General features: G+C 44.4%; 2 protein-coding genes across 2 annotated transcripts; both read left to right on the forward strand.

Moving 5' to 3' along the window:
- Positions 1 to 2,850: 2,850 nt before the first annotated feature.
- On the forward strand, positions 2,851 to 45,320 carry LOC112104201 (lanC-like protein 3). Its single transcript, XM_024196378.2, has 5 exons — positions 2,851 to 3,402; positions 39,447 to 39,570; positions 40,224 to 40,421; positions 43,225 to 43,432; positions 45,161 to 45,320. The coding sequence occupies exons 1-5, from the start codon at positions 2,851 to 2,853 to the stop codon at positions 45,318 to 45,320; spliced, it is 1,242 nt and encodes a 413-aa protein (XP_024052146.2).
- A 13,186-nt stretch (positions 45,321 to 58,506) lies between these two features.
- LOC115271168 (membrane transport protein XK-like) lies at positions 58,507 to 59,573 on the forward strand. Its single transcript, XM_029910744.1, has 2 exons — positions 58,507 to 58,751; positions 59,543 to 59,573. The coding sequence occupies exons 1-2, from the start codon at positions 58,507 to 58,509 to the stop codon at positions 59,571 to 59,573; spliced, it is 276 nt and encodes a 91-aa protein (XP_029766604.1).
- Positions 59,574 to 62,262: the final 2,689 nt, after the last annotated feature.

Raw genomic sequence — 62,262 nt, forward strand, 5'->3', positions numbered from 1 at the left:
CAGCATCTGAGACAGCCTTGCTACCAGTGCCAGGAATGAAACCCTTAGAGCAGTGGTGCCAATTCACTTAATCAACCACTTAATCTTAACCAACCCCGCTTTCTTGGCAGGGGGAGGAAATTCCCTCCCCAGCCAGCCCTTCACCCTAACTGGCACCACTGCAACAATGTGATGGCAGTAAACAACATGTTAATTCCGCGATTTGGGGTGGTGGTGGTTGGTTTGGCTAGTGGGGGATCAGCTAAATGGAAATAAAAGGGAAGGAAAAGGGGGCATGTAAGAGGAGAAGGGTGAGAGGGACAGGGCAGGTGAGAAGAGGGGCAGATGTGGAGTGAAACTGAGATGAGGAGACTGTGAGGGAGGAGTATGGGGAGGGTTGTAGGAAATGGCCAATCCGCACAGGGTAGAGAAATTCCCATAAAAACGGTAGGAAGTTCTTTGAATGTGTGAAAGTCCCTGCTTTGGCTGCTTCTGCAGGCCCCATGGCAGGAGGGAAGGGAGATACCATCCAGGCTGTAGCTTCCCCAGCGCATGTGTGTGTGGGGGTAGGGGGGTCTCCCCTGCACAGTTCTGGGTCCAAGAGTGGTGAGGGCTGGGGTGGCCCCAGCGGGGCTCCATTTTACACTGTCTTCCTAATGCAACAGTCTTTCCTTTGGCTGCTTCTGCAGCTGCTCTTATCTCAGGCCTGGTCTACACATAAAACTTCAGTTAATATAGCTACAGCACTCAGGGGTGTGAAAAATCCATGCCCCTGAGTGCCACAGCTATGTCTGGCTACCATTGCTTGGGTAGGTGGAGTTCCTACAGCAATGGAAAAACCCCTGTCACTGTAGTCCGTGTCTATGCTACGGGGTTATAGCAACATTGGTATGCTGCTGTAGTAGTGCCCATACTGAAGTAGACATAGGCTCGGCTTTCCGTGTGGAACAGAGACCACAGACTACGATCATTCCATGCCATCACTAGCCCCACCTTCTGCATGGGAGATCAATAGGAGGACAGAAGTCACATATCATTGAAGGTAAGTGCATTCATGTTGTGCAACTTTACATAGGAAAGGAAAGATATGGCCCTGACCATATATAGTATTTGGTACTACAGCTGTTGAGAGCTATATTTTTAAAACTTGGAATCTCTACAGTATTGGTGTAAATCAGGATGAGTTACTCCATTGAAAATAGGTCAACATCTCTGTTCCTCCCAAACTCTGCATGGCGCAGGAATGAGGAAATGAGGGTCAATGGGGGCTTTTGCCACATTTGCATCTCCTCTCTACCTTCTGTTCTGCTGGATGCCTGCTTGGCTTCCAATATGCTCTAATTTATGTTTGGCTGCAATGGCCCCTTAAGGGCTGTTCCATAGCCAAGAACAGCTGCAGCCAGGGGTGAAAGTAACTTACAGAATTTACGGGTACTGTAGACTCCTGAGGGGGGCGTGGTCTCATCCGGAAAAGGCGGGGCCTCAACTGGAAGAGGTGGGGCCTCTCAAGATTTAAAGGCCTTGGGGCTGTGGCTGGGAACCTCAGGGCCTTTAAATCAACTCGGGGCTCCCAGCTGCAGAGGTGGCTGGGAGCCCCCGGGGCTCATGGGCAAATTAAAGGGCCCAGGGCTCCGGCTGCCGCAGAGCTCTGGGCCCTTTAAATCCCCACTGCAGCTCCAGCTGGGATTTAAAGGGCTCGGGGCTCCCGCAGCTGCGGGGAGCCCCGAGCCTTGCCAGGCTGGGGCCGGGATTTAAAGGGCTCTTGGCTCTCCGCAGCGGCGGGGAGCGCAGAGCCCTTTTAATCCCGGCCATGGAAGCCGGTGCAGTCCGGCACGGCGTACTGGCTCTTGCTGGTACACCGTACCGGACCGTACTGGCTTACTTTCACCTCTGGCTGCAGCTCAGTTGCACTCTGACCACTCACCCCTTCCTTGGCACACACCCCAAGGCTAGAGGTTATAAGGAGGGGTAATGGAGACTGCAGGGAACCCCCTTAGGGGAATTCCCTGGGAGCTGTTTCTGCTGGCTTACAGTCCCTTTAGACAGCTGCAGTGGGCAAAGAACAGAGCCCAGCCCAGAACCTTCTTGCCCCTGCAGTACCACCATGAGGGAGATCCACCGTGCCTCTGCTAGGATTGCCAACCCTCCAGGATTGTCCTATGGTCTCCAGGAATTAAAGATTAACCTTTAATTAAAGATTATGTCATTTGATGAAACCTCCAGGAATAGGTCCAAACCCGAGTTGGCAACCATTGTCTCTGCGGGCGGAGACACAAGGGAAAACACCAGGATTATCCACAGGCCTGTTGGGAGCAGGAAAGAAGAAAAGAATGGCCATCCTCCTGCATTTGCGTTAGCCAAGCTGTAGGGCTGGATCAATCCAAGACACCCTCGCGCTCCCCTTTCTTTGCCGGTCGTGGGGAAGCGCTGAGCGGGACCAGCTAGGGGCTGCAGCCTTCCACTGGCCTCCCTCCTCTCTCCTCGCCCGCCCTCCGCTAGGGGTGCGGAGCGAGGCTCCGGCAAGTGATGCGCCCTCCCGCTTGACAGCCGCATCTGCAGCCAAGGACGACAGCAGGTTGGCGGGGCCGGGGCGAGGCGGCCTCCTGCTAGCGCAGATTCTCTCTCTGGGCGAGCAGCAGCAGTAGGCAGCGGCGGGGTTTCTCTGAGCCATTTAAACCAAGGCTGGAGCCAGCCCCGGCAATCGGCTCGCGAAGGGAGCAACGCTACGCTGCGGGGACGGGCTTTTACTCTTAATCAAACCCCCGCTCCGATTTCGGTGCAGCCGCCGCGGGCTGCTCGCCCAGCTCCTCCAAGGCACTGAAGCGGAAGCCGCGTCCCTGCGCCCCCTTTGCAGCCCGGCCCGGCGGGGGCATGGAGAGCAAGCGCTGCTTCGCCAACCGCTTCGATGACTACGCGGGCAGCCTGCCGGCCGGGCAGCGCCACGAGGCGGTGGTGCCCTGGGTCGCCTCCACCATCGAGCGCATCCTGCAGCAGGTGCCCCCGCTGGAGGGCGGCGCGGCGGCGGCGGCGGGGGGCGGCCTGTACGGCGGGCTGGCCGGGGTGGCCTACATGCTGTACCACGCCGCGCGCTGCCCGCTCCTGGCCCCGGCCCGGGACACCTACCTGCTGGCGGCCCGGCGCCTCGTCGACGCCTGCGTGCGCTACGAGGAGGAGTGGGGCGAGCCGGACGTTGACACGCGGGCCGCCTTCCTGCTCGGCGGGGCCGGGGTCTACGCGGTGGCCGCGCTGGTCTACCAAGCCCTGGGGCTGCCCGACTTCGGCCGGCTGCTGGGCCGGTTCCGGGAGCTGAGCCAGATCTGCGCCCCCGTCACCTTCCTGGAGTGCGGCTCCGACGAGCTCTTCGTGGGCCGGGCCGGCTACCTGTGCGCCGCCCTGGTGCTCAAGCAGAAGCTGGGCATGGAGGTAAAGGCAGCCGGGTCGCTGGCTCCCGCGCGTCGCTGTCCCCTTCCCCGGCGGGTCCCTGGGCTTAGCCCGGGCAGGGGCTGGCGGGGGAAGCGGGGGGCTCGCACTAGCGCTGGGCTCTGGCTGTTGTTGGGCCGGGTCCTCCTAGCCAGGGAACCCCCCGATGTCAGGCTTGGTCCCTCCCCGAGTGAAGGTGCCTGTCTGTCAGCCTGCTCCACGGTCACTTCAGTCAGCGTCCCTTGCAGGCAGGGTCTGGAGCTACCAACAGGACCCTCTCCCACCAGGCCTTGGGCTGTAGATGGGAGTCCCTAGTTTCCTGTCCAGGATGCCAAAGTCAATTGGTTTTTACTGAATGGCTGTTGGACTGTCACCCAAGACTCCGAATCTTTTCTAAAGTGAGGGCATGGGCTATATCTCAGGAGCCTTTGCCCTTTGTGTCCCTGGTTTAAAGGCAGCCTAGAATAAGGATGCAGCGTTCTGGAAAACTAACTGGAAAGAGAGACCGCTGAGGACCAAAGCAGGTAGAATATGGTCTTTCTCCTTATAAGGCAAATAAAGCTCACTGCCTTCACAGTGCAGGTCCTGATCATTTGGGGGGAGGGGAATTCCTGGGTGTTGAATGAACTGCAGGAATTACTTTGGGCTTCTCAGGGAAGGTATTCATAATATGAAGCAGATATTAAAACAGTATGTTGATTGATATGGAATAATAATAGTTATGATAATTAGCAATGATATACTTTGGATTGGCTGGGCCAGATTTTCAAAAACACTCAGAATTGAAAAGGCTTAGTCGCTCCAATTGTGAGACTTTTCCAAAGAGCTCAGAATCCAATTTGCAAATGCTGGCAATTTATTTTGGTGCCAAAATGGGAGATGAGTTTTTGAAAAGCTAGGGTGTAATTGTGATTGTCTTTGCCATTGACTTGAATAGAAATAGCATTTTACCTCCGGGCAGATCCTCTACTGGTGTAAAAGGTCATGACAATTTGGTGGGCCTTGGACCTTATCCTGACCACTGCTGAGCACTCACAGCTGCCACTGAATAAATAATAATAATTCCCATTTGCAATAAAGCTTGTCAGAGAGTAGTCAGTATTGTATCTAAACAGATATTCCTTAAATTCTTTTTCCAGTCCTCTTGTGAGGTCCGATTTTTGTTTTTGTTTTTTTCTATGCTCTGGCTTTTTTTCTCCTGGGAGAGGAAACAACTACTGCGAAATAGAATGTAAACATGAGCAATCCTGCCTTATCCTATACCAGTCACTGCAGTGGCAATTCAAGGAAATTCACACAATGGAGGATTCAAGGGACATCAGCATAATTAAGCAGCCATTAAAGGCAACAAGAATGTTAAACCAATTGAATTTTTTGGTTGAAAATTCTTGCAATAAGAGACACGTACTGTAGTATACTGTACATGTTTAAATGTTTTTTGTTCTTGTACAGCTTATTAACCAGAGATATTTAACAACAATAATACTGTGCACTTCTATAGCACCTTCCATCTGAGGATGCCATATACAGGGCCAAAGGGTGGTTTGTAGGCACAGCACAATACTGGGTGCAGCACAGGGCAGTACCACGCTGGGGGAACCCAGGAGGGATCATGCCTCAGAAAGGTACAAGCCATTCTGGAGCTTCAGGGTGCACAATGGGAGTGTGCACGCTGCTCATACCTGTGCTTATGATGGTATAGGGCAGGGGTCGGCAACGTTCGGCACGCGGCTCACCATGGTAAGCACCCTGGCGGGCCGAGCCAGTTTTATTTACATGCTGACGCGGCAGGTTCGGCCGAAAGCAGCCCCCACTGGCCGCGGTTCACCGTCCCGGGCCAATGGGGGTGGTAGGAAGCGGCGCGGGCGAGCGATGTGCTTCTCGGTATGGGAACTAGCAGTCCCCTCCTTGCAGCTAGAGTATAGACTGCAGTTGCTCCTGCCATTCACCGTGTTTAGTTCGGCACTCGCTGTCCTGTTCTTTCCCAGGGGCTACACCAGGGTTAACCAACCAGCCTTCATAAAGCAAAGTATTTTATTTAGAACAAAAGCACTCCAAAGAAAACATATCTTGAAAACAATAAACAGCTTATATGCAAGTGCCTTTCCAGGTGTCATTTTCCACATGAAAACCCTGGTAGGTTTCAAAGTCCTTCAAACCCCTTTTGTAAGGTCGGTCCTACTTGGTCCCAGAGTCAAATCAGTACTTGTATAGAGTGAGAGTGACCCCATCTCTGTAGCAGGCTGCCCATTTTATACAAGTCTTAGTTCTGTGTTTGTTGGGCCTTTTGAACCTGGTGAAAACCAGGATATGCAATTTCCCCCTTGGGGCAGTACTTTTATTTGCCTGTCTAGTGATTTACATTAATTGCCTACTAGTGATGTTAGTTCTCGATAGTTTATCCTTAGTGACTTCCCCTCAGTCATTGCATTGCTTGTCTTGTTTCAAGAAAAAAAATAATTCCTTCCCACCTGGCAGGTAACATACCAGGTGAGAAGACATACTGAGTCTCATGTTTTTTTCATAAAAATAAATCAGTTTTTCCAATTCTGCACACTTTTTATGCTTCTTCAGTAGTTAGATATCCCACAGAATGCATGTGTCCCCACAGATGCCCATGGAAACAGTGGTAAAAGTCCATTAAACTGTTAAAAGAACAGGAGTACTTGTGGCACCTTAGAGACTAACAAATTTATTAGAGCATAAGCTTTCGTGGGCTACAGCCCACTTCTTTGGATGCATTAAACTGTTGTTTGTATTCCTTCTATTAATGATATAACATTTCCCCCTCCTTTCCTTTTATTGTGGTGATGTTTCTGTCCATTTCCCTATTTAGGAGGCATGCCACTAGCTGATCTGGCTTATTCCCCTATACCTTCTTTTAGTGGTGTTATTGTCACTATCAGAAGATAGAGGAAAGGACAAAGAAATACAGATTGTTGTGTTACCAACCCCTTGAGATTTTTACAGCCTTTTAAAATAGGTTGAGGTTTTCTCTCAATAATCTGTACACTTGTAACATCTACTGACTTGATTAACCTACACTGGCAGTGGGGGGTACCGGAAGTGACAGTAGCGACCTATAGCAGTATGTTATGGGAGAAAACAAGCAGGGTTTGTGCTTTTGCCCTCTCCCGAGGTTTCCACAATGGGGTGGTGGCTTTAAACTGCTTTTGAGGCACCATAGGAATCCCATGGGAAGAGGCTTAATCAGCATTTTCTCTGAGCAACATAGCCACATCACTTCCCTGGTCTGAACCATCCATTTCTGGGGCTGGTTTGGCTGGCCAAAGGTCCCCAAGTGGTGCAGAGGTTGCAGAAGTCTCTTGCTTCCTCAAACCCATATCTGGGTGAACTTTCTGCTGCTGAGGCAGAGTCCAGTGTACTCCATGAATGAATCAAACTGCATGTTATATGATCTGAAATAATACCTCACTCTTATATAGTGCTTTTCATGAGTAGACCTCAAAGTGGTTTACAAAGGAGTCAGTGTAGTGAAAAAGCTGTTTCTGCTGCTCTTCTCCAATTCCCCAGGCATCTCTTGCTGGTCTACCTCCTTCCACGGACTCTTTGTGTACCCAGAATTTAAAAGAGCTTCTGTTTGCACCCTTCTGTTCACATCTTTCATTCTCTCCCCCCCCATCCCCCACTCCTTTTTGCTCTGTTCTTAAACATTCCTGGGATCCACAGGTCTATGACAGTTAAAAATTAAATACAAATGTGTTTATAGTGAATGTAAGGATTTTGAAAGATCTTGGATGGATCACTCTGGAGTCTGTCATCATCCATTTGTCTTCATAAGAGATACAGAATGGGCCCCTGTTGTGCAGACCTTCCCCACACTGCTCTTCTAATGTAACTCAATTCTGATCTAACTAATTTTGAGGTCAGGGGTTGATTCAGTTTCCATGCTCATTCAATATTTACTCTGTGCTTAGACTGCTAAGTACTGTAAAGTATTGTGGTGGTTTTCTGGACACCTGTTGTAACAATACTTCAATCATCGCTCATTTCATACAGGCTACTACACACCTTTGATGTCGCTTTTTGGTCACATGGACTAGGATTGGTTTTAAAGCAGGTACCTACAGAGGTGAAGGGCTTTCCCTCCCACACTAGTCCCCTGAAACGTATGTTCTCCCCTCTCCCTGATTTTCCAGTGCACCTATTTAGACTAGATTTTAAATTTAAATGTTTTTTAATAGTGAAGTTAAACTGAGAGTTTAAAGTGGGAGGTCTAACATACAAATAGGCCTAAACAAATCCCCTGGATCTGAAGGGTGGGTGTTCAGATCAGAATGCAGTTAAGATCTGAGTTCAGACCTGATCCTTATCTCTATAATGGACCAAAACAAAGCCACACTTCTTCAAAATCAGGATGCAAATTCTGAGATTGGGATACATGTCTAATGTTAGATAAACTTCAAAAATCTCAGTGGTATCACAGGTGCAACTCAGCATGTGTGAAAACTTCATTATCTGCTTTAAATATAAAAGGCAGAATTTTGTTTTGATAATGTTGATCTTCAAATCTATTCCTACCAGTGAAATGCTTTTGTCATACACGGATCTCACAGCACAGTCATTCAGGATTGGATATTTGATTGACACACAAGGTTGTAAGGCACACAGACAATCTCACATCCAGTAGTAATAAGGATTTTGATAGCTGATATCTTGAATAATGATAGTAATCTGACATTTGTTTATTACAGAAACAGGGTCAGTGAGGTAGTATCTTTCATTGGACAGACTTCTGTTGGTCCAATATTACCTCATCCACCTTGTCTGTCTGATATCCTGGGGCATACATTCTTGTATTATAAAAGGAGAATCTCACACAAAAGTGATGTCAGGTGTCTATATATTTCTTTATGCTGTTGAAAAAAATGTCTGTACTCCACTGTCTTTTAGCTGAAGAAGCAACTGAGTTTATGAATAATCCAAATTACAAAGTCATATTTAACAGATAGTTACTGTTTTTCCCCCAAAAGAAGTCTCCTGTATCCAGAGTGGAGCCCTACATTTCCATCCCTCTTCTTTTAACTCCACATCTTGGAGAGCCTATGCTATGGATACTGTTCCTCTGAGTCTAGCACACTGTCACTCAACAAATACATCATCATGGAGAACTGTTCTGTCTCTCTTTAAAATCAGCCAGTGTCACTCCTTAAACTGCTAGAGGGGCAGCTGTTGCATGCAAAGTATTCCTCTCCTCTGCATAGCTGAGTGTTATGTTCCCAGCCTAGGGGATGGAGCGGAACAACAATGGCTGTGAGCTTGCCTGCCTTCTCCCCCCCCCCTCCATGGGAAACAGTGCAGAGGGAGCAGAGATCCATCTGACAGAATGCATCAGAAAGGGTTGGAGGAAGATGTGCTGTATTGTTACATGTAATACAAAGGCAAACCTTAGTCCTGGAATAATCAGTGGGCAAGGCTAAAAAGTCCTTTTAAAATGAGCATTACCTGTAACATGTCATCTTTAATGGCAAGCCACTGTGCAAACACTTAGAGACATTGCAGGCATGTGGGGTCAGGGCATGGGTCTGAACCCGTCTCTGGAGACTGTTACATGTATGCCTGAGTGGTAAGCAGTCCCTGTATGCATCCAGAGCCAGCAAAACATTTGAATCCAAGGAACTTTGACTCAAGGTAGTCTGAGGTGCGCATACTACTGTTGTTCAGATTATCAGAAACTTATGATCACTTTGATGCAGTAATTTAAGCAGTTTCTTAGGGAGCAACATGCAAAGTAATTGTCTCCAATTTCCCAAATTCTTATGACAATTTTTTGTAAGAAAGTCCTTTGCCATTATAATACTTCTTTATATACCTATATTTGTTACCCCTATGTACCGCTCCTTGTTAAACACTAATGTGAATGCAGTGTTTTGGCCTGATTTTCCTCACTACATGAAGTTTCATCCTGTCTTACAGGGGACAGAATGGGTCCAAGGTTAGGAAATTAAACAGTGCAAATGAGTATGGGAGTGTGTGTGTGTGTGTGTGTGTGTGTGTGTGTGAGAGAGAGAGAGAGAGCGAGAATGTAGCAGAGAGTGTGAAAGAGAGATGGGAGGGAGAACTGGGAGGTGAGAAGAAGGGCGGGGGTTGATGGAATGATAGAGTGGGGAGAAGAAAAGAGCAGAGAAAAAGTGAGAAAGAAAGACAGAGAGCAAAACAGGATAAATATATAAGAACCAATATCCCACACGGAGTAGAATTTAGAGAGAAAGAGAATAAGAGCAAGAAATAAAATAGAACTTGGAGCAGGGTACAGTTTAAATAAATGAAAGCAGGTCCTCTTGCAAGCTTCTTAGCTGGTGTGAGTTGGCATAAGTCCACTGGTGGCAGTGGGGGCTATGCTAATTCACATCAGTTAAGAATCTAGCCCAGAGGCTAGAAAATACAGTATAAGGGCTGGGACTGTGAGAACCCCTCCCCCCCCAGAGGTACAGTTAGAGAGGTAAATCCTAGAGCTGCTTGAAAAATATTTTTTGACAAAAACAGGGTCAAATTTTAAATGAAAATGTTAATGAAAAATGTCTCATTTTTCAGTCAGCTCTAGCAAACATTGTTTTCTCCAACTCTACCCTTTGTTTTAACTTTATCTGTCCAGGATTTTATTGAGAAAGAGGCGATGGTTGGGTAGGAAGGAGAGTTGCTTGTTTGAAGAAGAGGAGAAGGAGTAGACCTCTTTCTCTCCCACCCCCCCAAGCTCCAAAACCCTTCTATCCCCCCACTGAACCCACCTCCACTAAAGCTCTCATTCTTTTTCTCCCCCCACAAGGAAAGGTGTCCTGTTTTCTCACTTTGCAAATCTGATCACCCTAGGCCATTGTTGCTGAACTTCATCCTTTGGTCTAATTACTAGCTCACAGGTCCAAAACCTCAATAGTTTCCTTACACACAATGTTCGTGTGGATCCCCAGGGCAATTTACAGTCTGTGTTTTACTGCCTCTTCAATTGTCTCCATTGGTTCTTTTTTCTCTTTGCTTGTTTGTCCTCCTGTCACCATTTTCTCTTCACACAAATACACAGATACACATGGAGAAGTCACTATTATTGTCAGCATTTACACACACTGATATCTGAGCAGCCACAGATTCTGCTTACAGGAGATAACTATGATAACTCTGGTGTCAGTTGGCAAATATTGACTTTTTAATGGTGATCACTACACTCCTTCTAACATTGACATTTTTCATGTTACGTACCTGCTACATTATATATAATGTACTAACCCCTCTCGAGGCACTCAAGGTGTTGCTTGAATAATTTAAAGTACAATGCAGTTAAAAACCATCACAAACCAAGCCATACAAATGAGGATTAAAAAGCCAAAGGATGTGCTGCCAGTAAAAAAGGGAGCAGGAAGGGACTGGTGTCTGCCATAGGGGCCAACAGTGAATACAAACGAAAACATTTTCTGAAAAAGTAACATGTTCAGATGTTTTAAAAGTGAGAAGAGATGAATTGAGCCAGGTATTCCAGGGGACTGAGTGCTGTACATGAAGAGTTGTTATAGGAATCTAAGATTCAACATTAGAACCCTTGAACTATGGGTGGATCTGAGCACAGATATGTACCATGACTAGGGTTCCGTATCTGTCATGGAGGTCACGGAAGTCACTTCCATGACTTCTGCAGGGGCCAGGGTGGCTGACTCCACAGATGCCCAAGCAGCTGGATCCGGGGCCAGCTGCTCACGTGGCTCCCAGGACAGCCATACCAGCCACTGCTGGAGCGGCCCTGGGGACAGCCACACCAGCCGCTGCTCCGGCAGCGGTCACAGTGTGGCTGGAGCAGCTGCAGTCCGTGGCCCTGGGCAGCGGTCCCTGGCCATCCAGCCCCATACAGCCCCGCCAGCAGTGCCCCCCCAGATTTCCCCTCTCAGCAGCATCCCCCCCATGGCCCTCCAGTGCAACCCCCCCCCTAAGATTTAATCACAGGTATTTTTAGTATAAGTCATGGACAGGACACAGGCCATGAATTTTTGTTTATTGCCCGTGACCTGTCCATGACTTGTACTAAAAATACCCATGACTAAATCATAGCCTTAACCATGACTAGGAGGTCTCAGATATAGAGATTCCTCTCTATTAAACCAACAGGGCCAGCTTCCTCTCTGTTAATTCAACAGGGCTGGCCTAAAATCAGTCCCACTGTATAGGCAGCTAGTATAAAGAATGCAGATTTACTTCTGGGGGAATTCTGTGCCATTGCGCACATGCAGAATTCATGTTCCCCCACAGATTTTTTTTCTCCGTAGAAAATACATTCTGCCAGAGAGACACTGCAGTTATGCCTTTTGTCCACCAGGGGCTGCTGTGGCACCTGAACAGATGGCAGCCATCTCACAGCCTGGAGCAGCCAGCTGCTGATAGGGAGAAGGAGAGGCTGTGTTCCTCACAACACCCTGCCCGCAGGGCGAGGTGAGGAGGCACAGGATATGGGGGAGACAGAGCGGGGCATACGGGGCTGCTGGAGGGTCACATAGACTGGGGGTCAGAAGGGCTAGTGGGAGGATAGACTGGTGCAGGGCCATGTGTGGGTAGGGAGGGGCAAGGCCACATGGGGACGGGGGATGTGGCTGAGTGGGGGTACAGGGACACATGGGGATGAGGAGAGGGGGTGAAGGTACATATGGGGACAGGGTCTGAATGTGGGAGGCTCCCCAACGCCCTAACAATCATTTTCCCCCCCTTCTCTCCCCCAAAAAACCCTGTTCCATACTTCTCCCACCCACAACCAACAACCCTCCAGGTTCATTCCCAGGCTCCTTCTCAGCAATTACTTCCCTGTCCCTCAGCTCCTCCATTAAACCTGATTCCCCCAAGCCTTTGTCAGAAATACGGTTCTGTATTGTAGTTTAAATAAATTATTACTCAAAGTTCTGTATTAATATGCCTAGTAAGGAACCTATTTGTCAAAAAACATTTCCCAAATCTTTTTTGTTGTCTACATTGGTACAGACATACTTGCTGACAGGTATTTTGAAATAAATTACCAAAATAATTGAAACTGATGTGATTATATTGTATTATTCTGACAAATGAAAAATGCAGAATTTTAAAATATTGTACACAGAATTTTTAATTTGTTGGCAGAGAATTTTTATTTTTTTGGCCAGAATTCCCCCAGGAGTAAGAGCAGGTGCAATGTGCTCACGGCTCCTCACTTCAGCGAACAGGGATGCTGCTGAATTCAGCACTATCTGCAAGTGGTGGAAGTGGTGTGCTGGAAGCAACTGGGAGGGATTTCAAATAGTTAAGTCTCCTGATTCCATGGGCCTACATTGCTGTTGTGAGGTTATTGCAACAGATGAGGTATGTAGTCACATTGTTTAAGGCATCCACCATAAATTGGGAGCTTGTTTTCCAGCTGATTTGAATATAACTTTTTGTATCAGAATAACGGTGTATTCAATCAGGTGACAATTTCTGATGCAGCTGTACGTCAAATTGCCTTTTCATCTGCATCTGTCACGAGATACTTTGAATGTTGATGGGAATGGGACGTAACATTGTGTGGTGAGTCATAACTTCAAGTCCAGTCCAGCAAGATGGAATACAATTAAAATATTCCCCCAAAGGCAGTTATTTCATATCTGTAGTGTAAGATTATTTTCAGTTAGTAATTACTGAACTGATTATTTTTCGTCTGAGTAGCAGTGGCAAAAGAATTGGAATAGCTGTTTCAGTGTAGACAAATATATCATAAAGTATCTTAATAGCAATCCAAGCTGTTGCTGAGTCATTTGCTGTTTCTCAGGTCAGAATACTCTGATGTATGAGAGAAGACGTATAAATTAATTCTTCTTGCAGTTGCTCAGCATCCCTAATATTAATGGTTTAGTATCTCTTGCTGAGGAGCAATGCATTGTGAACAAGATTAACTGACTGTCAGATAGCATTTCTGACCAACAAAAATAAAAAGTTTGAATCATGACAGTGAATTTTAAATACACCCTCTAGCTGTTCAAGGCATTTAGCCATCTGGTATGGCTGATTTATCTCTTCATGTCTTCCCTCGCTAACTCAGTGGCTTTCCATGTCAGGGGTTTAATTGTAACTAGTACACTTGAGGGTAGTGATTCAGTCCCTAGTGCACTGCAGTCAGGAAATGTAAGCATGGTCATGCTTAGATTTTGATGCACAGGAAGTAGAAGCCATTCTTAAGAATATTTGGGCCTGGGGATAAAAAAAGCATAAAGAGATTATTTAGTCAGTGCATCATTTAGTGGCAAATGGTGGGTGTTCAGTGTTCTGCACTGGTGGTATTCTGCAGTTTACTTCCCTAATACTAGTAGTTAAAATTGTGCCATCTAAGTACCCCACTTACAAGTAAGTGATGCTGGGCAAATATATGAAGTATAACAAGGGAATCATAACCATAAGAGCTGTGGACTGGTATGCAAAATTATAATTTACCAACTTCTACAACTCAAGAAGCTTCTTTTCAAATAGGCCAAATAATCAATCTCCTTACTTTTGTTTCCTGAATGCTCATGTAAGCTTCTTTATTTCTTGACTTGGCAAAGCTGATTGATTAAGAGCCTGTTTACCGTACAGTGCTAATTGAGCCAATCCAGGTTTGTCCAGCGCAATTCAGGGCATCTGTGTTGTAACACTTTACTTTCTTTGTAGTTAGATGGGACAACATATTTTATAGAACTTCATTGTATACTGTATCACGACAGTTTGTCATGATATGTCATCCTAGCCCCACTATAAACTAAAACAGGAGGTAAACAAGTGGAGTTCCTCCCAGGCCTCAGTGTAAGCACTCCCCAGACCCATTGTTTATATGGTTTGTTCTGGAGGACCCTTCTGTTCCTGCCTCTAGGTCCTTCTCCCTCAAAGAGGGATGCCCTGTATATCCTGGATAAACTAGTAGGACCCACCTGCCAGCATGAGTCAGCAGAAATAATTCTATCTTTTTGAAAGTGTCTAGCAGCATAGTCCAGCATAATCAGAGGTAATATTAGGGTCATTAGAATTGTGTTCTCATAGAAGCAAGGATGATCTTGTAGTAAAGGCACTGGACTGAGACTCAGGAGATGTGGGTTTAATTATTGACTTTGCTACAGACGCATGTGACCTTGAACAAGTCATCTATGCTCCAGTTTTAATTAATGGGAGCATCAGTGCCCAGCACCTTTGAAAGGCTAGTCCTTAATCTTTGTATGCTTAGGCTTCCCATCTATAAAATGGGAATTATACTGCTTTCTTGTCTCAGGAGCTAATCACTTGTAGTTGCATTTGTAGTGTTGATGGGGGCCTAATATGCATATGGCAAATTCAATATTTTAAATTCAAATCAGATGCAAGATCTTCAAGTACAAAAGCATCTGAAAAATTCTTAACTGACAAAACAGCAAAAAAGACTTTCCTCTGCGTCTTGAACTAAGTATTGATTTTGTTTTTTCCTGTTCTTAGAGAGCTGAATCAATATTAATTTTGATCTAGAGCTTTCTCATACTGGCCCATCACTGTTTGGACAGTGGTGATGATGTCATCAAAGATCTCTGTGAATAATATTTGTTTAACTGCTACAGAACCAGAAGACAAAACCTAAATGGATGACTTTGTAGTATTTTTGATCTATAAGTATTACAAAAGTGGTCATTTATTTTTTAAAATTTACTATTTAGTGGTAGAGTTAAAAAAATAAAAACACATAGCAAATAGTTAGGGTCAAATTCAGAGTTAAGTCTAAGGGAATCTAAAATACTGAAACTTGCACCTTTTGGCTGATCAATTTAGACTCTTGACATACACCCATTACATGGGACCTCTGAATTTCTTCCCCAGAGTCTAAGGGATTCTAAGTTAGTGTGACTTGAACTCCAAGGAGGGCCAAAAGAAGGGGTAGATTATAGTAAATTAAACTCTCTAAGCCCCACTCACATCCTTCCCCATGTCTACGAACCCTTTCTCCAAACTCATCTCACTCTCTCCTTCTCACCTCCAAGCTCTTCATTCTCTCCTCACTTTCCCTGGTGCCCCTTCCCAAATTCCTCCAATCTCTTCTCCTTTTTCAAATGTACTCTACTTTTTTCTTTTCTCCCTCTTTTCAAACCCTGTCTCTCATATCTCCTTCCAGAATCCTTCCCTGCCAATAGTGTTCGTTCTCTCTCGCCTCAAAATTCCCCTCCTCCAGCTTCCCAAACACAACTTATTCTCTTAGGCCTGGTCTACACTAGGAACTTACAGCTGTATAGCTACATCTCTTAGGGGTGTGAAAAGTCCACTCCCCTGAAAGATGTAGCTATACTGACCTAACCCCCAGCGTAGACAGTGCTAGGTCAATGGAAGAATTCTTGCGTCGATCTAGCTACCGCCTCTCGAGGCGGTGGATTACCTGCGCCAATGGGAGAACCCCTCTCGCTGACATAGGTACTGTCTGCGCTGAAGCGCTACAGTGGCGCAGCTACTGTAGCATTTTAAGTGTAGACATAGCCTTATCTTCCTTTCTCCAAATCTCCCAGTCTATTCCCTCCCTCCCTCAAATCTTCTCCTCTATGTTTATTAGTTGTAGTACACAAGAAATCAGCACATGAATTATTTGCAATAAAAGGGGCATTGTCACAGGGTGAGATGGGCCTTTAAGAGGAGTGAAGGTGCAGGGTCCCACCTGCGATGAGTTTTGTCCCTTGGGATTTGACTGGGAAGGACCATGTGACTGACCATGTGAACCGCATTCAAGCCTGCGGGGGAGGGTGTATTGAAGAGACAGGCTGTTGCTCACTTTGGGAGAGATGAGACCTGCGTGGTAGCTTGCCTCAGAAGCTTAGGTAGCAGCCTGGTCGGAATGGAGTCTGTGAAGGACTTTACCTGAGAAACTAAGAAGAGAAAACTACAAGGACAACAGACCCAGGCCCTGCTTCAAGGCTGTAGCCTCTGATACAAGAGGAGAGGAAAATCCCAGGGTTTTCCCCTCAGTGCACTTGGAAGGGCCAAAGGGCCTAGAACTATGGAGTCTTGGGGAGGGCTGCAAGACTTTTGTTTGGGTTGGACTGTAAGTTGTATGATAATAAACAAGGTGAGGAGACTTTTTCTTTTCTTTTCTTTCTGAGCACTAAGCATGTGACTGATAGAAAGGGACAACTAGGGTTATGGAGACTGCACAGCTATCTAACATTCTAACTGCATAGGGCAAATGCAGGGAAGGGGGAAACAATGACATTAACTGGAGACTAGGTGCTGCCAAGACACACTAATGTATATTTACACACACATACTCTTCTTTCTATTTTATTCATAAATTGTTCTTCCTCTTCTTTGTGGTCCTGGAAAAAAAAGAACAAATTTTGCTTTGTCTCTGTGTGATTTGTGAATCTGTCTGTCTTGTCTGGCTGGAGCAGCATTTCCCTCCTGGTTCTGATTGATCCATTTTCCTCTTGTTTGCACTTCCACACCATGCCTTGCCTGGTGCCTCATGCATTTTTCATTTGTTTTTTTCTGTACCTCTCTTTTTCTCCTTTATCAATCTCTAGCCTCTGCTTCCTTCCCATTTGTGATAATCTTTCTCATTCCCTGGTCAAGGTTTTCCTTTGCATAGCTCCAGTCCACTGTGGTGACTGTGCAGCAGACCTGCAAATTGAAATTGACCAGACTTTTTGGTAAGTTTCACTTGGCAACGGGCAGTGTGCAAAAAACGATGATGCTGAGCAGCCATGCTAGTGCTTGCTGTGGTTTGCTTCTTTCCCTTTGTGCGCACCATGTGCTGCAAAGTGAAAACCTAAGAGCTTAATACATTTCACATGACAGGCAAGGGGTACAGAAAATGGGACTGCTCACAAGTTCAACTGTGCTCAAGTGCTTTCCTGGACTGGGGCCACTTTGCTGAGCATCACAACTGATCAGAAAATGGTAAATATTCTCTCTGAGAAACTCTGAAAGAAATAATTTCATGTGGTTTGCAACTTTGTGGAAAATATTCAGGTATGTGTGTGGGATTTTTTTTTATTTTTTTACCAAAATTTTTCAAGTAACAGTTTTTGTTTTGTCAACAAGAGAAGAATTTTACCAAAAACAGATAATTTAGAATTAAATAGCAATTTTCCTTGTGGAAAAAGGGCCATTTTTTGTGGCGACGACACAGGAAAGGAAATAGAACACCAGGTTTCTGGTAGCTAGAGAGCTTTAAAAGCCTGAAGCAAAAAGCCTCCCAGGAAAACTTTTCCTGGGGTTTTTATTCTTCTCCTTACTTTGTTTACAACTCTTCTTAGTGGTTACATTTCTGCGCATAGAGAAGCCAGGCAATATACATGCACACAAGATAACGGACCCATCTCTTGAGCGCGTGAACACCAGCTGCGAGGGTGATGTCAGGTTGCCAATAAGTTTCCCAAATACAGACACTGGGACAAGGTCACTCCTGCCTCGTTGCCAAGGGAACAGTTTGCCGTTCTCGTGGGCATACGATTCGGGAACAACACATTCCTACAATTTTTAATAAAAAAGAAATGTTGATGGAAAACTTTTAAACAGATCTACTTGGCACGCTTTAGGACTGAGCCAATAGAGCAGATATTCAGGCCTGCATGTCATGTGGTGCTGTCTGAAACTGTGATTTTTTTTCCCCCCCTGTAGAGCACAGGCTTCAGAGGGCATCAAAACATTAATATGTAGGCATTGGAATGTTTAGAAGAGTCATAATGGAAATGTCTTAAATGAACAGTTGTAGTGTGGCTCACCTGAAGTGACTCAGAAAACACAAATGTCATCATCATGTCCATAAGTGGCTGGAAAAGCCTTCTTCCTCCCAACTACAAACCCACTGGAGGTGGAGCAGAGAATTTAGTGCTACCGGGACAATTAGTACCATGCAATCAGTAGGCAGAGATGATGGTAGCACTTCTAGATTCTGAGATGACAGGTCATCTATAAATGCCGTGGGTTATTATGTATTAGTGCTGGTGGTGCTGTGACTTGTTCTGGGGCTGGTACTTTCCCCCCCTTCTTTCCTTGTAAAATATGAGAGGTTTGTTTATGGAAACCTGACACAGCGGTCTCATTTTCCCAAGGTGTACTTAGCTTCTGTGCCCTAACAACTGAGAGTGAGTTGCAAAAAGCAAAGAATTACAAGGCTTTCACCTTGTCTGTATGCAAGGTTCAAACATTTCACAAGGAGAAACCACCCTTCCAGTTTGTTTTACTACTCCATATTAACTAATTTATGTTTAAAAAGGTGTCACCCACTCTTCTTCCTCAATTGAATCCCTGATCCTAATCTTGTCCTTGAAGCATGGTAGCATCAAACATAAATGATGTCTGAATTGTCTTTATTTGAGACTGACTTGAATTATATTTATATTAATGAACACAGTTGTAGTCTTCTTGCCACAGAAGACTCTCTCTTGTTGCTCTGTTATGTTTCAGAATTGTCTTTGTGTCAGTATCACTTATGCATAGGAAAAGCTTAGCTCTAGCATCCGGTCAAAATTTCTACCATGGTTTAGAGCAGGGATTGGCAATTTTGGCACGTGGCCTGCCAGGGTAAGCCCCCTGGTGGGCCAGGCCGGTTTGTTTACCTGCCCCGTCTGCAGGTTCGGCCGATCGCGGCTCCCACTGGCAGCTGTTGGCCGCTTCACGCCAATGGGGGCGGCGGGAAGCAGCGCGGGCCGAGGGATGTGGGAGCCGCGGTCGGCCGGACCTGTGGACGCGGCAGGTAAACAAACCGGCCCGGCCCGCTAGGGGGCTTATCCTGGCGGGCCGCGTGCCAAAGGTTGCCAATCCCTGGTTTAGAGTGAAATAGTAGCCTAAAATTCACATGATTTAGAGGACTGTATAACCTTCATCTAATCTTTCCCCCTTACCCTATCAGCATTCTTTCCCTAGCTTCTGATGGTATTTCTACTCAATTGCTTATATGCATGGCACAAATTGCAAATCAGTAAGCAAAGTAAAAATGGCATAGTGCCAATGTGGAGTTATCTTCTATTGTTTTTGCTTCGTATTGCTGACACCACCTGAAAATGATTCACTTAAGATTTTATTACTTTTGAATGAGTTTATTTTGTGGCTTACCTCATTTAACCAGACCTTTTTGGGGGGTATCCTCTTCCTCATCAGTGACTACTTAGATATACTGCTAGATGTCATTCTTTCCATAAATATCAAAAGAATAATAGAACTGTGAATATAAAGCAGCATGACTTACATAGATACATAAATATTGCAAGACAAACTTTAACTTTTTGTTAACAGAATTAGTAACGGATGGAAAAGCAGTAGATGTTCCCTGTTTAGATTTTAATAAAGCTTTTGATGCCATGTCAAATGTAATCTTCCTTGAAAACTGAATCCAAGCTGATTTGGACATGAGCATTGTCATGTGGATTGGAAATTGGCTGAAAGACCATATTCAAAAGTAATGATAAATGTAATATGTAAAGTTGAGGGATGATCTCTAATGGGCTCCTGTAGATTGATGTTGGGTCTGGTCTAATTTGTCGTCATATTAGTGATCCAGAAGAGGCAGTAAGCAGGATGAGACTTGCATTGGCGTCTAAGCTGAGACAAGCAACAAATACCCATAAGGACAGAGGGAAAAGTACAACGAGATCAGAAGAGATTAAAAATAGAGATAAAATAAGATTCAATTTTGAAAAGTGCTGATTATATCTGGGGAAAATACACACTATCTGTGTTGCAGATTAAGGGCAAAACCTATGTCCAAGTAATGCTGGAAAAGCCCTTCTGAATACATACTGGAACCTCATTTGCCGGTGCCTTATACCTTGTGTAGTCACTTGCACCTGTGCCAGGTAGGTATAAAAATGTGTCTATGAAATCTACGCTCTCTTATACCAGTGCTGATGTTTCACAGGTGCTTTGCACTCAGTCTGGGTAGGAGTGAATAATTATAGTAGATGCAAGATTGTGGAGAATCAGGCCAATAGGCATGAGTTTGCAGTGCAGTATGGCATCAAGAAGGCCAATGCTACCTTGGGCTACATATACAGATATGTCATGCAGTACAGAGATCATGATCACACTGTATATGACTCATAGAAACACTGACATTGCCCCTACAGAAATGCCATAATAGATTAGACCATTGGTTCATCTAGTCCAGTATCCTGTCTCTGACAGTGTGGCCAGATGCTTCAGAGGAAGGTGCAAGAAACTCTGCAGAAGGTTGTCATGGAATGCATTGTCCATAAGGAAAGCTTCTTCCTAAACCCCGTTACTTAGGGCATGTCTACACTACGAAATTCAGTCAATTTTATAGAAGTCGATCTTTAGCATCCGATTTTATACAGTCGATCGTGCGTGTCCCCACTAAGCGCATTAGGTCGGTGGAGTGTGTCGTCAATACCGTGGCTAGCATCGACTCACGGAGTGGTGCACTGTGGGTAGCTATCCCACAGTCCCCGCTGCCCATTGGAATTCTGGGTTAAGCTCCCAATGCCTGATGGGTCAAAAACATTGTCGCGGGGGTTTTGGGTACATGTCGTCAGTCTCCCCTCCCTCCTTGAAAACCACGGCAAACAATCATTTCTCACCTTTTTTCCTGGGTTATCCATGCAGACGCCATAGCATGGAGCCCACTCAGCTGCACACTGCTTTTGTGAGCATTGTAAACACCTCGTGCATTATCCTGCAGTATGTGCAGAGCCTAGCTAGGAGCCGCCAGCACGAGGAAGATAGGAGGACATAGACACAGATGTTCCTGAAAGCATGGGATGTGGCAATTGGGATATCATGGCGGCATTGGGCATGTTGATACAGTGGAATGCCGATTCTGGGCCCAGCAAACAAGCACAGACTGGTGGGACCGCATAGTGTTGCAGGTATGGGATGATTCCTTGTGGCTGCAAAACTTTCGCATGCATAAGGCCACTTTCCCCACCCTGAAGCGCAGGAATACCAAGATGAGACCTGCCCTGACACTTGAGAAGCGAGTGGTGATAGCCCTTTGGAAGCTTGCAACGCCTGACTGTTACTGGTCAATCAGGAATCAATTTGGAGTGGGCAACTCTACCGAGGGGGCTGCTGTGATCCAAGTAGCCAAGGCAATCAATAACCTTCTGCTAAGAAGGGAAGTGACTCTGGGAAATGTGCAGGCCATAGTGGATGGCTTTGCTGCAATAGGGTTCCCTAACTGTGGTGTGGCGATAGACGGAACCCATATCTCTATCTTGGCACCGGAGTACCTTGCCAAACAGTACATAAACCGCAAGGGGTACTTCTCAATGGAGTTGCAAGCACTGGTGGATCACAAGGGCCATTTCACCGACATCAACGTGGGATGGCCGGGAAAGGTGCATGACGCTCACATCTTTCGGAACTCCGGGCTGTTCAAAAAGCTGCAAGGAGGGACTTTCTTCCCAGACCAGTTCAACTATAGGCTGAGCAAGTGCAGAATGGTGGTAGAATGTGCCTTTGGACATTTAAAGGGGCACTGGCGCTGTTTGCTGAGTAGGTTAGACCTCAGCAAAAACAATATTCCCATTGATATTGCTGCTTGCTGTGTGCTCCACAATATCTGTGAGAGTAAGGGTGAGACACGTATGGTGGGGCGGGAGTTTGAGGCAGATCGCCTGTTGGCCAATTTTGAACAGCCAGACACCAGGGCAATTAGAAGAGCACGCATCAGAGAGGCTTTGAAAAACAGTTTCATGACTGACCAGGTTATGGTGTGACAGTCGTGTGTTTATCCTTGATGCAAAGCCCAGCCCCTTTGGTGAATGTACTTCCCTGTAAGCCAATCCCCATACCCCCCTTTGACCACAGCTGGCACAGGAAATAAAGTCACTATTGTTCTGAATCGATTCATCCTTTATTTATTAAAAAAACCTTGAGATCACTGACAACGCTGACTAGTAAAAGGTAGCCCGGGTGGGGTGGGGGAGGAGGGAAGGACAAGGCCACATTGCTTATTGTAGCAACACTACAAATCAAAGCTGTTTGAATGACAGCCTGCTGTTGCTTGGACCATCCCCTGGAGTTTAGTGGCTGGGTGCCCGGAGGCTGCCCCCCACGTTCTTGGGCGTCTGGGTGAGAAGGGCAGGTAGTTATACAATGGCTGCAGCGGCGGTCTGTGCTCTTGTTGCCTTCCCTGCAGCTCCACCAGACACCTGATCATGTCCATTTGCTCCCCCATTAGCTTCAGCATCTCCTCCTACGTGTTCCGATCACACTCACTGAATGCTTTCCTGGCCTCTGCCACCGAATGCCTCCAAGCATTCAGCTGTGCCCTATCAGTGCAGGAGGACTGCATGAGCTCTGAAAACATGTCATCACGAGTGCGGTTTTTTTCACCACCTAATCTGCGATAACCTCATGGACAGAGTTTGATACGGGGAGCATAGAAACATTTGCAGCTGCAGGGGGGGAAAAGGGAGAGTAGAATTTAAGAAGATACATTTCTGAGAACAAAAGGGAGACTCTTTCACAGTGAATCAAGCAATTCACAGCAGACCGCACATGTGTTATAGGTACAAGGTCGCATTTTGCCTTTTATATTGAGCGCCTGCCAGTATGGTGACACATCACACATGGCTGGACAACAGAATTCGGTTTCCAGGCAGCCATGGTAAGCCAAAGGGTACGTGGGGTCAGGGCCGGCTCCAGGGTTTTGGCTGCCCCAAGCAGCCAAACAAAAAACAAAAACAAAACAAACAAAAAAATCTGCGATCGCGATCTGCGGCGGCAATTCGGCGGGAGGTCCTTCGCTCCGAGCAAGAGTGAGGGACCGTCCGCCGAATTGCCACCGAACAGCTGGACGTGCCGCCCCTCTCCAAAGTGGCCGCCCCAAGCACCTGCTTGGTAAGCTGGTGCCTGGAGCCGGCCCTGCGTGGGGTTGGCTTCTTCCGCGTTCATAACATGTGGGAATGGTTTCAAACTGCAGCGTCCTCCATTCCCATAGCAACCAATGCCGGTTGGGTTTGCTGTTTAAAAGGAGGGGCTGTGGTTTTGGGGTGGATGTGCAGCGCGCACACACACACCCCTCCAGGATGATCCCTTTTAGCCAAGCGCAAACAGCCCAGCATGACCGGGGTCTAATGTGCCAGGAATCACCAAACGGAGCGGATTACTGTTCCCTTACAAAAATTTCCCTATTTCAACCAGGTGACCATGAATGATATCACTCTCCTGAGGCTGACACAGAAAGATAAAGACCGAATGTTGCATGAATGCGACCAAAACCCAGGACCAATTGCTACCATGCTTTGTGCTGCAATGATTCCAGACTACTTGCTACTGGCTTGGCGTGGTAATGTTTCCTAACGTGGAGGACGAAATAAGGCAGCCCTCCCCAGAAACCTTCTGCAAAGGCTTTCAGAGTGCCTCCAGGAGAGCTTCATGGAGATGTCCCTGGAGGATTCCCACTCCATCCCCAGACACGTTAACAGACTTTTCCAGTAGCTGTACTGGCCGTGAATGCATCCCAATTGTTTAGGGTAAATCAAACATTAAACACAATTGCTTTTAACCCCTGTAGTGTAGTTACAAATGTGCACTCACCAGAAGTGCCTTCTCCACCTTCAGGGTCCGGGAACAATTCGCCCTGGGAGGGTATTGGCTCCAGGGTGAGGAAAAGGTCCTGGCTGCCGGGGAGAATGGATTCTATGCTTGCCTGCTGCGCATTCTCCTCCTCCTTCCTCATTCACAAAATCCTCCTCCGTGTTGCGTGAGGCTGCCACCTTGCAGGTGTCCACGGACAGTGGTGGGGAGTGGTAGGGTCCCACCCTACCACTGGCATGCAGCTGATCATAGAAGCGGCATGTCTGGGGCTCTGACCCTGAGTGACTGTTTGCCTCCTTTGTCTTTTGGTAGGCTTGCCTGAGCTCCTTAATTTTCACGCGGCACTGCTGTGTGTCCCTGGTATAGCCTCTGTCCACCATGCTCTGTGCGATTTTGGCATATATATCAGCATTTCTTCTACTGGTTCGGAGTTCTGCCTGCACAGATTCTTCTCCCCATACAGAAATCAGATCCAGTGTCTCCTGTTCACTCTGTACGGGGAGACTTTGGCAAACCAGTAAAGTGCCTGAAACCACTATGGCTTATTGTTAAAGACAGCCTAGTCAGCAAGATGTTAAAAGCAAGTCTTAACCAAGGCAGGAGGGGGTTGTGGCGTGCCACAGAAAGGGCAGCTTGGCCCCGCGTCCTTCCTGATAAGAATTGTGTTGAAGTTGCTGATACATGCGTTTTAAAAGAGTAGGATATGCCCCAGGAATGTCTATTGAGGTCTCAAGGATGCAGGCTCTGGAAAAACCCACACCTGGTTAATCAATAATCAGAAGGAACCTCTTGCTCGATCATTAAAACTGCTTACTTAACAAGGTTTCTGTAAGGGACGTGTCATTGTATTACTAATGTATAAATAAGGGGAAAAAGCTTGAGATAGGGGGACTCCTTTGTGGGGGGGACTCTTCGGGACTGGTCTCTCCCTCTGGATGCATCTTGTGTTCCCCACCGGCAGATGGGCTGCCACTGTGCCACTCGAGAGCCACACTCAGCTTTGGTAATTATCAAGGGTTGGGGTGTTTTACTAATGCTGTTGCGGACGTGTGTAAGTGCTTGATACTAGTAAAGTTTCGCTTTAAGTGAAAGCACTCTTGTGTTGTCCTGTTTGTGCCAGCCATCTATCAGTCAGATGGCCGTGTCTCCCCTGATTTATTTCCTGACACCTCCTCACACAGAGTAAAGTTACCAAGAGTTTTGGGTTGAAAGAACCCCAGGTAACAGCTCCATGCTGGAGCTCGTTTGCGATTCTGGGACTGCATGGTCACCTGTTCTGCTGAGCTCGCCATGCTGACCAAACAAGAAATGAAATTCAAAAGTTCCCGGTGCTTTTCCTGTGTACCTGGCTAGTGCATCGGCGTTGAAAGTGCTGTCCAGAGCGGTCACATTGGAGCACTCTGAGATAGCTCTTGGAGGTCAATGCCATCAAATTGCACAGTGCTGCGACCAGGAAGGTCGATTTTAGCACTACTCCCCTCATCGAGGAGGAGTACAGCAGTCGATTTTAAGAGCCCTTTAGGTCAGCGGAACGGGATTGGTTGCGTAGACGCATTCCTTATAAAATCGACCTAATGCAGCTAAATTCAACCTAACCTCATAATGTAAACCAGGCCTTAGAGAGACTGTCTTATGCCCTGAGGCACAAGGGTTTACATTCATTCCAAAACCTTGGGTTGAGATCTTTCAGAGCTGATTGGGAGATTTAACTCCACAACTTCCATTGAGATTAAGGAGAGTTTGGCTAAATTCCCAATGGCAAGACATAGAACTGCAGAAATTTAGAAGGATCAAATGATTGAATTGAATAGTAACTCTATTTTGTTAATTTGGTTAAAGAAGTTTCACTTTGGAGATTACCAAGCAAATTATTTGTCAACTCATAGGAGCCAGTGGAGTTACTCCAGATTTACATCAGCGTTTGTGAGGTCAGAATCTGGCCTGTGGAGTTGAAATATTTTTGCAGCAGGTGTATATGTTCCTCTGAAGAGTTGCAGTGTGAATGTTTTAACATAAATGCTGAAGTAGGTTACATAATGTTTGCCAGCACTAAGGGACCAAATCCTGATCCAGTTAAAGTCACTGAGAGTTTTGACATTGACTCTAATGAAACCAGGTGTTGGCTCCAAATCCCTAATTTTGGTCAGTATTATCAGTCTAAATTGACCTATGAATAGAGATTGTATGGGGTGCAATATCTTCCCCAAATAATGCTATTAGTTGAGCCATGAGTGTATTAAGCAGATATTCCTAAAGAAGTATCAACAAAACCTTAGCACTCCTCACCTATCGTATTCATTATGTCACTTTATTTTCTTCCAACTTAATCCTTTCTAAAATAGTCCCTCTGTTTGTCCCCTTTTGAACTATCATAGTTGTTATGAGGAAAAATGATGGGCAAAGCTTAATGACATACACAATTGCTGTGTAAAGTTGATGTATACAATAAGCTGGAACTATGTTCAGTAAACTGGATTATTGTATAATTTTTATAGAGTATTTCAGCAGGCACTTAGATACCATAGTGATTGGTGCAGTACTGTACAAAAACACATTCACATATACCTATGTGCTCTGAGAAATATAGATGTTTGAATTATTATTGTCCATGTATCTGGTATAAATTAAACTTTTTGTTGGGTAAATAGTGAAACTCCTAGGACTTTAATAGCTCTTCCCTGTATTTCTCTGCAGAAATGGAGTAAATCAGATTCCATCAATTACATTTGAAAAAGCAAGTATGTAATCTGCTAACAAGTCATCCTAAAAGCTACCTTGATTTAAAAATTATCTCTAGTGGGGATTTTATCTTTAGAGTGTGTTATTACTGCTCTTTATCTTGGAGCTTTATCTTCAGAAATTATCTTTTCATTTGGTTTTGTTTAGTAGTTATAACACAACACTACTGTTGTCTGTATAAAGCGTTCTCTTTAGTTCACAAGCTGACAAATGCTGAAGGTGAAGTCCTGTCAATTATGTGGCTATTTTTTTTAAAATCCTGCTTAAGTGTAACTCTTTAGAGCACAAAAGACTACCACATTATATAACATCATAAAACAACCCCGCCATCCTCCCCTGTTCGGTGTTAAGTTGGCAATTCACAATACCATGGTAATTTACCATCTGCTAGCATATGGTCTGTTGCTGTTTTCTTTACATTTGCAGTTAACAATAGCATCCTGTTTGTTGTTGGAAAATGTAGGTGTACTTGAGCAGAGGTGCTGGAACAATTTGTATAGTGGGGATGCTGAGAGCCATTGAACCACACTGTAAACCCTGTATATAATGGAAACCACTTCAAGCCAGGGGGTGGAGCAGCACCCACAGTACCCCTAGTTCAAGCACTTATGTACTTGAGTATGACAAAAAATTAAAGAGCTGCTTATCTCCTAGGTTTAATATGTTCACTTGTTTTCTGGACTCTGTCTTATTTCCCTGGAGAGATGAGAAGAAGAAAAGATGAAAAGTATGCTACAAATCAGGCATATGAAAAGAGTACACAATATTTTGTCCCATTGCTTTTCCCAACCAAATGTCATCTTGGAAGAATGTTCAGAGCATTATCATTTGTCTAATAGATGGCTAGAATTCCATGTTAAATCCCTTAGAGATCAAATGCATGTACACATGATAAAATATATTATACTTCCTCTTTTGTTCCTGTTCCTTGACGACAATTTTCCAATGCCTAATTTTACTCTTATACTTTATTTAGTGGTACCTTTGAATTTAAGTGTGTATTTGTGAAATAGTCAGTAGTCTAGGGCAGTTCCTTTACAGAAGCGTACATTCTTCTTTGTATGAAAATTTCTCTGAAAACATTTATACTCTACATAACCAAACAGCATATATTTATATCTCATTGGACCTGGTCCTGTGAGATGCTGAGCAGGGGTGAAAATAAAATTGAACTCTTACAGGTATGGGTGCCTGCTCTGCCTCTCCCCCGACCCATCCCCCGGAAGGGGCGGGGCCTCAGGTGGAAGGGGCGGGGATGGGAGGGGTCAGCATCCCCCTGCCATCCCATCAGCGCTGCCCAGGGCTCCAGCGACGATTTAAAGGGCCCAGGGTTCTGGCCCCAACCCCCCTATATCCACCTTCCCTCAGTGGCTACTCCCAGTCTTCATCTAGCCTCTTTAATCAGAAGCAAACTGGCCACTCATCATTGGCTAGGGGGTTGGACCTGCTGCCTTTTCCTGTAGCTGCAGAACCTCCTTAGGCCTTCCTGCCAGGCCTCAGCCTGGGAGGTAGCCAGGGCTGAGCTCCCCAGCTCAGCCTGCCCCTTCCCCAGCACTGCTCTGTCGAAGGTACCTTTTTCTCCTTCAGGCAGCCAGGTCCATCTCTCTCCAAAGCTGGAGAGAGACTGACTGCCATCTGGCCCTGCAGCCCTTTTATAGGGCCCAGCCTGGCCCTGATTGGCTGCCTCCCAGCCTTCTCTGATTGGATGTCAGCCCCAGCCCTCTCCAAGGGCTAACTTTTAACTCTTTCAGGGCCGGAGTGGGGCTGACTGCCCCGCTACACAAGGCTATAGCTGTGTCTCTGTTAATTTGCAAATCTTCCATGCTTGCTATTTTTAGACATGCTCTTTCATCCATCCCAGAATATTTTAATTTGGGAGCATTCTCAACCATATGTAGTTAAAATTGAGCTCTGGATTATATTGCTGATCAGTGCTCTGTGGTAGCATTTTCTGCAGGAAAAACACTGGGTAGGTATGGTATTTGGAGATGGTTAGTCTGAGACTACACGGCTCCATTAATTAAAGCCTATAGCATCGGGGTGTGACAGAGGGATAGAAGCCAACTCCAGAGGCACCTCACACCTCCGGGCTGCTCCATTTGCAGCATCATTTCCCAGCCCCAGTGGAAGAACTGGGAGCTATGCTTTGCCACTTCCCTTGGTTAGGAAGGGAAGCTGGAGCTGCTGGGACCTTCTGTTCCCTTCTTTAGGCCTAGGGAGAGCATTGTTAGAGCTGGGTGGCTACAGGCAGCCATAGGAGGAAGTTGCGGGGCAGTAGAACGAGAGTATTCTGGGTCTGGCCTTCGTCTAAGGGTATGTCTACACTACGAGAGTAGTTCGATTTTAGTTAAATCGAATATTTGCAATCGATATTAGAAAGTCGAACGTGTGTGTCCACACCAAGGACAGTAATTCGACTTTGTCAGTCCACACTACCAGGGAAAGCGTCGACATTGGAAGCAGTGCACTGTGGGCAGCTATCCCACAGTTCCCGCAGTCCCCGCTGCCCATTGGAATTCTGGGTCGAGCCCCCAATGCCTTCTGGGGGAAAAAAATGTCTCGAGGGTGCTTTTGGGTAACTGTCGTCATCCAATCGTCACTCCCGCCCTCCCTCCCTCCTTGAAAGCGCCGGCGGGAAATCAGTTTGCGCACTTTTCTGGTCAGTGACAGCGCGGACGCCACAGCACTGCGAGCATGGAGCCCGCTGCGACCATCGCTGCAGTTGTGGCCCTTGTCAACGCCTCGCAGCTCATCATCCACCTTTCACAGAGGCAGATAGAGAGAAATCAGGCGAGGAGGCTACGGCAGCGGGGTGAGGACCTGAACTCCGAGAGTAGCACACGCCTGTCAGAAACCACGACACCCAGCGCCGAGGACATCGCGTTTGCAATGGGGCATGTGGATTTTGTTGAACGGCGATTCTGGGCCCGGGAAACAAGCACGGACTGGTGGGACCGCATAGTGCTTCTGGTCTGGGATGAATCCCAGTGGCTGCGAAACTTTCGCATGCGGAAGGGGACTTTCCTGGAACTTTGTGACTTGCTGTCCCCTGCCCTGAAGCGCAAGGACACCCGCATGCGAGCAGCCCTGACTGGTATTTACTTGGAGAAGCTTACTGACTCGCTGTGATCTCAGCGAAACCAATATCCCCATCGTTATAGCAGCTTGCTGCGTGCTCCACAATCTCTGTGAGAGCAAGGGGGAGACCTTTATGGCGGGGTGGGAGGTTGAGGCAAATAGCCTGGCTGCTGATTACGCCCAGCCAGACAGCCGGGCAATTAGAAGATCCCAGCGGGACACGCTGTGCATCCAGGAGGCTTTGAAAGCCAGTTCCAGGACTGAGCAGGGTACCCAGTGACTTTTAAGTTTGTGGACACAGAAGCTGAACTTGCCCCCGTTTCTTTACCCAGTTACCCCCTTCACCCCCTTCCCAAAAAATAAAATCTGTTCTGTTTTGCTAATGAACACCGTTGTCTTCATTACTCTTTTCGCGGGAATGTTTTAAACCTGGGTTTAGTGTTGTGATGCTAATGATGCTTCTAAACTGCCCTCCCCCGCCACAAAGTCACAGAGCAACCCCCCCCCCCCACAGAACATGAAAGCCACCTCCCAGACTGACCAGGGTAACTAGTCACTGCACTGTGTATGTGCCCTGCTGCTGGGCCTGCCCCCTGCTAAAGGTGACTGTCCTGTCTAATTACCAAGCCCCTTCCCCCCCCTTCAGACAGACTCTCCTCCAAAAGAAGAGGATGGAAACAATAATGAACAGAAACGTATTTTTTATTAACAACCGCACATGGAACGGGGGGGTGAAACTTGGACGGGGTCTTGTGTGAGGCGGGTAGGAAAGGACTTTTCAGATTTTGGGGAATGAGAGCCTTCTACTGCTATAGCTGTCCGCTGGGGTGGAGTGAAAGTTTTCACGGCCCCTGCCGCCCCTCCGTGTTTGGACTTTGGGTGAGGGGGGTATGGGACTTGGTGGCGGGGCAGGGCGGTTAGAGAGAGACTGCAGCGGGGCTCTCTCCTCCTGCCTCCGGTCCTGCAGAACATCCACAAGGCGGCGGAGCGTGTCTGTTTGCTCCCTCATTAGTCCAAGCAGCGTTTGAGTCGCCTGCTGGTCCTCCTGTCGCCACCTCTCCTCCCGTTCCATGTTTGCCCGGTGCATTTGGGACAAGTTCTCCCTCCACTGTGTCTGCTGGGCTGCCTGTGCTCGGGAGCATCCCATTAGTTCAGCAAACATGTCTTCCCGTGTCCTCTTCTTCCTCCTCCTAATGTGCGCTAGCCTCTGGGCAGATGTGGCTGTGGGAATTGGAAAAAGGGAGTGAATTCCTGAGACAGATCAATGTATCTGTGAACAGAGAACATAGTCTTGCTCTGTGAACAAGACCATGCAGAGCACCTATCACACGCGCACTGAGGACAAGGTCGAATTTTCGGCCCTCGCCTACAGTGCCTGCGGTCTTGCTGTGGCGAGCTGAGGAGCAGGGCAGGACACCGGACTTTGTCTAGATGGCAAACATGGTAAGCCGTAGACTTGTGGCCGCTTAAAACTTTAAGAGTGGCACTGGCCTCCTTTCACATAGAAAGCAATGCGAGTCTCTGCTGGCAGCAATCCTGCAAGCATGAACTCTGCCCCTGTCCCAGCCCCTCGCGGCTGTAAACCGCGTGGCTGTAAACCGGCGGTTGCAGTTCTGTAAAGGAACGGGCAAGCAGTCCCAATACTAACTTTCCCGTACCTAATTCAAAGCAGGGCGTCATGCCAGACATCACCCTCCTGAGGGTCTCGGAGAGCCAGAAGGAGAGGATGCTGCGGGACAGCCTGCAGAAACCGGGGCCATTTGCTGCTATGCTGTGCAAGGCCATGATCCCCGAATACCTGCTGGCGTTGTGGCAGGGAAACGTGTCATACCACGGGGGGCCTAATAAGCTCTCCCTGCCAAAGAACCTGATCATTAGGCTGGAAAGACACCTGCAGGAGGCCTATGAGGAGTTCTCCCCGGGGGATCTCGCCTCTATCCCCGGACACATCAACCAGTTTTTGGGTTAGGTGCCCTTGGAGGGACAAAAGAGTGGAGCATCTTGGGCAGTGTAATCATGAAGCGGACATTGTTGAATTTTCTTAAAATGGTTCGGACTATACATTGAAGCGGCCACAGACACAGTAATCATGAAACCCTTTGTTCAGATTCCCGTTTTGTTGCACTTTCCTGTTTACATGTTTAGAAGCACTTTACCCATTGTTAATATTTCAAATCTTCCTGTTCTGTTATAAATAAAAGTTTACATACTTGAAAGCACTTTAGCTATTGTTAATATTTAAAATATGCAAGTTCTGTTATAAATAAATGTTAAGATATTTAAAACACTTACTGCTTGATCCTTCCCCTGAATCTGTGTCTGGGGTAACGGCGGGGGACGGTTGGTAGGGGATCTCTGTGAGGGTGATGAAGAGCTCCTGGCTGTCGGGGAAATCAGCGGTGCCAGCGCTGTCGACTGCCTCGTCCTCCTCATCTCCTTCTTCATCTTCCCCGTCCGCTAACATGTCGGAGGAACCGGCCGCGGACAATATCCCATCCTCAGAGTCCACGGTCAGGGGTGGGGTAGTGGTGGCGGCCGCACCTAGGATGGAATGCAGTGCCTCGTAGAAACGGGATGTGTGGGGCTGGGATCCGGAGCGTCCGTTTGCCTCTTTGGTTTTTTGGTAGCCTTGTCTCAGCTCCTTGATTTTCACGCGGCACTGCGTTGCATCTCGGCTGTATCCTCTCTCTGCCATGGCTTTAGAGATCTTCTCGTAGATCTTTGCATTCCGTCTTTTGGAGTGCAGCTCGGCAAGCACGGACTCATCTCCCCACACAGCGATGAGATCCAAGACTTCCCGATCAGTCCATGCTGGGGCCCTCTTTCTAGTCTGGGATTGCACGGCCATCTCTGCTGGAGAGCTCTGCATCGTTGCCACTGCTGCTGAGCTCGCCACGGTGTCCAAACAGAAACTGCGATTCAAACTGCCCAGACAGGAAAAGGAATTCAAATTTTCCCGGGGTGTGGCTGGTCAGAGCATCCGAGCTCGGACTGCTGTCCAGAGCGTCAACAGAGTGTTGCACTGTGGGATAGCTCCCGGAGCTATTAGCGTCGATTTCCATCCATACCTAGCCTAATTCGATATGGACATTTCGAATTTAGCGCTACTCCTCTCGTTGGGGAGGATTACAGAAATCGATTTAAAGAGAGCTCTATGTCGAACTAAATAGCCTCGTGGTGTGGACGGGTGCAGGGTTAATTCGATTTAACGGTGCTAAAGTCGACATAAACGCCTAGTGTAGACCAGGCCTAAGTGGAGGACTGTGTGAGGAACGGAATGGCCTAGGAGAGGGGAGGCTGGAGGAGCCAATGATGTTTGTTCTCTCTCCCTTAGGATGATCCAGGATAAGGGGAGTTTGGAGCAAGGTGACTGTAATTTTTCCTTTACTTGCTCAAGTGTTGAACTCTGAGGCAGAGTAAATGGATGGAGGCCATCCCTATAGGCCCAACTCACTACTCTCACACTCTCACCCCATGGCGTGTAGCCATGGCATTAGTTATGCTCCTTTCATGTTTTTAAGGCTTTGTTTGCAGCCCTAGGTCCTGGAAATTTACTTTTTGTTTTTCTTTAAAGGGCAAGTTTGAGTGCAGAAGATGATGACTTTGGTGCTCTTTGCCCCAGGCAAGTGAGATATGCTATTATAGCATGCTAGCAGTTATGAGAGTGTTGGACTGTCTTCTTCAGCAATTATCTGGTTCCCTCACCAGGGATAAAGTGCAGCCTGTGGTTTCAGGTTGGAATCAGGATTAGTGTCTCATAAAAGAGAGTGGCCCTCTTGTTGTTGTATTGTTGCCAAGACAAGGGACGTGAGTCAGAAGAAAAGAAAAAAGGGATCTGACATTTTTTTAAAGAAAAACGTAATGTTGCCCCTTTTCAACCTAAGCAGCTAGTCAAATTGTGGGGCTCTGGGGATTTTCCAGATAGAAATAGAAATTGATAGTCGGTTACTCTCTTTGATGCAGTCTTGTTTATTTACAAGAAGTGCACAAAGTTCTGCTTCTCTGAATACAGGAGAAATCAAGAACAAAAAGAGTCGTATCTGAGCGTTCAGCCTCTGTAATCAGCAGACCCAGAAACTCTCTCTCTAGCTTTTTCCAGGGTCATACTGTGCTCACAGGCTATTGCTTGGCTTTCTTGTTTTTTTGCCTCTCCCTCTCTTTGTCTGTTATCAGTTTGTGTGTTGTGCCTTTCTCTTCTTAGTGATGTTACAGCATCAGCCAATCTGCATTAGCAACAATGCAGTGCCATTCTAGACGGTATCCCTTGAGAATCAGTACTTCTGGGAATGGTGTCAAAAATGTGATGTGCCTGCCACTGTTTGGAAGGGATGCAGATAGCAAAATACTTCTACTGCACTAAAATAGTTGTATACCAATCAAACGGAAGTAACATTGTGGAGAATTAGGCCCTTGCCATCTTTGTAACCGTGAAGCCTTCCAATCCAGACAGGAGGCCTCTGGTTTCCTTGGAGAACCCACATCTCACACCCTTTCAATTATGGCTTCTGTTTTGGGATCACCTGAAAGACAAAAGAGTGAGCAGTACATTCCATGAAAAGGTTCGTGAAACATTCACAGCTGCTGCTGGCCTGGCAGTAAGAGACCGGGCTTACGAGGCTTGAGAACTGAATTTTGGTGTTCTGCAATGCAGCACACTGTCATTAGACTACTGGGCTGGCCCCAGCCCATCTTTATGCTGGAGTCAGCTGGCCTCCTTCATACAAAAATGTTCTTCATTGTACAGCTAGTGTGCATGCGATAGCTGCGTCAAAAGCTCCTTCTGCTGGGTGTTCAGAATACTTCATGATGAGATTTCAGAACAAAGCCTTTTGATAGTACGGCACAAATTTCAATTGCTATTTTTGACATATTTCAAGAAATATATGGTTGAAATCATTTAGATCCCTTTATTAGAGTAACATCAGGGAGAGATTTGATCTGTTAAGTCTATAGCCAGTAACTTTTACATGCATAAAACAAGGCTTCCGGTATAATGCAATAAATGCAAATGTTACATTCTAGAACAGTGGTTTTCAACCTTTTTTCATTTGCAGACCCCTAAAAATTTTTGAATGAGGTGCGAACCCCTTTGAAAATCTTAGACATAGTCTGCAAACACCTAATGGCCCATGAACCACAGGTTGAAAATCACCATTCTAGAACTATGATCACACAAATTATTAAATAATAATACTTGGCACTTACATAGTACTTTTTGTCATAGATGTACACAATGCAGTACAACAATATAGTTGTAACAAAACAAATCAGGCAGCAGGTATGGTACACAGTACTATATAGTAGTGTTTCTCAAGGGGGGAGTCAGAACCCCTAAATGCAGTCATAAAGGTCATGAGTTGTTGAAAAGTGTATTATAATCTTAAGCAAAGCAAATCTCTCTCCCCCACTCCCCACACACCCTTACCCTTCAAGGTAAGTATTCTCTATCAAACTCTATGCGCGTGCAAGCGCACACACACAAATGAGATAGGCTTAACATTGTCCTCACTGATACTTTTTTTTTTTTTTTTACTCTTTTATGGTAAATGTATAAAAGAATCATGAAAATGTTTGACTTTGAATAAAGGGTGTCCAACCTGAAAAGGATGAGCAATTCTACCATGTGGTAATGAACAGCCAGAAGGGTTAAATGGTCATTATAGACCAAACACTTCCCGGTGGGTTTTTTAGTAGGGTTTTATTTATTTACTGAATGAGATGCTTGGCTTAAATTAGTTGGGAACCTGTTGCTAAACACAGGGGGTGTCTTCATGAAAGGAGACAGGTACTCTGGACTGACAAAATAGACAAATGGAGAGACTATGGACCGAGCGTAGTTAAGTCCTTAAATGGTGTATTTAAGGGTGATTGAGAAAGTAAGAGCTCTAGGAGATCACTTCATCCATCACCAGAAAACAGTAGCTGTTTAACACCACACAGCAACATTACTCAATGTTTCAGAAGAGAAAAAAAAGCCTTTCCTACTCAACTGAAATTGCAGGGAAAACGTAGGCAGGCAGATTGTAATGATCTGCATTGAAATGTAGTGAGGATATTAAGATTAACACGTCTACTGTTATTAAAGATCCCATAGAACTTTTTATATCCACATAAATCTAATCTGAAAAATAGCACTTGCAGAAGTGCAATGCTTCTCACTGCCATTCAGCTATTGCCTTAAAGGGAATAATGCCACCTACTGAATGACCAACGTGTATTAAATCTGACAGCCTTTGAAGTGGCCTGGGAAAAAACAGTTTACCAGAATTACAGCTACCTGAAAGACAAGGATTTGTATGGATTACGAGAGCATTTCCCCACTGGCCTTATTTTTTTCACCATCAAACATCTCACAGATGGTTTGGAGTTGGTTGGAGTTGGTATACAGTTTATCCTTCTTAACAATTTGCAGTTGGAGCTTCTGTCTATTTTTTTGATGGCTCAAAGGAAAATCACAAATAAAATGCAATACTACAGTAATTTCCAGGGAAAAAAATATTAAAATGGAGTTAAGATCAATATATCAATAATTTAGGATAAAAACATTACAGAGATGTCATTTTCCCAGGCAACTGTGAGCCGAGATTAAATTTAAAAGAAATCCAAGTGTGTTTATGGAAATGCACATTAAATAACCCAAGCATGCTTAATTCTGCCCTGTAATAATACCATGCAATGATCATATGGTTGTGTTTGAGGTCCAGGATTAAATGACACTGTTTTTTTGTTTCTTTTTGTTTTTTTAAAGACACTGTGATGGAGGATCTGAGGACAAGCCCCTAATTCATATTTCTTTTCAAAAGAAAAATTGTTTAGGATTCTTAACACAAGCCTAACTGAAACTAAGAGTAGTTATCAATGGTTTACTGTTGAACTTGGAGGACATATCCAATGGGCTCCACAGGGGTCAATTCTGGGTCCAGTACTATTCAATATTTTCATTAATGACGTGGATAATGCAGTGGAGAGTATGCTTATGAAATCTGCAGATGATGCCAAGCTGGGAGGGGTTGTAAGCACTTTGGAGGACAGGATTAGAATTAAAACCTTGACAAATTGGAGAATTGATCTGAAATAAACAAGATGAAATTCAGTAAAGCCAAGTGCAAAGTACTTCACCTAGGAAGAAAAAAATCAAATGAGCAGCTGCAAAATGGGGAATACATGGCTAGGCAGTAATACTGCTGAAAAGGATCTGGGGCAGGGGTAATCAATTAGTTTTTGTCAAAGTCCAGATTTCTTGGTGAAGGCCTAGATTCCAGAGAAAATAATAAAAAACCCCAACAATAATAAGTAAATTTAAAAGATTTTTGGGGTCCGTTCAAAAGGGTCTGGCAGTCCAGATTGGGCCCGCGGTCCACCTATTGACTACTCCTCATCTGGGGGTTATAGTGGATTACAAATTGAACATGAGTCAACAGTGTGATGCAGTTGTGAAAAAGACTCATATAATTTTGGGGTATTTTAACCAGGGTGTCAGGGTGTTAGACCAGGGAGGTAATTATCTTGCTCTACACTGCACTGGTGAGGCTTCAGCTGGAGTACTGTGTACAGTTCTGGGCATGACAGTTTAAGAAAGATGTGGACAAATTGGAGAGAGTCCGGAGGAGAGCAACAAAAATGATAAGAGGTTTAGAAAACCTGACCTCTGAGGAAAAGTTAAAAAACCTGGGCATATTTAGTCTTGAGAAAAGAAGACTGAGAGGGGGAGCTAATAATCTTCAAATATGTTAATGGCTGTTACAAAGAGTACTCTGTGTCTACTGAAGGCAGGACAAGATGAAATCTGCTTAATCTGTAGTAAGAGAGATTTAGGTTAGAGATATTAGAAAAAGCTTTCTAACTATAAGCATAGTTAAGCTCTAGAATGGTCTTCCAATGGTGTTTGTGGAATCCCTGTCATTGGAGGTTTTTAAGAACAGGTTAGACAAACACCTGTCAGGGATGGTTTATGTATACCTGGTCCCGCCTCATTTCAGGGGGCTGGACTAGATGACCTCTTGAGGTCTCTTCCAGCCCTCCATTTCTATGATTGTATGATAATCATAAAACTGAAAAGAATTCAGAGCCATTGGTGCAAACGCAGTGAACCTAAGGTGACTAGACTAAGGTGATACTAGCAATAAATGAGTGAAGTCTATGATTATTAATAACCTTATTCGTTTGTATTGCAGTAACACTAAAAAACTCCGATCAGGGTTCTGTTGTGCAAGGGAGTGTACAAATATCACAGTCACTTTGAGCAGTTTGTAGCAGAGAACACTTTATTTGGGTACAAGTGAGGTAACAGAGAGAGATTTTCCAACCGTTTTCTTCCTGTCAAGGCCTAAATAACACCAACTACATTCGCCTCATTTTGCTCATCCGACACGGGTGCATAACTTTTCAAGAACATTGCCTGCATACTTGACAGTTCAAAAAGCATTCTTTAAAATGAAGAGCTCATTATAAGTCCTATAGCACAAGTAGTTTATTTGAGACTGTTTGAAAGGAGCAATGGTAAGGTTATCATTAATTTTTATTTCTGTTACTAGTCCTGTCAGGATTCATTATATTCCTTTTTTATTTCTCTGCCTCCTGATGTCACTTTTCTCTTCTATTTCTCTCTTCACAAGAGGGGAAAAAGGATTATTTGTGAAATGCTTTTTTCCTACAGACTACACCTGAATTAATGATTCAGGCAATTAAAATGCCTAGAAATGAACCTCTCTCAGCTTCCTTAGTGAAGGTCAGCCAGTAACAGATGTGAGTGGTAGAGAGGAAATTGCTAATGAACACAGGAAAGTGCATATCATTAGAGCCCTAATTAAGAAAATGTAAAACAGATTCCTAATTGACTACTGAGATACAAAGTCTGTTCTTGAAAAAGTACATCTCCTATGAAACAAATTAATAGGTAGCCACCTTTTCCTTCCAATGCTGTAAGATGGGCCATCATCCAATTATTTACCAATCAATAATCACAAAGGCAGCTTTGACCTGTTTGTGGTGATAAAGCATTGCAAACAGCTACCCTCTAACCAGCTGTACAACCACTAACCACTTTATTTTCAGTAATGTTGCCTTGAGATAAGAGGTATGCACCCAGACATGTAGTGTGATAGGCTGTTCCTTAACCCAAGTGTCTCCTATACCAACACTTAATCCTCAGCTACAACTACAAATGAAACAAACAAGAAAATGTAATGCGCCTTCCTCCAATTTAATACCTTCTCCCTTTCTTCTTGTGTTATGTTGCTTAAAAGCTCCTTACATGTTGTTCCTTATGCCTGGAACAGCCTGTCAGCATTCATCCACCAAGCCCCCGGCTCCTCCTTACAATCCACTTTTTCTAAGAATCTCTCCTTTCTCCTTGTCATTAGTAACTGCACACTCTCCATTCCCTGAGCTGTTGTCTTGTGTCTCATCTTCTGCTTGTTAATCACATTTCACTTAGACTGTAAAATCTGTGGAAGAGAGAGAGAGCATCTCTCTTTCATTGGACCTTACTCTGATCCCATTGAAATCAATGGGAATTTTGTCACTGACTTAGTTGAAGCAGGATTTAGGCCTGTAGGTGTGAGACGTTGTGTAATCCTACCACACTAGATAAATGATTGTTATTGTTAATAACATTACAGCATACATTCTAGCATGCACACAGAGGCAATGCTCTAATATATGTGCCAGGATGAAAAAGAGGGAGCTGTATAACTTTTAAAAGGGAAAATTGTTATAACAATCTGTCTCTTTTGGTGTTTTCTGCTTAGATGTTGACCCCAGTGCAGATCAGATCAATTTGCCAGGCTATATTAGAATCTGGGAAGCAGTATGCTGTGAAGAAGAGGAAACCATGCCCACTCATGTACTCTTATTATGGAACAGAATACCTTGGTGAGTAGAACATACCAACCACTTAGAAACCAAGGCATTGCTTTGACACCAAGATAATAGATCACTTAGAAACAAGACATTGGCAGGCAAACAATGTGTATAGTCTGCTTTTCCTAACAAACAAATGGTCATACAGGTAAATGGACAGATATTGTTTGTGAGCCACCTAAAATGAATGCAATGATTAGTGCTAGTTATACACTGCATATTCCCACTAGGCTCCAATATTTCCCTTCTGCAGAAAAACTTGTAATAAGGGAAAAATCCATAAACTTTGTGAGACTCCTCAGTGGGTTGGGGCCTTTGCCTCTTTGAAGTGAGGAGTTTGCAGTTGTTATGTATTTGTGAAATGCAGTAGAGAAATCTTTTATCTGCGCTTTAATTTTCATTATTCTCAAATGTTGCCACTCTATAGTGAGAATGAGTGAATTCATACTGAGTTTTTCTTTAAATGTAGGAATCTGAAAGATGTAAGTGGTAACAAATCTTTGAGTTGCATGTATAAGACCTTTACTCAACACAATATTATAACTGTCAAAACAAGACAGAACACCCATCTGCACCACACAGAAATTATTTCCAGTAGAAAGAGGCAGTGTGATGGATCTGTGATCAAAAATAATTCTTCTTTTAACCATTTCTATTCTTTACAGGTGCAGCCCATGGCCTTTCATCCATCCTTCAGATGCTGCTGTCCTATTACGAGTACCTTCAGCCTGCAGATCAGGAGCTTGTATGGCAGAGCATTGACTTTCTTATGGACCAAGAACAGAACAGCAACTGGCCTCCTGAACTGGGAGAGACAATTGAGCGGGAGAATGAGCTTGTGCACTGGTGTCATGGAGCTCCAGGTCCTTTTCAAATTGATGCTGTCAAGTAGCCAGATGTTACCAATTACATGCTTTTCACACTAAATGATTCCATTGAGAAAATAACGTCAGGTCAAATTTTACTGATTTTACCATTTATGTCAAGCAGGAAAATTGTTCATGCTTTTTTCAGTTAAGCTTTTTTGTTTATTACTGAAGTAGGTGGAAGATCAGGCAATGAAGGAAGTTCCCAAAACTCTTTGAGGTACTTTCAAATATGTTGTTACAAAAGCCATTAAAATCCAATAGTACAATATGTCACCTGATGACCTAGCTGTAGTGCCCTGTACTCTGATACAAGGAGCCCAAGTATGATCTCTCTATTCCAAGCCCTTGCTCTCATGCATAGCAGGGACTTCAGTGCATGATATATACGAGTTACAAGGCAAGTCCTGGTTGGCTGGAGGATGAAGGTAGCCTTAGTGTACTGAAAGGGGCACAGCCAATACCAGACTTTAGTATTTATGGGTGGGCCTGGAAAAGTTTTTTGCCTCTTCCCCTCAAACATAGCCTATTTCTGTTTATTGCTATTGTACACTTATGCACAGATCTGACCTAAGGATTTTTTTATGGGAAGGGAAGTAGCAAATATGTCCAGTGGCTGGAGATGGAACACCTACATGGGGAGGGCTCTGAGTTGCTCTAGAGAATTCTTTCCCAGGTATCTGCCTGGTGGGTCTTGCCCACATGCTCAGGATCTAACTGATCACTGTATTTGGGGTTGGGAAAGAATTGGCAGAGACCTGGCCGGGGGGTGTGGGGGGTGTTCACCTTCCTCTGCAGCATGGGGCACGGGTCACTTGCAGCTTTACACTAGTGTAAATGGTGGATTCTCTGTAACTTGAAGTCTTTGAACCATGATTTTAGGACTTCAGTAACTCAGCCAGAGGTTAGGGGTCTATTACAGGAGTAGGTGGGTGAGATTCTGTGGCCTGCAATGTGCAGGAAGTCAGACTAGATGATCATGATGGTCCCTTCTGGCCTTAAAGTCTATGATCTAGGAGTATGCACTAGCAAAATGTTAATTGTGGAATTTCCCCAAATTTAAGAGCTCTGGGGAGGAGGGGAAGCTTCTGTCTGAGTTCCATGCTGACTCCAGTTGAGGCTCTCACTCTTGCTTTAGCAGTGTTTGCTTGTGCTGTTATATATTGAAATTACTTCCCACCAGGACATAGTGGCTAACTGTTCTTACTGGCTTTGTAACCTAAACCTAGGAGATAGCAGCAAAAATTGACACAGTGCTCCAGTACCATTCATTTTGTTAAACAAAGTTCAGGAGCAGAGATCCATGTATTTTAAATATCTTTTTTTCAAAATTGCAAATAGTGCAACATGATTAGAGCCCTTAACTGTGCATTCTGCGGAAGCTTTATCTTTTTCCTGACGTGTAGGGAGTGAAGGTCCCTCTTTCCTGATCCTTCCCTGTGGGTGAAGGGAAGTGAAACCAGCTTTGTTCAGTTAATTTCTCTCTTGGAAAGAAAGAAATTTAGACTCCAATGGGAGTTTGGCCCACTGTGTGTGTGCTGGTGATATCTGTGTGGCAGAGGCCCCTTTGGTAGGCTCACCTGCCCTCTGCCCACATCTCCCGGCCAGTATTTCTAACACTACAAACCATGAAGAAATTTCAAACGGCCACAATCTCTCATTACGGAACAGCCGACTGGATGAAAGTTTCTTGCTTCCTCCTCAAAGGCGAATATTTCCCCACAAAATTATACGAGTTTGTGGTGCAGGATGGGCAGTATTTAGTCCTGTCCCAGGGATTGATTGATAGTCTGCTACCTCACAACACAGCAGGGCTAGAGCTGGATGATTTATACCATTAGAAAACAGGGGCTTTCCAGTGGGATACAGCACTTACTCTTAGCCCTCGGAGCACCAAGATATCAAGTGGTTAAAATTGGGATGTTTAATGGAAAGTTATTTGAGGTAATTTTTAGAGCCTTCTAAATATTCTGATTTTCATTTCCCTGCGAGTCCTCTATGTTGTGCGCTTCATCAATCATGAGTAATGCAGCCATTACTCAATACCACACCACTATATAGTTTGTATATGTCACTGAGAGCTATTTTTAAGTTTTTTTGAGAACTTGAATTTTTTTTTAAAATTCAGGCTGTATTTGTATCTCTTCTCATGTAGCATCTGTCTTTTAGTTACTGTGACTCCAACTGCACAGTGATCACATGGAGATTATAACTAATAAAACTGAACCCCCTCTAAAAATTACTTAAAATGGCTTTTTCATACATAAAAGGGACATTACTGACAGCCAGCATCTCAGGATCTGCCAGGGCTAGAATAAAGTGCAATGTGTCCCATTGGAAAGGGGGTTCGTTCTCATTTCTAGCTCTGTAGAATTGAGAACTACTGGGTCTTAAACCGGTCATTGTTGCAAGACTGATTATTGCCCATCCTTGATCTTGGGTCAATGTGATTTGGTGGGGGAACTCCACATCTTTGGGAGAGAAGAAAATGTCTTGTCTTGTGGCTGGCTGATTTAAACACAAAAATGTGGCTGCTGTTTTAAGCTGCTCAGGGGTTTGGAATGTTAGTCCTGGAATGAGATCAGCTAGTGGGGTGACTGCATGTGAGACTTTTAAAGGTGCATGATAAATGCAACTTATCACATCACTCTGCTACCACCCTCACATATGTGGTGTGTACACTCAGGTGAATATATATCATAGATGAGAATATCCATATTATTATGTATTGATCATATAACATTATACCAGCTGGACTGTACTTATAAAAACAAAACTGATTTCTCTGCTGTTTCCCTAGGTATTGCATACCTGTTTGCTAAAGCTTATCTGATTTCCAAGAAGCCCCAGTATCTAGACACTTGTATCCGCTGTGGGGAACTGACATGGCAGAAGGGCCTGCTGAAGAAGGGACCTGGAATTTGCCATGGAGTGGCTGGTAGTGCCTATGTGTTCCTACTCCTATATAGGCTTACTGGGAACTCTAAATACATCTACAGAGCACAAAGGTTAGTATTCTCACCATTCAGCAACACCTCACTTTGGCTTTGGAGTTTATTATTATTATTGAGTTTGGTGAAATACAAAGAACACTCTCAGAACCTTGCATAGTCTATGGCCACAATTCCTTCAAGTAGCTTAAATCTTTAAACATCCAAAACAGAACTAAAAATGCCCAGAGCCAGCAGAACACAAAACAATTTAAACAGGGACATTCTGTCTCTAGAGCCGAACATGCTAACAGATTTTACATTCTAACAACCTATTTCTTCCTCAGACTAGTCCAAACTCTTTTTAGGGTCTGCATCCAAATAGGGCCATGAGCAATTGATTACATTAACTGATGAGGTGCTTGTAGTGGGACTCCGCAACCCTTTACTGGGATTAAACTCAAAAGGGTCCATGCTACTTATTGACTTTTTGTACCTCCCCCTATGGTTACCATGGGGGGTGAGGGCTAGAGGAATGGCTCTAGATGGCACTGAAGTTCTGAATACTCAGAGTCCCCAAATATGGTTTGGATAAACACCCGCTAAGTATGGGACTAAGATCATAACTCATCTAACATAGACTATTGAGTAGGTGTCATGTTATTGACTTTTAGCCATTACCAGCATGGGTTGGGCCTGTTCAGAAATACAGCAGTGAAGATCTCCATAGCCTATGAACAAATACCTGAGAATTCTAGCTCTTGCTACACAGCTGAGTGAAATGAACTGCTGGTTTCATTATATTGATTCTCTCTGGTTTTCACAACATGTGACACTGTCTGTCAGTACATAGAAGTGCAACTAAGCCAGGATCTTGCTTCTCCACGTCTTTTACACATACACAGGCCTCATTCTGCTCTCAGTTTTACATCAGTGTAACTCCATCAACTTCCTATTTATACTGGTTTAAAAGGGATGAGGTCTATGTAGAATTATAGCAGGGAGCAGTTATTTTTAGTTCAGATTTTTTTCTGACATATTGTAGCTCTTTTAAATGATGATGTTTGTTTCCGTTTTCCTTAGCAAGCAGGAAATGGTTCCGGAATCACAATGACTTATTTTCAATGCTGCTCATTTTATAGTATTTTGAGAGTATTTCACCTGCTTAATCATGTCTGTAATACAGGGCTTTTCACATCCATCCAGAAAGCACTGCTGTTCTGTGTCCTGCTGGGTCCTGATGAAACAAAGACCAATATAAAAACACTTTTTAAAAAAACCCTTCCATTTATACACTTATAAATGTTATACAGAGACACAAAAAAGCTTGTAGATCTCAGATGGGCACCAAGCATGTCAAATATATAAATACAGATTGGAACATTTCTGTTCTTGATCAAATGGACCTCAGTTTAGTGAGGGGAAAAAGGTGTAAACAGATTTGCAGATAATGTCAGATAACTAGCAGACGTGAAACTACACCTCTACCCTGATATAACGCTGTCCTCGGGAGCCAAAAAATCTTACCGCGTTATAGGTGAAACCGCGTTATATCAAACTTGCTTTGATCCGCCGGAGTGCACAGCCCCGCTCCACCCGGAGCACTGCTTTACCGTAATATCCAAATTTGTGTTATATCGGGTTGCGTTATATTGGGGTAGAGGTGTATTAATATTCTTCCTATTGAATGTGTTGACGTGAAGCCTTCTAATGACAAATGAACAGATACACAAGAATGGCACCAAAGCCAGTTGCATAAAGAGAGAGGTAATAAAGACTTCTTTTTTTGTCTTTACTGTTTCTTAGGTTTGCAGAGTTCTTATTTACAGAAGAATTTAAGGCTGGTTCCCGGGCATTAGAAAACATATATAGTCTGTATGAAGGCTTCTCGGGGACTGTGTGTTTCCTGATTGACTTGCTGCAGCCCAACCAGGCCGAGTTCCCTCTCTTCAGTGTCTTTGTCTAGAGAAGGGTGTTCTCCAGTGCCACATTGGAACAGCCATGCACAGGGCACCTGCAGTTTCACTTATCTGTAAAGGGAGGCTATTTACAAAATAAGCCACATTCAGTGGTACCACTAATGCTAGCCTTAATTTTGCTGGGGGGGTCAGGAAAAAGCCTAAATATACTGGGGTTTGGGGAGGGAAGTATGTGGTTTTTAAAAAATTAACAGTTTAAAAATAAAAGGGGAGAATGAAGTGGTTTTTCAAAATTGAAGTAAAGTCTTCTGATTATTCAAATAAGAGTGAAAGAGGCATTAACAATCTTTAACGTGATGGTTATACAGAAAAACAAAATGGAAATCTGAACACTAGGGACATGCAAGGGAAATAAAATGATTAATCCAATGGGTTTTAAAAGAGACCCATAAAATAGGACATTATACATCTATGCTCTTGTAGGTGACACAGACAGGTCACTAAAGTATGAAAAGGCAAAATCTGAGATTTCTTAATTAAACATTTCCTAGTACTAGTACCACCTTCCCTAGAAGTACCTATATCTTGGGATCTTTTCATTGCCATATGCATATAATAGCAGTTATACAGCTACATTCTGTCTTTAATTGCACATGTACCATATTACTGTTGCAGTCAGTGGGGTTTCATGTATGTATTCATAAATTTGACCATGAGTTTCAAAACTCTGTGTGTGCTAAGAAACACTAATCCCTGTCACCACCTTATGGTAGTAGTAGTAGTACTCCATCTTTTTATCAATATCTCTTCTTTCATGAAGAAGATCAACAGAAGCCATGTAGAAGACTTGGATCACTAAATTCTGTAGCAAAGGTCTTACAGAGACAAGGTGGGTGAGGTAATGTTTTTATTAGACCAACTTCAAGTCAGACTTGAAGAAGAGCTCTGTGTAAGCTCAAAAACTTGTGTCTCTCACCAACAGAACTTGGTCCAATAAAAGATATTATCTCATCCACCTCATCTCTCTAATATCCTGGGGCCAACATGGCTACAACAACCTGCAAATAGAAAGGGTATAGAAGTCAAGTGCTAGTCTCACAGTATCAGATACTAGGTAATATTTCTTATTGCCAGTCATCGAAAAAACTGCCTTTAATCCATTATTTGAACTGTAGCATATATGGAGATTGACAAAGTGATTGACAAAATAATTTCCTGATGAATTGGGGTGATACACTTTAGAGATACAAATTGTATGCAGACCTTTGATGGAACCCCAAATACTGGGCTTAGGAGAAGGCTGATAAAAAGTTTAAAACTAAAGCCACTTATTTCTCTGGTTAACACAGTAATGTTGCTAATGTACCACACAAGGTATTGTATATGCCCAAATGATTTGTGGCTATTGAGATCTATGGTCAGTCCAGTAACACTGCACTAGCATGGATAGGTAGAAATTGTATTTTATTTAGAGAGAGAGAGACTATTTGAGACCTAAACAAAATGCAAATGTAGATTTGTTAAAATACTGTAGCAGCAAATGCCTGTATTTACAATATATCACACCAATATATTTCTTTATACTGGAATACAGTAATATGATTGAATTTAAGGGGAGAGTGGGAAGGCTGATAGGTCAAAAATTACACCCAATGGCTTCACGTGTACAAACTGACACGTGCATAACCCTATCCCAGTACTCTGCTGATCTGCCATTCCCCTTGCATTTTTACCTGGAAAAGATTCAGCTTTTCTTAGGGGCTGATCCTTTAAGGATTCCCATTGACTTCCATGGCTTTGAATCAGGCTATAGAATGGAGTCAGACGCTGCAGCCCTTATATATGTTATTAATCCTTACTCACTCCCACAAGCCCCTTTCACATAAATTTATTTAATGGGATGACTTGGATGAGTAAGGGCTGAAGAATCAGACCCCTGTTGTATGGTGGTGTGGTGCAGTGTTAAGTAGTTATTTCACCCCAGAAGTAGCTGTATTTTGAGTAATGCATTTCAGTGGTGTATAAAGCAATCTATTTTTGTATCAGTCTGTCAAGCACTTTGGGATCCTTGGAGGAAAGGGAATGTCAGAATGTACAGTACTATCAAAATGCAAAGTGTATCATTACTTGCTTTATTGTTGTGTGCAGAGGCAGTACATCTCACATGTATGTACCTATTGTGCTGAAACCTGAAATCAGTGGGAGAACAAGGATAAGTAATATGAATGGGATTTGTCTCAGCATGTTCAGATGTGTGACCAAGATTAGAGGTCAGCCCAATATCCCAGATCTGTTGCTAGTCGATCACTCAGCTGAGAAGTTGGGATCTTTTTCTAGGTTGCACCCCGTGTTTTGGATGCCTAACAGATTTTTCAGAATTTGGACCTTTTTAAATGTGTTTAGGAAAGGTGAAATTTTTGACCTGTCAGTTTTATCCTTGTAACCTGATATTTAGGGCCCTACCAAATTCACAGTCCATTTTGGTCAATTTCATGGTCATAGGATTTAAAAAATCATAAATTTCATGATTTCAGCTATTTAAATCTGAAATTCCACTGTGTTGTAATTGTAGGGGTCCTGACCCAAAAAGGAGTTGGGGAGGTCGCAAGGTTATTGTAGGGGAGTTGTGATACTGCTACTCTTGCTTCTGTGCTGTGGTGGTGGCACTGCCTTCAGAACTGGGCAGCTGGAGAGCGGTGGTTGCCAGCCGGGAGCCCAGCTTTGACGACAAAGCCACCACCAGCACCAGTGCAGAAGTAAGGATGGCATGGTATGGTATTGCCACCCTTACTTCTATGCTGCTGTCTGCAGAGCTGGGCCGTCAATCAGCAGCCACCGCTCTCTGGACGCCCAGCTCTAAAGGCAGCGCAGAAGTAAGGGTGACAATACTGCGCCCCCCCCTAAAATAACCTTGCGACCCCCCCTGCAACTCCTTTTTGGGTCAGAACCCCCAATTTGAGAAACGCTGGTTTCCCCCCGTTAAATCTGTATAATACAGGATAAAAGTACACAAAAGACCAGATTTCAGGGGGCGAGACCAGATTTCATGTTCCGTGATGTGTTTTTCATGACCATGAATTTGGTAGGGTCCTACTGATATTATTTAATTCTAAACTTATATTGTACATAGTATTCACGCAGTTAAAATATAAAAGTAATAATATCCATGTTGCAGTATTTAGAAAGCTCCTCTAATTGCTTTTTATTCTATTGTGAAAAACAATCTTGGAAATATTTTTTTTTTCTTAAATTAAAACAGAGAATTGGATTCTGCTATCATCTGGACTCAGGGCTGTTTTAATCCTGCAGTTATTACCTTCAGCCTTATTTACAGATGCAGACTGAAAAAACAGTGTTTTTGGTATATAAAACCTAAGAACCACAATGCACCCAATTCAGTCAAAAGCAAAAAACCTAGAACTTAAAATCTATTTATATAGCAGCAGAGTAATCATCACATTTTAATTTTTTCTTCATTATCTCCGGCACCACAAAACCTAATTGTAACCAACTAGCTATGTCTCAGGAGTTTTCACTGCAGATGGAGATCTGTGTCAAAACCCCAAACAAATCTAGAAAATGGAATAATTACAAAAATTCAGATCCTAAACAAAAATTGAGATTGTTACAAGACTCTAAGTTTTCAAATAGGAACTCAGTGACAATGTTTTAAATGTTTGGAAAGAAGTAAAAATATTCCGTAAAGGCAATGAATTAGATAACTCTTATTTTGCTATTCTATTATGTTTAATTTCCAATAGGTATAGTTTTATTGATCTTTTTAACTTGTCCTTATAAATGGCAGGAATTGCAAGTGTTAAGTATTCATCGTCTGTTCTCTGATGGCTTTCTATCTCTATCCTTTTGCAGAGTTCATTCTTTCTGATTTACATTCAGTAAGGAATCTCTCTTCTAATTTGCCATATATTCTAAAAGCAACCGAAAACAAGTTTACAGGCTTTTCTTGTGACCCTTGCTCGTGAAGGTAATCTTTAGCCAGCTGGGACTAATTGTGAGCGTAGCAACTACTTGTGTAAGGGTTGCACTGTGTTTATTATCCTTTCTGCTATAAGAAAACAGATATAACCACTCTCCGTTTTCAAAAGCCTCAGGCCCATCCTGTTCTTTTGAAGTCAAAAGGAGTTTTGCCATTGACTTCAGTATGAGCAGGGTGAGAACTCCTGTTTATTTCAGCATTTGTAAAATAAAAAATATATTACAGTCTCTTGGAACTTAATTGTTTATCATTTTAATCCTGCATTACCTTTTAAGAAAACCGCCTTACACTGCTTTAACAGTGAAGTCCCCGTGTTTCTTCCCCCCCCAAAAAATAAAAAAAATTGGAAAACAATTCAATTTAATTCTTAATAAAATGCTTGTGGTGCAGTTGCATTAATTTAGACTTGGCTCTGCCTCAAGGATTGAAAAAACTCAGCACATATTTTCAAAGTTTCTTTAGTAGCAAAACAATTAATGAATTGATAGTAATGTACAGTTAGATATGTAGGGTTGGATTTCAAAACTGTATAAAGGAGTTAGACACCTCATTTCCTCTGGGAGTTGGGTGCCTAACTCACTTAGGCACTTCTGAAAATGCTAGCCATAATGTAAATCTGGAATTTCAGCTCTTTCCTCCACTTAACTCACATCCACTTGCAAATTCCCCTCATACTTACCCCTGTTGCAAACTTTATTGTAGCTTTTAAGAGGTAGACAAGAAAACAACTTGTCTGCAGATGTCAGTGTTTCTGTGAATGAGATACAACAAAGTGATAAGTTTTCCTATGTTCCATACTTACTGCCTTCAGAGACTAACTGTGTCACCCCCAGGCTGAGACAAAACGTCTAGCAGAAGTTACTTCTTCCTGCTCCAGAACCAGAATCTCACAATTTGAAACATCATAATCCTGTGCAGATTCTGCCACCATGCTGTGATAATAGTATATGTTAGGAGAACCTCTCCCACTTACCAAAAGTAGAACACGAAATGGCACAATCTCTTTTACACATTAAAGTCAAATCCCTTAATGTGTTTGGTTGCTGAAGTATAGGCCATAGGAATTTAAGTGGTATAAAAGTGTTTCTGATAATGCTTTTTTAAAGCAAAGGGGTTACGCTTTGCCATACATTGTGTGTTGTTGCTTATTTATGGTGTGTGCGTATCCTGTTATTGTGTAAAGTGGTAGAATAGATATCCGCCTACGGCGCTATATACTATTTATGACTGTTGGCAAATCATCTGCAAATGGTTACTGTTGAATAATTTATTCTATTTGGTGATAGAACTAGATCTGAAATATTGAGGTTTAGTGATTTTAGGATTCATAGAGCCAGGTACAATGTGTAATTTTCAGCAACAGAAATGTGAGTTCTATCAGATACTTACTGTTTTTTTTCCCCTAGCACTCAGGCTTTCAGCATCAGGAATATACTTATTTTATGCCATTGTTTTAAATCTCAGCTTTGTCTACATGGTTCCCCCCCCCCTTTTCCCCCCTCCACCCATGTTATGAATCACTTCAGAAGGCTAGATTAGCAGCCCAACTCCTTTGTTTTTGAAAACAAAGCACACTACTGTAGGGCTGTCTATTTTAATGTAAAAGGAGATTGTCCACATATTAGTATTATGTTACTTTCTCACTCCCTGCTGGCCTCTGCACATTGGCTCTGCCACTTCCCTGATGCTAAATATAATCATTGGACTGTATATTGATTGTCACTGACTTTTCAAATCCGTGAATGTAACAAAAATGAATTTGTACAGAATATTTCCAGTTCTACTGTAATTCATTTCTACTAAGACAGTCACAAGAGGGTGGGTAGAATGAACTAGTGTTCCAAAATATACACCTAAATTATCCTTGGAAATATGCACAAATGAACAAAGACACTGGTTACCCTTAAAGACTTTTCAGTTACCTTTGTAATAAATAATGTCACTTTCATATTCCTGATACTAAATATATAGAAATGCCATGGATAACAGGAGAACATTGATTATTTTCAAAGGTCACATTGTTAAGTTTTAAGTGTGACCACTGTAGGTGCGTGCAAAATATAGAGTTGCAGGTGCAAATGGGATAATTCTCCAGGCAGAGACCCATTTGCACATGTAGTTACAGGGTTTGCAAACATAATTGCATGTTTTATGCATGTAGCTATCTGTTTTGACCCATGCATGCATCACTGAGAGTACATCTTAGTTGTCCATTTTTTAAAATTTGACCAGTAACATTTATGGACAAAATGTCTCTCTCAGATCTATAGAGCAGATCTCAACTCTTATGGTCAACTCCACCTACCTGTCCTGAACGTCTATTGACATAATATCAATGGGTGTTCTCCTCCTATACAAAGATCACAATATCAGAGATGAGAATTGCTGTACAGATTTAAGAGATGAATCTTGCTGTCATGAACCACATGGATGAACAACCGTTGGCTAACACCACTGGTTTGCATTGCTGTGAGAAGAAATTTGAGTTTGTATTTAAATGTTCTGGATTGAGTAGAAAGTAGCATTAAGGCTAAACTGAAAAGAAGTGAGCAAACATCCAAAAAATACATTACTAAGGGAACAACATACTGCAAAGCCATAAGCCAGAAAAACTCAGGGTCCACAAAACAATACTGCATTTTTGGGATGTGAATAGGCATTTTCCAAGAAAATAGCACAGATTTTGCTTCGTTGCACAAATATTGTACAGTATGCACTGTACTTAACAGATTTCTGCTGCCTTGAATCAATGCCAATTATAGCAAAGTCATCACAGGTATACTCACTGAAAAAATTCTGTCCATATAGGAATTGTCTGTAATTGTATCTAGTGCTATCCATTCATATAGATTAATTTAATAAATGGAATTGTGAAGAAATGCTCAATATGTGTGAGTATTCCAAAAAAGGGGTTGAAGTACACAAACTTTTTGAACTAATAAAATTCCTGCCTAATTTATATCCAATGGTTATCATTGTCATTACTAGTTCTGTATTCTGTTTGTAACATTGCCAGTCATGTTCTGAGAAATCAATACATCAATAAGAGACGGATTTATCATAAAGGATGAAAGGCTCTAGTCTCTTATTAACAAATATAGAGAGCCCACTGACGTTTTTCATGTGATGATTCAAAGAGAAAGCTAAGGCAATTAGGTTCAAATACAGCAATACAAATAATATGGCAGAAAACTACTTTTAATTAAAACATATTTTGCATAGCAATGTGTTGATAGTTGTATAAAAGATATTTTATAATACAATGATATTCCTAAACAATGTTGCGTATCATGTACCAAAAAACATTTTATATAGAAATCCTGGGGTCAGTTGTATACTATATATAGGGAGACAGGAAATCTTAAATATTTCTGTTTCATATCAGGCAAGAGTACTATATGAATTAAAATTAAGTTGTGCTTCAGTCTTCATTACCATATAAATATGTCTGTTGGGGGAAAGGTTTGCACTAACTATGGGCCTGATTTTTCTACTGTGTTCAACTTTGTGTAGTCATTTAGGGCCTCATCCAACTCATTGAAATCAATGATAAAACTCCTGTTGATGTCAGTGGTGCAGGATAAGATCATTACATCTATGTGAAGTAGGTGTGAATTACCATTCTGGGCCCCAAGCCTGCAAACCCTTTTGCATGCATTTAAGTTTAGTCACATGAGTCGCACATTGACATCAAGACTCACCGAAGTCAAGAATATTCACGTAAGAACAATTCAGCACATGCATGTTTGCATGATCAAGGCCCAGTTAGATAGCATTTTACACCTGCTTTGGCCCGATTTATCTAAAAATATACGTAAGTGAGTACCAGCAAGTGTACAAGGGAAAGTAAATTACATTGCTAACATAGGTATTATTTCATATCTAGTGATCGTTTGCTATACACTGATCATTTGCTATATTCCAGCATATGATATATGGTATTCATTTCTTGTGTTAATAAGCAAGTGCTGTATCCTAGCTTCATTTTTATTCTGTGACACCCACACACAGCCATAGCATGGTGCAGTTCCTTTAGAACTAAGATTGATTTTACCCTTGTAGAAATGCACCTTATTGGTTTAAAACACCCTGATGTTACAATGTTGGAAACACTGTGATCTTTCAAGATGTGTTTATTGTATTAGTTTTGCATTGTAGATTATACATGCACTAATAGAAGTGCTAGAATTATAGCATTTTAAAGCAGTGTTAATAATATTGGCTTAGAAGTGATAGAGAAAATCTATGCTATACCCACATTGTTAATATAAAAGCTGTGGTTATCTTTTCCTTATAATAAAAGCCTAAACTTAAATGTTATGGATATTTGTATTAATTGATTAATTACTCATGAGAACACTTGCTGTAGGTACTACTTTTCCCTCCAAATCAGTGCTGACTCAACGTCCCAGTACTATTCTTGGTGGCACTGTGCTGCTGGAGCAGAGGTCTTTCGGATGAGAAGTAAAACTAAGGTCTGGACCACCTGTGGTCATTAGAGATCCCACGGCAGACTTCATAATAGTAGAGAGATGTTACCCTTGTTGTGTTGGTCAGTTTTCAATTCAGGCAAATATTTTCAGCCTACCTAAATTTCACACACACATGTCCTCCCTCCCCCATTTGAAGGGCCCTATCCTCAGAGCACCTTCAGTTCTCCTCTGAAGAACATTTAGGTGGCACAGTAGTAAAATACAACTGAGCCCTCTCTTCACTATAGTGTCTGTCTGTGCTACCACCCGTGGAATAACAAATTATGGAGCTGTGGTGAATTGTGGGCTCCAGATTTGCCAGTGCAGATGCAGATCTAGAAATGTCCCAAACAAAAGGCAGTTATCACTTTTTCTCCTAATACTTGTTGCAGATCTGGAGCTGATACATAATAATGTTATGAATACTGCTATACAATAATTTTAAGAAAACTGACCCTGGTCAGTAAATGTAAGTTATTGGACATTGGGGTTACTGGAATGTTTATTATACTATAATAAGGCTCAAGGTCAGTGGTTCTGTACAGGTAGGTGACACAATAGCTTTTCCTGTAAGAGCACCCAACCACCACTCGAAAGACAGTGGTATCCTTCGAGGGTGTAAGCCGAAGTGACACCACTTTTTGTGGTGGGAGATGAGAGATCAAAGGATGTTAAACAATTAAAAAAGTGTATTGATCCCTGTGAAGAGTGATGAGTCTCTGCAGCTGCCCAGAGCGTGTCGTGAGCTTTGAGAGGGAGGCTCTGTGGAAGAGTCTATAGGGAGCTAGTCCTTCTAGGGTCCCCGTGTGGAAGACAGTTAAAGACCCAGTAAGCTAGATGTGTGTAGTGCGTTTTTTATTGTTTTTAAGATATGTTTTCTCTGAAGTGCTTTAAGAAGGCCGGTTGGTCACTGATTACTATCGTCGTCACCCAGGAGAGGAAAGAACTGCAGGGTTTGGACATACCTCAGACCTGCTGAGGTAAATCACGGTTGCAACCCAGGGCCCAGTCTGAGAGTGCAACAATCACATGATTCCACCTTGAAAGACTGGTGATGCCTCGAGGCTTGAGAGCTAGAGGGGGCGAGCTTGGACAGATCAGGAAAAGTCAGAGGTGCAGTTTGCCCAGTAACTGAGACAATTCCAATTGCTCTTTCTGGGTGTTAGATAATATTCTTTAAAGCCATCATATCGATAAGGATGTGTCCACATTGCCTTTATAACCTTCAAACTTCATTCATCTGTTAGAAAGTATGTGCCACCATCCAATAGCAGTGGGTGTCTCTGCCACATAGGAGACCAACTAAGAATTAATGATTTTAACCTTTAAAGCATCATTTCACTTTGGGCATTTGAAATATTTGAATTACTAGATGGGTTCATTAAACTGTTACATTATTAGTGTGGCATCAGGTTGGCAGAGAGCACAATGAAAGCCATAAAACACCCTTTTTCCTTCTCAACATGAACTTTGTTAATGATTGTCTATGCTAGCAGAGACAACACCTTATAATTGCTATGCACTAATTTAAATGACGTCTCCACCATCAAGGGGACTGATATCTGTGGAGTCTTCTCAGGATGGAGGGTTTTTTAACCATGTGAAAGCAAACAAAGCGTCAGGCCTACTGGGGCTTCTGCAGAGGAGGGTTGTGGTGAGACATATATCTAATAATCTATGAAAGCTGGCGTTTTGGTTTGAGAAAATGGATGGGGTCTTTTCTGAAGCAGTTTGCCCATCCCTGCTGAGAACACGATCAGTGATGACTACTATTATGTTAATTTCCAATAGTGCTCCGGTCAGGATAAGAGACCCATTGTGCAAGGTGCTGTACAAACACATAAGACATAGGCCCTGTAGTTGGAAAAATAATCATTTGAGGAGGCATAGGCTCTGACACTGGGAAGCTACACTTCTCTACCCATCTGCTGGTGTTTGTTGCTCTGAAAACTCAGAACTGTAATCCACTACCTTAGGCTAGGTCTACACTACAGCGGGGTTCCGACCTAAGATACGCAACTTCAGCTACGTGAATACCGTAGCTGAAGTTGCGTATTTTAGGTCGGCTTACCTGGCGGTGAGGACGGGGGAAAGTCGACCGCTGCCGCGCTGCCGCCGACTCCGCTGCCACCTCTTGCCGAGGTGGATTTCCGGAGTCGACGGCAGAGCGATCAGGGATCGATTTTACCGCGTCCTCACGAGACGCGGTAAGTCGATCCCCGATAGACCGATTGCTACCCGCCGGATCGGCGGGTAGTGAAGACATACCCTTAGGGTTTGGCAGCAAGGTCCTGAGCCTGTCCACCCTACAGCTTTCACCATTTCTACCACTAGTATTGCTGAACTGTGAATTATGGGTCTGTTTATTTTTCCAAAAGGAGATGAAGCCGAGGTTGCAGCCCCCAAAGCTGTCAAAAGCAGGACAAGAGGTCAGAAATCTATTCCCATTTCATCTTAATCTTTTTCTAAAATAGATTTCCTCAGCAACTGGTCTCCAGGTTTCACAAGTACCCATAAACCATAGTTAAAGTTTCTGCAGTGTTTTATTGAAGCCCTATGGACACGCCATAAGGGATTCAGGAATTCAGTGCTTAATTTGTAATGAAAGAGGTACCAGGCTCAAGCAATTTTTTGACATTCATAACTGAAGTAGCAAGTGGGGTGCCAGGGCTATGAACCGCCAAACCTAGAGATGCCAGGGCTCAGCCCTGCCACAAATTAAGCACTGCAGGAATTTGTATGCACATGGTAAGCTATGAAAAGTGGCTGAATGGGGAGATCAGTGTTACATTATGAGAGAGATTAAACTAGGGAAACCTTGGTTAAAACTTTCAAAAGTGGCTACAGCTTTCAGGTGCCAATTTAAAACACCTTGGGCCTGATTTTTCAGAAAAGCAGAGTGCCCACAACGCCAACTGCATTCAAGTGTCTCAAGTTGGGCACCTGAAAATTGTCATACAAAATCAGAGGCTGCTTTTGTTCTTGCACTTAGGCCATCAATCTGATTTCCCGGTGTTTGCTAGCAGTTCAGCCCAAGTCAGCCTAGATGAACCTGCCATCTCTGATTTATTTCACCCAAGCAATCCTTGCAGGTTGACTCTTGGAACTGGGTCCAACCCCCTTCCCTCGGAAGGCTGATGAGGACTGAAGTGGGTGGTCAAAGCTAACACAACCTTCCATTTCCCCCATGGGAATGCGCCACCATTATGTTAAGTTCACAGCACTGTGCAAGACACCTGCCGAAGGCTGTCCTTGTCCCTGCCTACTTACAGTCTGGCAAACCACATGGGGAAATAGTGCAGTGGGAAATGGAGAATGAGGATCAGCTTTGAACTTCAGAAACTCTCACCCAATTAGGGTTCCCAACCTTCCAGGATTGCCCTGGAGTCTCTAGGGGCTTGTCTACACTACCCGTCGGATTGGCGGGCAGCAAGCAATCCAGCAGGGGTCATACTATAGATGCAATAAATCAACCGCTGAGCGCTCTCCTGTCGACTCCAGTACTCCACCACAACGAGAAGCGCAAGCGGAGTCGACGGGAGAGCGCCAGCTGTTGACCTACCGCAGTGAAGACTCTACTGTAAGTGAATCTAAGTACGCCAACTTCAGCTACGCTATTCACGTAGCTGAAGTTGCGTATCTTAGATCGACCCCGTGCGGTAGTGTAGACAAGCCCTAGGAATTAAAGATTGAGTTTTCATTAAAGATTGTCATGTGATGAAACCTCCAGGAACAGGTCCAACCAAAATTGACAACCCTATCACCCAATGATCTTTAACCAACTGTGTAGGGGCATCGGTGCTGGAACTAGGGGTGTGGGGGGTGCTGCTGCACCCTCTGGTTTGAAGTGGTTTCTATCATATACAGCAGCAGTTCTCAAACTGTGGGTCAGGACCCCAAAGTGGGTCACAGCCCCATTTTAATGGGGTCGCCAGGGCTGGCATTAGACTTGCTAGGGCCCAGGGGCCTAAGCCTGAGTCCCACCGCCAGAGGACAAAGCTCAAGGGCTTCAGCCCTGGGTGGTGGGGCTCAGGTTCCAAGTGCCCTGCCTGGGGCTGAAACCCTTGGGCTTTGCCCCCCGCTGCCTGGGGTGGTGGAGCTCAGGCAGGCTCAGGCTTCGGTCCCCCCTCCTAGGCTCATGTAGTAATTGTTGTTGTCAGAAGGGGGTTGTGCTGCAATGAATTTGAGAACCCCTGAGCGGGTCTACAGTGGGGATGGGGTACCCCCACTACACAAATTGTCCCAGCACCCCTATGTAGGGGGCTGCAGAGGTAACTACAATAAAGCTCCTGGGGGGGGGGGCTGCCACTCTTTCCCGCGCCCCACCCCCACAAGCAGCGCTGCGCCGCAGAGGAAGAGGTGGGTTCCCCTCCGCTGGGGCTGGCCCAAGCCCCTTTGCCATTGCGGCAGCTGCTCTCCGCCCTGCCGTACCGGGCAGGCTCTGCCCACGCGGGTGCCTCTCCCAGGGCCCCGAGCCCGCTCTCACGTCCGGCCGCGGCAGGCTCCCCGGGAGCTGAGGGGGGCCGGGCAGGCCCCTGTGGGGGCGAGGGGACAAGAACCCGACGCAGGTGCCTGGGCAGCGGCAGCAAGCGGCCGCTCGCCCTGGGGACTCCCCCTAGCGGGCAGCGCTCTCCCCGCACGCACCCCGCGGCAGCCCGGCCCGAGCCCCGCGGCAGAGGGCGATGGGCGGAGCGGGGGCCCTGCCCAGCCGGCTGCCGCAGACAGATAACTCGCCCGGCGCGCGGGCCGCCTGCACGGGAGGAGATGAAATTCCCAGGCTCCGTTCTCGTCTCCCTGCTCCTCTTCGTAGCCGAGACGGGCACCGCCCTGTACCTGAGCAGCACCTACCGCTCGGCGGGGGACCGCATCTGGCAGGCGCTGACCCTGCTCTTCGCCCTCCTGCCCTGCGTGCTGGTGCAGTTCAACCTGGTCTTTATCCACCGGGACCTGAGCCGGGACAGACCCCTGGTGCTGCTGCTGCACATCCTGCAGCTGGGACCCATTGTCAGGTGGGTGGCGGGTACCTGCTGGCCTGGGTGGGGCGAGTCCTGCCCTCCCTATTTACTTCATTAAAAAGCATCACCACGCCCTTCCAGCCACCTCCACTGCTGGCTCTCCCGGGGGGCTGCCCAGAGCGGACGAGTGCGCGAGTCCATCGAGCGGAGCTATTCCTCTCGCGCTCTGGAGAGTGGGTCTTATTTCCTGCATCTTTTTCTTTTTGAGTAGGCTAGCGAGCTCTCGGCGTTGTGCACAATACACGCGTGTACAGCTGTGTGTACGTTTGCAATGTACAGCACATATTGGTATGTGTTACATTTGCCTAGTCTTCAGATTTGTGTTTTAGATACAGCTGTGTTCCTGAGATGGAAGCACAGTCGCCTTTCTGTATAAGAGACACAAATAGATACATTCTCTCTCTTTACACATCTCTGTTGTGTATATATAGATATGCGTATGTGTGCTGATAGGTACAGCCATGTTTAGAACTAGATCTGTGCATGTTGTGTGTTTCTTTTCACAATCTACCCCCTCCAAAACAGCCAAAACATTAGTCTGTTGTATTTCTATAGCTATTCTATCATAGGTGCTGGAACTGGAGTTGCGGGGGGAGTTCCATTATATACAGGGTTTACAGTTTGGTTCAGTGGTTCTCAGCACCTACCCACCCCCATAAAAATTGTTCAATCCTCCCTGTATTCTATTGGTATGAAGCTGACTGAGGCTGCTTTGTGCTTATGCACCTGCATTAATCAAAGTAGCACTAATGCTGTACAATATGCATTACTTTTTATTTTTTCAGTCTCTCAGGAACGGTCATGTTGCCGCCCTGAAAGCAAACATAGGGAAAGGGTGTGGTATTTGCTAACCTTCAGAATCCACAATCTTAACACTTAGCACTGAAGAAAATAGGTTGTGAGGTTCCCCCACAGAGGATGGAAATAAAAGAGGAAGGTGGCAAGCAAACAGTTGTTTTCTCTCCTATACAGTGAGATCCTTACTGAGGCTATTTGTTTGGATGGAATCTAGAAGCTGTTTTCTGTTTGTACAGACAGGGCCCATTTCTCTAAAGTTGCTTGACTCTTTGTGAATGAGATAAGCAGTTTGATAGTTGTAGTGACTGGGTAAGTTATATCTTACTGCAAATTTCTGCATAGTAACATAGATCAAAATGACTTCACAGGAGCAAAGGGAAACTCCTAGAGTGGCTTAATTTAAACGTTTTATGGTAATGATTCCAGTCATATTGTAGTATTTATAATTCTCAAGGCTTTCACTTCTTCCAGAACATGTTCTGTTTGACAGGACAGCCGAAAATTCCACTTGAGATATTGAGTTGAAAGTGCCCTTTGAAACAATATTAGAAAGAAAAATATTTAGATCATTTGATATAAGCCCATAACAAAATATTTGCTGTTTTTCTTTTATTTGTGTGACTTTTTACAATGTTATTATCTGTGTAATACATGTGCACATCATTTTTCAAAAATCAACAAAAAAGAAAGACAGAAAAAGAAAAAATATTTCTGTATGGGGACTAGAAAGGGTTTCCTCAAAAATTTTAAAACTTGTTGAAAACTTTTCTGTAAATTTGGTTGATTTTTTTTTGTTTACTTGTTGATTTGATTTGTATTTTAACGAGAAACTGTCAATTTAAACTTGGCCCAAAATTTAAATTTTCTTATGCTAGATTTTCTAAAACCTAAAACCAATAGAAATATTTCCACAATTAAAAAAATTGTCAATGAAATCAAAGTGAAAATGACTATGAACAGAAACTAATCTGACTTCATCCATTTTCATTCCCTAAGCTAAGAGACATGCAAAAAGAAAAAAAAGCTTAAACAGTGACATGTAAATCAAAATTTTAAAAATTCTGTGGGTGAAATCTTGGCCCTATTGAAGTCAATGGGAATTTTGCTATTGACTTCAAAGGGGTCAGGATTCCTCCCCCCTCTTTTAATCATCTTTAAGTGTTTTAATAATATAGCTAAAGAAATGTTTGTTTACAACATGTGAGTCTTAAATTATATTATGTGGTATGCATTCTGTGATGTGTCATCAACACCAAAATGCAAGTAATTAGCATGGACCTATAGAAATATTGTCCTTTACATGGAGGTTGCAGTGTTCATATATGTCATCATTGCTACACTTTGGAACTAGATCACCAGTTTAAAGACAATCTAGAAATTTTGCAGCATGCTTTTATCATGTATTTCATCATTTACATAGAACAAATTGATAACCTCTACATTCTCTAGAGCAGGGGTCGGCAACCTTTCAGAAGTGGTGTGCCGAGTCTTCATTTATTCACTCTAATTTAAGGTTTCGCGCGCCATACATTTTAACGTTTTTAGAAGGTCTCTCTCTATAAGTCTATATTATATAACTAAACTATTGTTGTATGTAAAGTAAACGAGGTTTTTAAAATGTTTAAGAAGCTTCATTTAAAATTAAATTAAAATGCAGATTTTATCAGTTTAGTGCAGTGGTTCTTAACCAGGGGTGGCTCCAGGCACTAGCGCACCAAGCGCGTGCCTGGGGCAGCAAGCCACGGGGGGCGGCCTGCCGGTCGCCGTGAGGGCAGCTATCAGGCTGCCTTCGGCAGCATGCCTGTGGGAGTTCCGCCGGTCCCGCGGCTTTGGTGGCGGGTATGCCGAAGGCGTGGGACTGGCGGACCTCCCACAGGCATGCCGCCAAATCCGCGTTACCAGTGGACCTCCCGCAGGCATGCTGCCAAATCCGCGTTACCAGTGGACCTCCCACAGGCGTGCCGCTGAAGGCTGCCTCACTGCCGTGCTTGGGGCGGCAAAATACATAGAGCCACCCCTGTTCTTAACCTGGGGTGCACGCACCCCCTGGGGGTGCAAGATGCCCTTTCTGGGGGTGCGAGACATGTGAGTTTTTTTAGAAGCTGGGGGCGGCTGCAGAGTGCTGGGCCCAGGCCAGGAGCAGAGCCCTGGGCTGGCTGCCGGTACCCCAGGCCAACAGCGGGCAGAGCAGGGCCGGAGGCCCAGACCCCAACTGGCAGGGGGCCAGGCAGCTGGAACCCCAGACCAGCAGCGAGGTGAGCAGGGTGGCGGACAGAACCACAGACCGGCAGCAGCTCACCCGCTGACGGTCTGGGGTTCCGGTCTGGCCACCGGCCCTGCTCAGCCTGCTGCCAGCCGGGGGTTCCATTCAGCCAGGTCGGCAGTGGGCTGAGTGGGCCCGGCAGCCGAGACCCTGGCTGGCAAGGGGCCAGCGGCCGGAACTCCAGACCGTCAGCAGGCTGAGTGGGGCTGGTGGACAGAACCGCAGACCGGCAGTGGGCTGAGCGGCTCAGCCCGCTTCTGGTCTGGGGTTCCGTCCGCCAGCTCCTGCTAGCCGGGGTCCCGGCCACTGGCCCCGCTCAGCCTGCTGCTGGCCAAGGGTTCCGTTCACCCAGGCAGGCAGTGAGCTGAGCGGGGCCGGCGGCCGGAACCCCAGCTGGCAGCAGCGTGCCAGTAAAAATCAGCTCGCATGCCACCTTTGGCACAC

Source organism: Terrapene carolina, unplaced genomic scaffold, assembly GCF_002925995.2.
Source record: "Terrapene carolina triunguis isolate 2854851 unplaced genomic scaffold, T_m_triunguis-2.0 Scaffold22, whole genome shotgun sequence".
Classification (NCBI taxonomy): Eukaryota; Metazoa; Chordata; order Testudines; family Emydidae; genus Terrapene; species Terrapene triunguis.

Bases quoted from the DNA above. Each gene is read 5' to 3' on its own strand.
- LOC112104201 (XM_024196378.2), top strand. From the start codon at position 2,851: ATGGAGAGCAAGCGCTGCTTCGCCAACCGCTTCGATGACTACGCGGGC. The intron at 3,403-39,446 runs GTAAAGGCAGCC...TTTTCTGCTTAG, and splicing joins AGCAGAAGCTGGGCATGGAG to ATGTTGACCCCAGTGCAGAT. The intron at 39,571-40,223 runs GTGAGTAGAACA...TATTCTTTACAG, and splicing joins TTATGGAACAGAATACCTTG to GTGCAGCCCATGGCCTTTCA.
- LOC115271168 (XM_029910744.1), top strand. From the start codon at position 58,507: ATGAAATTCCCAGGCTCCGTTCTCGTCTCCCTGCTCCTCTTCGTAGCC. The intron at 58,752-59,542 runs GTGGGTGGCGGG...TTATTTTTTCAG, and splicing joins CAGCTGGGACCCATTGTCAG to TCTCTCAGGAACGGTCATGT.